General features: G+C 33.4%; 6 protein-coding genes and 2 pseudogenes across 6 annotated transcripts; 5 read left to right on the forward strand and 3 right to left on the reverse strand.

Moving 5' to 3' along the window:
• The first annotated feature begins 2,298 nt into the window (after positions 1-2,298).
• On the forward strand, positions 2,299-3,609 carry LOC120213871 (1-aminocyclopropane-1-carboxylate oxidase homolog 1-like). Its single transcript, XM_039211917.1, has 3 exons — positions 2,299-2,845; positions 2,924-3,245; positions 3,319-3,609. Exons 1-3 carry the CDS (start codon positions 2,328-2,330, stop codon positions 3,568-3,570), a joined length of 1,092 nt encoding a protein of 363 aa, XP_039067848.1. The 5' UTR covers positions 2,299-2,327; the 3' UTR covers positions 3,571-3,609.
• Positions 3,610-3,798: 189 nt separating this feature from the next.
• Positions 3,799-4,983, forward strand: LOC120213659 (annotated as a pseudogene).
• Positions 4,984-9,773: 4,790 nt separating this feature from the next.
• On the reverse strand, positions 9,774-11,127 carry LOC120213584 (RING-H2 finger protein ATL16-like). The gene has a single exon (XM_039211688.1). It carries the CDS (start codon positions 10,934-10,936, stop codon positions 9,857-9,859), a length of 1,080 nt encoding a protein of 359 aa, XP_039067619.1. The 5' UTR covers positions 10,937-11,127; the 3' UTR covers positions 9,774-9,856.
• Positions 11,128-30,531: 19,404 nt separating this feature from the next.
• LOC120213874 (ethylene-responsive transcription factor ERF096-like) lies at positions 30,532-30,968 on the forward strand. The gene has a single exon (XM_039211920.1). It carries the CDS (start codon positions 30,551-30,553, stop codon positions 30,935-30,937), a length of 387 nt encoding a protein of 128 aa, XP_039067851.1. The 5' UTR covers positions 30,532-30,550; the 3' UTR covers positions 30,938-30,968.
• Positions 30,969-35,815: 4,847 nt separating this feature from the next.
• On the reverse strand, positions 35,816-36,232 carry LOC120213873 (ethylene-responsive transcription factor ERF096-like). Its single transcript, XM_039211919.1, has one exon. It carries the CDS (start codon positions 36,230-36,232, stop codon positions 35,816-35,818), a length of 417 nt encoding a protein of 138 aa, XP_039067850.1.
• Positions 36,233-40,839: 4,607 nt separating this feature from the next.
• LOC120213872 (actin-depolymerizing factor-like) lies at positions 40,840-42,634 on the reverse strand. Its single transcript, XM_039211918.1, has 3 exons — positions 42,464-42,634; positions 41,655-41,920; positions 40,840-41,144 (listed from the first exon to the last, which is right to left on the reverse strand). Exons 1-3 carry the CDS (start codon positions 42,476-42,478, stop codon positions 40,994-40,996), a joined length of 432 nt encoding a protein of 143 aa, XP_039067849.1. The 5' UTR covers positions 42,479-42,634; the 3' UTR covers positions 40,840-40,993.
• Positions 42,635-43,837: 1,203 nt separating this feature from the next.
• Positions 43,838-47,857, forward strand: LOC120213660 (annotated as a pseudogene).
• A 5,377-nt stretch (positions 47,858-53,234) lies between these two features.
• LOC120213875 (putative E3 ubiquitin-protein ligase XBAT34) lies at positions 53,235-57,010 on the forward strand. The gene is made up of 9 exons (XM_039211921.1): positions 53,235-53,453; positions 53,528-53,642; positions 53,860-53,940; positions 54,044-54,132; positions 54,231-54,322; positions 54,505-54,586; positions 55,159-55,261; positions 55,744-55,829; positions 56,262-57,010. The coding sequence occupies exons 1-9, from the start codon at positions 53,352-53,354 to the stop codon at positions 56,943-56,945; spliced, it is 1,434 nt and encodes a 477-aa protein (XP_039067852.1). The 5' UTR covers positions 53,235-53,351; the 3' UTR covers positions 56,946-57,010.
• The last annotated feature ends 15,079 nt before the right edge of the window (positions 57,011-72,089 follow it).

The following is a 72,089-nucleotide window of genomic DNA, read 5'->3' on the forward strand; positions in this document are numbered from 1 at the left end:
TCTTTGAAAGACGATTCTCGAGTGGATTAACCACATATATTTTCGTTAAAACATTCAGATTAAAAGATGGAAAGGCTCGACTCGGATGTTGTCTCGTCGATGATCGATTTCGATCTCGTTTTCCCTTAGCGGACCGCCAGTAAGTGTGTTCACAGAAAGTCGAAGTGTCACAGGCTGATCCTTCCTCCCAACTATATTTTCAAACAATGCTCGGACCAACGTTGACTTTTTGATTCGAAAACGTTTACAAATTATGAGCAAGGCCGGTTGTCAAGTTCTTTTATCCAGAAAAATGAGAATGTATCCTGAAGGGATTTAAACGCTTTGTTTGATTCTCACTAATAAAATCGATTCATTACTAGCTCTCGAGGCTAGGAAATTAGCTAAGCATGATATTGATTATCATACTTAGCATAGGTTTGTAAAATAAAAATAGCTTGGAAAAGTAAAAGAAAGCAAAAAAGGAAAATGAAGACTTTAATTAAAATAGAAAATATCGAAAAACAAAAGTAAGAAGATGATGATCCTAAGCCTTACCCAAAGGAGGGTATTTATAGGCTTCCAAATCTTAAAGATAACAAAGAAATTAAAATAAATTAAAAGATAATTCCTTAAAGTTTCAAAATTAAATCCAAATTCCCTAAAAGCCTCCACTGATCGTGCTGAGCTGTTTCGAGAATATTCTCCGCATGTCTCGGACCTTCTAGAAACGATCACGTCAGATCTGTGTCGTGTCCATGTCTCTAGATGTGACCAGAAAAATAAAAAAAAAGGTGCAGAATACATCTTTTTGCTACTAATTCCAGTAAGCTAACCTTTGCATAGAAAATAAACAAACACAACCCAATTTAACAGTGATATGTTCGTAAAATGAAGAATTTAACAATTAAAAGGAGTCAATCTCAAGCACTAATCAATGAGTCATCAAAAAAATCTAGTACAATTGTATAGGGATTGTGTTTTTTCAAAACCAATATAAATGGAATAAAGTTTTTGTATTTCCAACATACAATATTGTGAAAAAAACCATAAGCACCACAATAAAATTAAGTCTTTTCTACTACGATTGTTCGAAATTTACTGAAGTGATCAAAATTCAATTGAGTGTCAATTTTTAAAGGTAAGCAATTAAGCAATATTATATTTATTATTTTTAATTAGAATTATTTGATCTTATATTTAATTTTAGTATTCGTTTGGGTAATCTAATAATTGTCAAGTTGCATGCTTATCAACATCGAAAGAGATATTACATGGAGCTTTAGTACAACATCACTCGTGGATGCATTTCGAGATTTGAAGGAGTGACACGTTTTATTATAATTATGTGATAGTTATGCCTTTTGTACCTTTTAAAATAATATTTTTTATTATTTATTTTAATTTTATTTTAATTTTTCTATTTGTTATTTCATATAAATAATAGAATTAATATGCATATTTGATATCATCATTTATATTTTTTGAAATAAACAAATAATAAAGGTAAAATTGTATATAAACTTAAAGCAGTTAAAAAGATATGACATATGTTAAGATTAAATTGGGCTTCATCCCTGAGTCTCAGGTTCGAGCACTAAGAATGTCAGAGGTGTAAGCTTTCAAATACTGCCTTGTACTTACCTCAGATTGATAATATATATATATATGGGTAAACTCTAATTACACAATGTAAAACTCTTTTAGTTTTACATTGATTTAGGATCATTAGATGATTGAAAATAGATGACCCAAATTAACAGTAGGATATGTGAAGATATTCACTTGGAAAAAAAAACAATGAGTCAATTTGAGTCATCTATTTTCACTCATCCAATGATCCTAAATCTATGTAAAAGTAAAAAAATTGTACATTGTGTAAGTGGATCCTAATCCTCCCACACACAATGTAAACCTTTTTAGTTTTACACAGATTTAATATCATTTGATGAGTGAAAACATATAGATAAAATTAAAAGTAGAAATGTGAATATATTTACTTAACAATGATAAAATTCATGATTTATGGTTCTTGAGTATTTTCTTCTTTGCTGACTATAAGATATTTGTTTGGAAAAGCATCACATGGGATAATACAAGGGATTGCATTTTTAAAATGTTATTGACTTTGCAAACAAGGGAACCTCGCCTTTTCTCCTTTGACACGCAACATTTACAATTTACGTTAAAAAAAATTTATAAATTATACACGAGTTAAATTATTTCTGTAATTAAATAATAATAATAATATTTTGTAATTTTGACACCGAAAAAACAAACGGCGATAGATTTTGACTATACAATTTAAGAAACAAACACTGATCAATATCGTAAGAAAGAACGAGCAAATGGCGTCCGAGACCTCAGTTGATTACGACCGAACCAAAGAGTTGAAAGAGTTCGACGATACGAAAGCCGGTGTCAAAGGACTTGTCGACGCCGGAATACTTAACATCCCCAAGATTTTCGTCCGACCAGCCGAGGAACTTGACGCCGACGAACTTAACACCGGCCAGAAAAGCATCGAAGTCCCGATCATAGACTTAAGCGACATCGGAGACGAAAACCGGCGTAAGGAGATCGTAAACGAGGTGAGAGTTGCGTCAGAGGAATGGGGTTTCTTCCAAGTGATAAACCATGGGATCCCTTTAAGTGTTTTGGATGAAATGATCGAAGGGATACGTTTGTTTAATGAGCAAGACTTGGAGCAGAAGAAAGAATTTTATAGCCGTGACAGAGCAAAGAAAGTGAAGTTCAGCTCAAATTTTGATCTTTTCACTTCCAAAACAGCTGATTGGAGGGACACCCTGACCCTTTCTTTCCTTGATTCTGATCCTGACCCTTCGGATATGCCCCAAATCTGCAGGTCACTAACCACTAAAATCTCGTTTTTGTTGCTGATTATGGCGCATTTACATTGATTTTGTCTGGTTTTTGTTTGCAGGCGGTCGACAGTTGAGTATATTAAGCATATGAAAAGATTGGGAGAAACTTTGTTCGAGTTGCTATCGGAGGCTCTCGGTCTTCGACCGGACCACCTCGGCTCGATCGGATGTTGTAATGGGAGTAGCTTACACTCCCACTACTATCCACCGTGCCCTCAGCCTGAACTGACATTAGGGGTAAGAAAACATGCTGATCCAGGCATATTGACATTGCTTTTGCAGAACAATATCAGTGGCCTCCAAGTTCTTCATGATGACCAATGGTTTGATGCCAGCCCCACTCGAGGCGGCTTGGTCGTGAACATCGGTGATCTTCTTCAGGTTAGCTTCGAATCAGATAGGCTTCTCGTTCGACTTTTCGAATAGAGACTAACTTCTTATGTTATCATGGTAGGTTTTATCGAATGATAAGTTCAAGAGTGTGAAGCACAGAGCAATTGCCAATCATGCCGGACCGAGAATCACGGTGCCGTGCTTTTTCTCGGGACATGCTACCCTGCTTGAGCAGCCATTCGGGCCGATCAAAGAGCTGATATCGGAGGTGAATCCTCCTCGTTACAAAGAATTCTTGCTGAAGGACTACGTTACCAAGTTCCTGTCTAGCTCGCTTGATAACAAGCCTCCTATAGATTACTACAGGCTGTGAAGCTAAAACCATCAATACCTTGTCTGAAAATTGACAGCTACTCTTTGTAACACCAAACTGAATAAAACAGTGTTTTGTGTTTCGATTTGCAATAAAAAAAGGTTTATGTCATTGCAGTTCATAATTCAACTGCAGTTTTTTATTCTTATGTTCAAGGAAAGTAGTACTTTAGTTCCCAGATTAAATCTGAGCATGATCCATTGATCATTTCTAAGAAAGAGAAAAAAAATGGCATCCAGAACATCCATTGATTCCAACAGAACCAAAGAGTTGAAAGAGTTCGACAACACAAAAGCCGGCGTTAAAGGACTCGTTGTCGCCGGAATACTTAACATCCCCATGATCTTCGTTTGACCAGCCAAGGACCTTGCCGCCAACGAATCGAATTCCGGCCAGAAAAACGATATCGAAGTTCCGATCATAGATTTAAGCGACATCGGGGGTGAAAACCGGCCCAAGGAGATCGTAAATGAGGTGAGGGTTGCATCGGAGGAATCGGGTTTCTTCCAAGTGATTAACCATGGGATCCCGACAAGTGTTTTGGATGACATGATTGAAGGGATACGTTTGTTTAATGAACAAGACTTGGAGTTGAAGAAAGAAATGTATGGCCTTGACAGAGCAAAGAAAGTTAAATTCAACACTAATTTCGATCTGTTTGCTTCAAAAACAGCTGATTGTAGGGACACTTTGACCCTTTCTTTCCTTGATTCTGATCCTGACCCTTCAGCTATGCCACAAGTCTACAGGTAACTAAGCACTAAATCCAATTTTTGCTGCTGATTTTGGTGCAATTTACATTGATTTTTTTTAAAAAAATTGCAGAGGATCAACAATTGAGTATTTTAAACATATGAAAAGATTGGCAGAAACTTTATTCGAGCTTCTCTAGGAGGCTCTCGGTATTCGACCTGACCACCTTAGCTGTGAAGAAACATGCAGATGGTAGCATATTGACACTGCTTCTGCAGAACCATATAAGAGGCCTCCAAGTCCTTCACGAGGGCCAATGGTTCGATGTCCATCCCACTCAAGGTGGCTTGGTCGTAAACATCGGAGATCTTCTTTAGGTTAGCATGGAATCACATCGGTTTTCCATTGAATTTTCTCTACTCGAATCACCACTGATCATGTTTATCCTCTTATGGTTAGATTCTGTCAAATGATAAGTTCAAGAGTGTGAAGCATAGAGCAATGGCCAATCGTGTTGGACCGAGAATTACGGTGCCATGCTTCTTCTCCAGACATGATAGCCTGCTTGACAAGTCATTCGGGCCGATCGAAGAGCTGATTTCGGAGGCGAATACTCCGAGAAACAAAAAATTCTTGCTGAAGGATTATATTACCAAATTTGTATCTAGCTCAATTGACAACAAGGCTCCTATAGATTACTACAAGCTGTGGTTTGATTGAAATTAAAATGAAAATTAGTGGCTCAATTGATAAAAGAGTTTATTACGTTCTTCAAATAAGATAATTTATCATAAATTAAATGAAAACGCGTAAAGAAGAAAAAATTATTTTGAGGAAAAAAAGGTAAAAATGACATTTACTTTTCATGCAGTTTGGCCTTAGTTTTGTCTATCATCACCAACCATAGATAAAATGAAAATTAAATGTTTCAAAGACACATGCAAGCTACCAACTAATTAAAAATGTCACTCAATAATTCGTTGTGTTTCAAATTCATCATTTTTCGTTATAAAATATGGTAATTTGAGTTAAATGTTAACATGTTGACTGATTGATATCAAAATCTCAAACGATATTATATCCCAGCCAGCAGGTTAACGTCCAGCTCAAAGCGTTATCATTTTGTAACGAAAAATGATGAGTTTAGAACAGAATGAATAGTCGGTGACTATTTTATAACTTTTAATGTAAGAGGACTCAAAAACAGATGTCCTATGATTAGAAGAATATTTTGTATCTTTTAATAGTTGGTTTCAATAAAGTAATACCTTATAGTCTGTGCTATGGTGGGAGATTGCAACTTATAAAAGCTATATTGTTTAGTATCTCTAATTTTTTGGGTAGACAACTGATTCTTCTAATTCAAAAAATTGAACAGCTATGTATGTAGTTCTTTTGAAAAGGGAATAATAGCGTTGCTAAAGGTGCGAGAGTTAGTTGGCACCAGTTTGTAATTTAAAATCAGAAGAAGAACTAGAGAACAAGGATCTTCTTTGTTGGAACATATCATGTTGTTTACTACTTATCAAGAGCATTCTTGCAGGGGAGAGTTCGTTGTGGGTGGTCTGGATCAGGGAGTATGCACTAAAAGGTAATGTAACATGCCCAAATTTATTTACTTTTAATTTGACTTTATCTAATTAATTTTTAGGATTAAATTGTGATTTTTCAAAGTTTTGGAATAGTTTTAGGATTTCCTAAAAGTTTAGGGACTTATTCCCTAATTTAACCATTGTAGGTCTATAGAGAAAAAAAAAAGGAATAGGTGAGATATTTTTCAAACATTAAATTAACCCCTACCCACAAGCATGGTGTACCATGCCTTAGCCACTAGGTTAGAGCATTGTCTCAATATTACTATAAACCAAATAATATTTTAAGGGATTCAGATGGGATTTTAAATCCCCAATTTCATCTCCACCAAATCATAATCAACCCGAACCTTAAATTTTAAATCTCCAAAATTATCAAACTTTTCTCGATGTAATTCACCACCTATTTCCACTACCTCCTGTCATCTGTGTTCGACACCGTCACTACCACCATGCTCGTCGTTGACTCGTAATCAAAACCCTTCTAACCTCGTGTTGAGACTCGTTGTGGTTCATCGTGAATCGACCTTCGAATGCTTCGATAATACTAGTTGTCGCCGTGAGCCTCTTTGTGTTTTCGCAACGATTCTGACATCTGGTGACATCAAGCCCCCATCAAAAGATTCCCGGTGCCTTGCGACCAAAACCCTACCGATGGGTTGCTCTGACGTTGTCGTTTTCTTCATCGTCGTCGTAGATGAGGTTCGATCACCTTTTCTTGTTATTTCTTCATATAATTTGTTGATCTTTGGCTTGTATTTGTGTTGAAATGTTGATTTAAGGCTTGGGGAGTAATCGACCGTCGTCCCTCTTCTGTTTGATCACCGCACGCGTCGTCCCTGCGCGTGGGGCTGCTCGGCCAAACTTAAATCTTTTAGAAACTGAGTCACTAAGTCAACTCAGATCGAGTCGACTCGAACCAGTCTAAATCAACTCAGACCAACCCAGATTGTTGACTTTGACTTTGATCAAAAAGTTAAATTTTTTAAAAATTCATATTTTATGTTTTTCGATGTCCCGAGTCTGAATCCGAAGTTTGTTTTCCCAAATTCTAACACGAAAGCCTTCGAATCGAATGTTAAACCCCGAGCATGCATATGTATTTAATTATTTTATTCAAGTGCATTTAAATTAAAGTCAAGGACTGATTTATGTTATTAATTATTGAAGGTACTCAAGACTCGCCCGACCGCTCGTCAGCTTAGCCCAACTCCTCCCGATTCGTTCAGCCTCATGAGCCCATGATTACTTGTATAGTTTCGTAAACCTTATAAATAATGAAATTTAAATATTTCTTCAATAGTAACCCGAATTCATTATGGTTTAGGGTTTAAGCACTGCTATAGAGCATAGCGAGGTCGGTGTTCATTAGACTTTTCAGTCTGATTCCGTTTTGTGAGGTGTGTTCCTTGTGTACTATATAATTGTTTTATCTGTTTTATAATATAACCGATTTACTGTTCTGAAAGACAATTGTTTATGTGATCTGATGTATGAATATTTTATCTGATCAATATCTCGATTCCTATTTAATGATTACATTGTGTTGTTTGATATATGTTCTCTGATTATCTATTTTACTAAGATAATTAATTATCATTTTTTGTGGAATTTTGGAGTTTCTGTATACTGCCTGAACTGTTCATTGGAGTACTTGATAAGTGTTTTATTTAGTTATTATTTTGCTTTTAAATTGCTCCGTAGTCATTGGTTTTTGTGGCTTATTTGTTCGTTTTGGTTCATTTTCTATGCAGGACGCTAGATTCTGGAAATTGTACTAAAATAACATAATTATGTAGTATTTTTTATTTTCGGAATCAAAGTTGGATTAGTGGGCATGAAAAATATGACGATGTGATGATGTCAGCACCTTCTAGAAGGTCCAGTCAGCGCTTCTAGAAGAATGAATGGATCAGACGCACGTTTCTGCAATTCAGATTTGAATTAAACTCATATTTTAAGATATTATTTTAAATATTATATTTTATCTTATCTTTGTTTTAGGTATTTTAGTTTAACTAATTTTAAGTATTTTAATTAGGATTTGTTTCATTATTTTAGGAATTATTTTTACCTTGTTTTTAGGGTTTTGAGGCTATAAATACTCTCTCAAGGTAAGCCTAAAAATATATCTCTCAACTGAGAATTTACTCTTCTTCTCTCTAGCTTTATAAAATTCTCTCTTTTATTTCCTTTCAAGTTTTCGATTTTTTTATTTTATTTTAAAGTTTTGTTTTCAAATATGCTAAGTACTTAAATTGAAAGTTTTTAAACTTTAGCACCAAAATAGGAGTGAGAAGATAGTTAATTGATGAATGATGTAATTTACCAATAAAAATTCAGCGATGTTAAGTTTTTATTGACGAGGTATTAAATTAAAACAAAAACTAAATGTAATGTTTAATTTTAGAAAATTAAAAATTTAGATACTAAAATTAATCAAAATTAATAGTTTAAATACTAAACACTAAATTTACCATTGTATTTTTCAAAATAGTCTGTCACTAGAAATGTTGAAACATTGAGCTGCTGAACTTTGGAATGTTACAAGTTATGGAAAATAAGCAGTTTGACTTGACCAGGTGAAAGACATTGAGTATTTAATTACTCTAGTTATAATATTAAATTTCAACTTTTAACTTCAATTATGTCACAGACTCGTTAAAATTCAAATGGTACGATGACATAGACAAACAATATTGTTTTCGTGTGATTATTGATATTCAAAATGAAATCAATTTAAACAATTTTAGAGGTATACCGATTTTAACACTAAAACTCAATTAAACATTGTTCATATTCGACGGTAAAATCGATATTCTTAAAGTTAGGTGTCTGAAACGATTTTATTTCAGACATCAATAACTGCATCAAAACGATGTCGTTCTATCCATATCATCACAATGATAGAAAAAATCATCTATCATTGCGTCGTTAAAATTTAACCACGTGTGTGTTTTACAGTTAATTGATAAAATCAAACAAGGTTTGCAAAATCAGTGATTTTTACCTTGACCAGCTTAAGGGCAAACCATAAGTCCTACTTCAACCACCATAACATTATTAGCAATAGAAGTTGGTAGCTGTCGGATTCTCTGAATTAAATTGAAGACGACCCTGTTTTGCCATTTTTTATGATATTCATGCTCGACACTCATATTTATATCTCACTCTAACATTTAAATATAAATAACATAAAATTTTCTTTTCATCATTGTTAACCGGGGCGACACTAATTTTAATGTTGGTACATTTGACATGTTTTTATATGTCTTTATGGTACGTTTGTTTATATATTTTGACACGTTGTTCAATCGTTCGATTATTATTTTTACTCATTTTTCTAAGGATTGTTTTGACATGACAATGACTGATTAAGATGACACTTATCTGTTATATCATTAATCTTCCTTGCCTTGGACACTCACATGGATTTGGATACTCATTATGTGTTCATTGATAGATTTTCACGTCGTTCAAGTCTGATTTGTATTTTGTTAATGGTGTTTCAATAGCTTGATTCTCTTTCGTGATTTGTTTGTCGATACAATCAGATCTGTTTATATTTATCTTTATTCGAGTTTCTTGGTTAGGTTTTGACCTTTCTTTTATGATACTAATGTGATCTTTAGTTGCTAGTTTTATTTCACTAATTATTAGAATTTGTCCTAATTATAAGCTTAGTTTACGGTTATGATTATAAATTTTCATTATAATTTAAAACATTTCTTATTTTAAATAAAATTAGTGTATTTACAATAAAACAAAAATTCAGAAGTTTATAAAAAAAAAAGAGGAAGTTGTATGAGCTTTCAATAATGATGGGTATAATCCTAGTTGTATGTCCAAGTCATTATAGTAAATAAACCCCATATAGAAATTCAAATAAAATAATGGTTTTTACAAGGGTTTTAAATTGAACATTTCTATGTCACAAATTTAATGACTCTCTTAATCTCTATGGTCAAAAAAGAAAGAAAGAAACCCCAAAAACTCTGGTTTCAAGGCTCCAAATAAACAGGTGAAAGTGCATTTTTGGACCCTCTACTATGTCCAAAGGAGAAAAAATATCTCTTCACCCTGCTGCTACTGCAACCTTCAACGGGGCTAACGGCGGTCGCTAGCTGCTGGTCCCGGCTCGATCTTATCGCTTCTTGAACGGCTAAAAACAGCTGACGGTCCGCCGAAGAATCCATCGAGATAGACCTTCGTATCGGCTGAATTGCAAATTGTTCGTCTTTGTCTCTAATGTCAATGCATTCATCTCCCATGCTAGTCCCCTTATGGAACTTCCTCGCTTTCTTCGTCAACAATCTTTGGTCCGACTTCCACGGTGGAGGACTAATCGAACGGATCGATAACTCCGCGGTGGAGTTCTCCGAATTCAGTCTTTCTTGTGCCCCAAGCAATGTTTGATGAGTGGAACGGCTAGGGTTGTTATTACCTATTTCAATCACCACAAAGTCTTCGTCACCGTTAATGATGGTCTCGGTGTATGGAATCGGATCTTGCGGCGTCGAGCTCGGAGCGACGACGGGGTCGGCTCGGAACCGACCGTCGTCACTCGAGATACTAGTCCGGCAAAGCGGACAATTCGCATTGTTTTGAAGCCAGACATCTATACAATCGATGTGGAAAACATGGCTGCAATTAGGTATCATCCTCAGCTTCTCGTCCACTTCGAATTTGTTCAAGCAAACAGCGCATTCGCAAAGGCTTCCCTCTCTCGATTCCTTATCAAATCGAAATATCGGGATTCGCCTTATAACCGATTCGTCGAGGCCCCGGTGTTGTCGTTCGATCTCCTCCGGAGAGTACGCCATCAAAGGGTCATCGTGTCGCCGTCGAGACAACGAGAATTGCCGTAAGAGATCGATCCTTCGCCAGTTGAGACAACACTTGATGACGAAGATGTAATAGCTGAGCAACAAGAAAGCTGTAGCTAGAATCCCCAACACGGCGACGGCGATGATGGGGAAACTCGAGTCGTAAGAATGGGGATGAGACGCCGAGATCGAGTTCACCGGACTTGTGGGCGGTGAAAGAGCTTGTGAGAATCTGGTTTTACTTACAAGATCCATTGGAAAAGACAGGGTTGTTTTTTTCCAGACAATGCAAAGAAAAGGGTTTACTTGGATCTTGTCATAGGTTTGAAATCCATTGAAACATCAACAAAAAGAAGCATTGGACGGGTTGAAGATTGGTTTAAAGAGACAGGTGAAGGAGAAGAACATGGAGAAGAGAGGTAGGAACCAGGCAGACTATAAATGAGGAAGGTGCTAAAAGGGGACAAGAGAAAGGTTGCATTATATATTGTATTAACTGAAAATTGTGTAAAGTGAAAACAATCGAATTCTAATCTTAATCCTTATATTGTGTGTAAATTATGGATTTAGTCTTTACATTCTATTTTGACCATTTTTATTCCATTCTTTTTAAAATTTAGGGCAAACCACGTGTTTAATACCTAAATTATCAGTTATGATCCGTTTTAATACCTAGACTTTTATTTTTTTTAAATCATACCTAAATTTTAGTTTTTGTTTCATTTTAGTACACTCGTTCAAAAATTAATGTTATATTTTGAAAAAATAGAAATATTTTAGGTACTAACATGAACCAAAACTGATAGTTTAGGTACTAAATGTATTAAGTTTTTAACTTGTGGTACTAAAATGAAATAAAAATTAAACATTAGATATGATTTTTAAAATTAAAAGTGTATGTACTAAAATAGACTAAAGTTGATGGTTTAGATACTAAATGTGCAGTTTACTCTAAATTTTAAATTTTCAATCTTGACCAAAAGATAAAGGGGCAATATGACTAAACTAGAGGAGCTTAAAATGATCAAACCAAAGAATAGTGGGATTTAATTTAATAGATCGTATAAAAAATTTAAAATTTGAGAAGTATATAGCTCAATTTGTCTATTTTTCTCTTTTTGGAATTTCAAATTTTAAATTATAATTCAAATAATAAATAGATAATAAGATTAAATTAAAAAAGTCTTAAAATAATCAAATTGGATAATAAAAATTAAATCTATAATTCACACATAATACATAAGTAATAGTATAATTCAATTCAATAAATTTCAGAGCTACTGTTTCGGTCAAAATAAAAATTGAAAACGTATATGAGCTAAAAATGGTCAAATTACAGTGTGTGAATTAAATACATAACTTACACATGATACAAGGACTTATTGAAGAATTTGACCAGAAAAGAAAATGAGTCTGAAAGGAGAGTACGTAGTTGGTGGATTTCTCCCTAGTTTCCACGAGAAGTTTGGCTTGGAAAAAAGACTCGGTTCAGACTTTCGGTGTCTCGATTCTTGTACCCATGTATATATATATATATATATATATATATTATATTTTGGTTAAACTAATTAATTAATTAATTACTGAACAGCAGGTATGGGGGAATATAAAATTTGAGGTGGTAGGGGGGACTAAAATGGAATGGATTGGCCCACTACCATCGATGATAGAGTTTGACATCAAACGTATGTGTCACGGTTGGGGACCAGGACCATGACTTGTACGTGGTTTAACTAGAAATCACTAGACGGTAAAGTACACAAATAATCCCTTAGCATAAGATATTTTATTAAATATGTTATCGTTAAATGTTATAAAATGGTCCATCGGTTGTAAGAAGTTACTTTGTTGAGTCCCTTGACTATTAAAAGTTATAAAATTATCACTCGACTATTCATTATGTTCCAAACTCGTCTTTTTCCATTAAAAAATTAACAATCATATGAGTTGGACATTAACATGTTGACTAAGATATGATACTGATAGTCATTTGAGATTATGAGATCAGATTTTATCATATCTCAGTCTGCATGCAAACATACAACTCATATGTCGTCAAATTTTTAAAGGAAAATAATGAGTTTCGAACACAGTGAATAATCAGGTGATCATGTTGTAACTTTTAATAGTTAAGTGACTCAACAAAGTAACTTTGTATAGTCAAATGATCATTTTATAACTTTTAATAGTCAGGGACTTAATAAAACAGTATCCTATAATCAGTGATCGTTTATGTACTTTACCCTTAAGTTTATTAAGCGTTTTAACAGTAAATAAAATAGATCTAAGTAGTTATATTTATATAGCATGGTTACTTTACCAATTGGTTAAGAAATTTTAAACAAATAATAAAATATTTCAACACAAGTACACAACTAGTCAAATAATATATACTAAAATCAAATTGCTTTAAAAGATCCATTGACTTTTTGGTATAGAATGTATACAATTTAAATCATTTTGTATTTTTTTTCAATATTCAAAATATTTAAAACTAATCATTCTTTTAAGCGTTTTTCTTTCTATATCGTTAAAATAAAAAATAAATATTTGTTTACAAAAAGATTTAAGTGAAGGTTGCTCTTCAGCTTAAGGTCAGGGCATACCTACGACCCATTTAAGATTTACGTAAGAATTTAAGCATATTTGTTCACCCATCATACTAGGATTGTTGAACTATTAACAAAGTTGGAATCTAGCTTATGAAATTATATAAACTCAAACCCTAATGTAAAGTGCAAACAATTAATTGGAATCAAGGTTGGCATTTATGGATTGGACGTATAAAATGGTTAAAGAAAAAAAACTTTGTTGACTTTTCATTCACTAATCCTTACATGTCAATCATCATCAACCATAAATAAAAGCAAAAATCAAAGTCTCAAAGTCACATGCTACCCATCAAATAATATTCTCAGGAACAACCGATATCGCTTGATTAATCCATATCGATCGAGTCATACACTTAATTTTTGTGATTGAGTTTTTCAAAAGAGATTTTCTACGTACACAAGAACTCAAATTTGAGACTTGTTTAAATGATATCAAGCTGTTTACCACTTAAATCAACCTCGTTAATAGATAATATTCTTTTTTACTATTAAAATTTTTAATAAATTCGATATAATATATTTCGTAGTCAAACCTGGTGAACTATGATCCAAAACTTCTACTTAAGAGGGAACAGAACCGACAATCTATCTCTGTATTTGCGTGTTGACAAACCAAACAACGTGTGTAAGCTGCCAAAGGTAAGAAAAATAGTCCTTTTTCATGTTTTTCCTTTTAGTCAAAGGTTGTGTACCCCATCTCTATAATGACCCAAATGTATCGATGAATCATTTTTTTATGAGAAACGAAATTTTGTTCACGTCATTATCGTACGAATTATATTAAGGTTTAAAGTTTATGATATAAAATTTAAGATAATCTCGGATAACTGTTATTGATGTTATGATTCATAAAACTACATGCAAAAACGTTGTTTAAGTAATGACTTAATTATCAAATAAAGGTTAGATTTTATTGTTTTTCTCAAATATATGTCTAATTTCTTTTTAATAATATATGTGTCTAACGTTATAAACATTACCACTTTAAGTGTCTGGGCCGTAACAACCGTTAATATCACCATTAAGTGACATCGTCACGTTGTGGTGATTTTGAAATTTTTTATTTAAAATAAAAAACTTAAAAATATAATTTTATTTTTAAAAAACCCAAAAATTTGAAAATATTCAACAAAACCCCGAACTTTAAAAAACTTTATTCCAATCCCTACATCCACACCGGTCACCCTCGTTCATCGCCACTGCCGTCGATTAATCTCCACCCGATCGCATTGCCTCTGATGACACAACCACCACCCGAGGAGTCCCTAATCGATGATTTAAACCCGACGAAAATAATACCAAAATCACAAAATTGAAGCTATTCGATGACTCCGACAACATGGGCAAGATCACTGACAATGGAGATGACAAAGATGGCGATGATGTCAATGGTCGTGGTCAGAAAAGAAGAAATTAGGGTTAGAGTTAGGGATTTATGGATGATTGTTGGGATTTATGATTTTTTTTGTAATTTTAGAAAAAAATAATTTTTTTTATAAATATAATAATATTTTTAAGTTTTTTTTAATTTAAATAAAATTTTCAAAAGTTTATGAAGGTTACATGTGTCCTTCAACGGTCGTTATAGGCCAGACACCTAAAATGATAATATTTATAACGTTCGATACCTGGATGATTAGAAAAGAGTTTGAGTACTTATTTTTAAAAAAGCGGTATAATTTAAATATTTATTTTATAATTAAGCCTTAAATAATTTACTGTGAATAAAAAAAACCCTAATCAATATAACTTGAAATTTATTTCGGTCAGTTTTCTTCATTCTCTATTATTGCTGGCAATTTGCAATATTCCTTTGTCAATGTGTCCAAGTAAAGTTTTTATGATTCGACATTTCCACCACAAATATATATTTATTTACATATAAAATAATTATTTCACAATTTAATTCAGCTCGTCCTTTTTACTTCCATCACTGCTACGCCACAGTTACCTCAGCTTTTCCTTCAAGTGATAATCTCAATTTTCTTTTTGGCTAAACTACACTATTGGTCACTAAAATTTGAATAAATTGTTGAATGTAGTCAAAATATAATTCAGGTCACAATCTCTTTGTAATTTCTACATTTATAATAAATTGTTGGTTTTTTATGTGGAGACAGACAAAGGCGATCTCTTGTGTGTATTTTATTTCATGTTGATTTCGGGTTCATTACTTTTTGTTTACAAATTCTTAATATATGGTATTAGAACTATGGTTCAAGTTATTCAATGTCGAATGAATCTGTCATTGCGAATTTTATTAATGATATTAGAGAAATACAAAAGGAACTTTGTTGCAGTGAGTTTTTAGTTACATGATAAATAATTCTCAATCGGTCCAATTTATGCTTCAATGGATATTACACAAGAATCAAAGTCGAAGACTTAAAAATGACGTTTCAATAGACATTTGGTTTATGTAAAAATTGAAGTTATTGAAGACTTATGTCTAGACGGAATTTGTGTCAATTGAGAGATTGTTATGTATTAACTCAAATTTCATTTGGTCATTAAGTTAGATTTTTGTTATAATGCTAATGGTTGAACATTACTTGATTAAATTTATTTAGGTAAGTAAAGTAAGTATTCTCGATGAATAAATTTATTTTCTCTATAAATATAGATTAAACCCTAACCTTTAAAATTATGAAAGATAATTATAATTAGGATATATTTTATTTTTTCTTAAAAATATAGATATTACCAAATTACGTTAAATTTGTCTTTCTATTTTATGTTGGTTTTATATTGTTTACTTTTATGTGTATAAATTTCTAGGATAAATTACGTATTTAGTACATAAATTATCATATTTGATCTATTTTACTATCTAAACTTTTAATTTTTAAAATCATACCTAATATTTAGTTTTTGTTTCATTTTAGTACCCCCACCATTAAAAACTTAAGAAACGAGCTTGCCAGCCGTCGCGTTTACAGTCTTCGGTTGTCGCATCTATCAGCCGATAAAGCTCAAACTTTCCAGCTCATATCTTTTTGACCCTGTGAAAATGATTTCGGCATCCGTTTCACCAAAAAACGCTTCAACCTCCCTAAATCGAAGATGAACTTTTCAATTTCTTCATCCTCCGATCTCTATCGTCAACCATTTGATGAGCCTGAAAGTGGACTATGTTGGTCATTTCGTCATTCTCTCGTGGTCGTTTAGATTGGTCGTCCGTCCACCGAAGCTATGCACCGTCAGCCCGCTCTTTAAATTTTTTACGGCGGCATACTAAAGTGAAACAAAAACTAAGCATTATATATAATTTTTTTAAAAAAATTAAAAGTTTAGGTACCAAAACGAACCAAAACTGACAGTTTAAGTATTAAATACGTGATTTACCCAAATTTCTAACAAAACTCATTTCATAGGTTCTATTTACAAAATTTAATTGCTTATAGTGTGTATGTGTATCGATTTTCTACAAACTTAAATCTCTTCATATTATAATTGTATTTGTAATTTCAAATGCTTGTCATTTTTTAAGAGCATTCTAGACATTATAAAATTGGTCACTAATCTCTACTTTTGGAAAAGAAGTAAGCCAATCCAAGGGTTGTAATCATCTGGTCAAACCCACAAATTGAACAACATCCGAAAACATGTTTTTGCAATAAATGCGATAAGATGAAATTTACAAAGAGATAAACTACGCATTTAGTACATAAATTATTAATTTTGATCTGTTTTAACATATAAACTTTTATTTTTTTCAAAAACATATCTTTGTCTCATCTTAGTATCCCGCCATTAAAACTTAACATGTTTAGTAACTAAATTTTCAATTTTCTTCAAAACTTAATGTTAAATTCTGAACAGTATACTAAAATGAAACAAAAACTAAACTTTAAGTATGATTATGAATAAAAATAAAGGTTTATGTACTGTGTATCAAAAAAAAGTTTATGTACTAAAATATATTAAAACTGATAGTTTAACTACTAAACTCGTAATTTACCCAAAAAAGAGCACATCAGGAGCAGGAGCAGGAACAGCAACAGCTGTTGAAGAGAGGCAATTTACTTGGGAAAAAGAGAAAAAACAAATATAATTGCTTATTGTTTTTATATTCATATTGTCAGTCTTTATTTATTTATTTTTTATTTCAATTTCCAATTTGGGTTATTTATTAATAATTATAAGTTATGTTTGGTTATTTTTTATCCTTCGGTTGACTTTGACTCTCATCAAAGTGGAGGTATTTTTGCATAATTTACTTTTGACCATACATGGTGATGCCTCATGTGCGATAATTTTAATATACGATTAAGAAAAGATACTATTATAAATGTTAATATTTTTTAATATTTTTTTAATATTTTTGGTAAAACGTTACCTAAAATATTATTTTTTTACTGAAAATATTAATATTGGCCGCTACCGAAAATGTTTAACATTTCTGGTAAAGCGTTACTTAAAACATTATTTTTTATACCAGAAATGTTAATATTAGATTCTAGTGGAAATTAGTTAGTGAAATCAACATTTCCGGTAAAAAAATAATATTTTAAGTAACGTTTTACCGAAAATGCTAAAAAAATTAATATTTTTAGTAGAGTTTTTCCTTAGTCGTATATTAAGACTGACATACAACCGAACTACCCTATCCATGACATGTTGCAGAATAAACTCAAATGGGAATGCTTACGCGAATAAACGAGAAAAATTATAATATTAAAATTATAAAACAAATTATGGTTATAAGATTTCACATAGTTTTTAAATTAGCTTATAATAATTATCTATTTAAAAATCATGGCAAAAATGCAACAAAGATCCTTGTATTTTTGAAAAAAAATCGATTTAGCCCTCGTATTATTTTCTAAATAGATGTAGCTCTTGTATTATCTTTTCTCTCAATGTGACTCTCCAACTCAGAAAATAAATCCAATGTGGCCATATGATCAATATTTTTTGTTGATGTGACAGTTCACGGTGCTGATGTGACAGTTCACGGTGCTGACGTGATGATTCAAGATACTGACATGTCAGTCCATCTGTTATGCTTGAGTTACCAATTTAGTCAATCTGTTATGTTATCCGTCACGTTATCAATCACCGTGGACTACTACGTCAATACCATAACGGTCAGCGACGAAAAATGTTAGTTAAAGAATCACATTAAATTTATTTTTTGAATTGGATAACCACATTAATTTTTTTAAGAGTAAATGGAGTTTTGAAGCTTTTTTGTAAAAAAATAATTATTTGATAAAAAAATTAATATTATAAGACTAACATTAGAAAGAGCCTTTAGATCAAGCTTTGAGAGTAATAAATTAGCAGCTGCCATTTGTAAGAGGAGGGATCTAATTTTGATGCATCAGGATCACGTGGGTGCTTACGTTGGACGACGGAATCACGTGAGTGTTAGATTACTGAGTTAATTAGATTGTTATGGATCTGTTATTAATCAGTTATAATAATTGACAGTTAGTTGAACTATCAGTTTGTAATGATTATAAATACTTTTATTGTATTTGTGTTAAATAATTTCGGCAAAACGGCATGAGAGGTCCTGAACTTTTGAAAAAAATTAATATGATCATCATATTATTTTTTAATGTACACTCTAATTCAGAAAATAAACTCAATGTGTCTCTTTGATCAACGTTTTTTATCGTTGACTTTTACAATATTGACGTACCAGTTCACGGTGCAGAAGTGATGATCTACGGTGCTGACGTGGTAGTCCATCTACCTTGTTTGACTTACCAATTTAGTTAATATGCTACCTTAGACTGCCACGTCAGCATCATGAACTGCCACATCAGCACCGTCGGTCAACGACAAAAAAACGTTGGTCAAAGGATAACATTGAGTTTATATTATGAGTTGTATGACCAGATTGAAAGAAAAAATAATACGAGTTTCACACTAATTTTTTTCAAAAACATACCGACCTTTGATTCCTTTTCCCCAATATTTTTTATAGAGAGTTATTGATCTAGGATTGATATTCTAATTTTCTTAAGCAAATTTGAATATTTCCACCGTTGAACCAGCAGATTGTGTTGGGTTATTTTTTTATAAGATTTTCTTAAATACTATTTTTATTTTTGGTTAAATATTTTAATTATACTATGTAAAATCATGCATAAGTTGTGGTCAAACAAAAAAAAATAAAAATAAAATAAAATAGGGTTAAGCACATGCAGTCACGTGCATTGAAGGCTGACATTACTGTGAGACTGTGACCATTGCTACCTTTCCCTTTCTATGATCTTTTCTGGAGTAATATTTTAATTATTTCATGGCATTCACATAAACAATGCATATACGATTTTTATTAAATTAAGAAGGTTTAATTATTAAATATTTGGATGGACGGTACGATTTTTAGTTTAAATAAGATATTAAATTTGAGATATTAAAAATATAATAGCATTAAATATTATATTTGATGGAAAACTTTTATTTTCTGTGTGATTTATTTAGTAATTCGATAAAAATAATAATATTTTTTAAACCGTTAAATGAATTAATTAAAAATATTTATAGTTATAATTATAATTAAAAACTGATAAAAGGGTAAGGAAACTCTACATCAAGGCAGCCCAAGCTCCAAATAATGGAATTCAAGACAGCCCAAATAATGGAAAGGTTTACTGGGCCTACATCAAGTCCCATGAAGTTGATAGCTACGTTTACCTCACGTTTGATCAACCGGAACTCAATGCTCAAGCTCTGTTAGCAAGATGAGCGATGGAACGGACTAGAGCGTAAGGGCTGACAACAGAAGGTGGCGAGAGAAGCTTATAAACTTCAGCGTTATCCGTTTGAACCGTGGCTCTTTCAAATTCATTTGACCAAGCAAACTTCAGACCTTCAAAGACACCCCAAAACTCGACTTGAAGTAATGAAGTTGATCCTAACTTCTTCGAGAAAGTCGAGAGGAGATTGCCACCATGATCACGCAATAAACCGCCAATCGATCCGAGGATCGTCGAAAGAGGCTCAACCCCATTAATGTCGAGGCAGATCTCACCAAAGCTAGGAGGTGACTATTAGATCAAGTCCTCACTTGATGCCGAGTAGTACAACATGTGAAAGGAATATTTTTGTTTTGATTACTTCTATTAATTGATGTGACATATCCATATATTTAACGATAGTTAAATTAATATGTGATATGCTATTTTTTAAATAAAATAATATCCTTCATTAAGACAATCTCATGGGTCGTAACCTTATTGAGGAATAAAAATAAGAAAAATATTTTGATTTTGAGAAAAGGGTTCAAACCTTGAAACCTTATAAAAGGATTCAATGTTTTTTTAGATAAATTGATTTTTTAATTATCCAAAAAACATATAAATTCTGTTAAAAAAACAGGTACAACAACATAACCCCCTACAGTTTAATGAGAATTACAACCCCATACATCACACAAAGTCTAGTTTACTGCATCCCACCTAATTTCTTCTTATACACTTTAATTCGAACAATACCTTTTATAATATGTATAATCTCACTCACACTTCTCCTAACATTCCTAAATTATCTATAATTTCTTTCATCCTATATATAATATACAAAAGCACACTAGGCAATCTTTAGCACATACACCAAGAGGGATTTACCCTTGAGCCTAGAAACAGCCCAAAGTAGCTCATTATTCCAGCTTCCCACCGCTCTATAGATGCCACACAACCTCAGGACAAACTCCCAAATCTCCCTGGAGAAAATACACTCAAAGAAATATATGATTCCTAGACTTTTGTCCACTCCACTCACAGTTCCTACAGCCATCATCAACAATTATCCCCATTTTAAGAAACCTGTAAGTAGTAGGAAGCCTATCAAGAGCTTCCATCCAAGCAATGACAAAGTGCTTAGGAATGTTCATGGAGAACCAAACAAGTCTCTTCCATTCTACCTTATCTATGCTTCCCATAATCTCTCCCTAAAACCACATTGCAATAATCCCTACTTAACCCTCATAATGGAGTTAATGTTGTCTTTATAAAACACTAGCAAGTCATCTGTAAAACACATATGAATCAACCCTACCTTTCCACACTTAGGGTGAAAATGAAATACCATTCTTGCAGCAGCTTCATTTAACAACTTAGTTAAGACATTTATTGCCAAGACAAATAAATAGGGTGATAAAGGATCCCCTACCTTACACCCCTTTTACCTTGAAAATAACCAAATAAACTCCCATTAAAGGAGATAGAAAACCTAGAACCAGTTATGCAAGCAACAATCCACCTCCTAAATTGTTCAGGCACTTCCAATACCTCAAAAACCCCTAGCATAAAGTCCCAACTTAGGGAGTCAAAGGTCTTTTGTAAATAAGCTTTAATAGAACATCTAGGAGAAATAAATTTTCTACCATAACCCCTCACCAACTCCTGAGCCATGAGAGTGTTATCCATAGTACTTTTGCCCCTAAAAAAACAGTCTGGTTCCAAGAAACAATTCTAGGAAGTAAGGGAGTAAGCCTAGCAACTAAAATTTTAGTGATTGCTTTATAGATTACAGAACAACGAGAGATATACCTATAATCTCTAACCATACTAGGATTAGGTAATTTAGGAACAATGGTTATTGTAGTCGAATTAAACGTAGGGTGTAAAGTATAAGAATTAAAAAAAATTAATTGCTATAATAACACCAATTTCCATAAAGTCTCATACTTCCTTAAAAACTAATAGTATATCTATCAGGCCTCAATGCCTTGTCCTTTCCTTAACTAAAAAACATTTCCTTGAGCTCCTCTCTAGTGACCTTTCTAATCAGAACATCACCAGCCCCAGTAAGCAGGGAATAACCAAGCAAATACCTCAAAATCCCCACATCACAACCTCTGACACCCTCATAAACCGTCCCAATTTTCTTTGTGAATAACCTCACCATCTTATCAACCATATAATCAAAAGTCTCCAATTTATGCCCCTTCTCATCTTGCAACACTATGATAGTTCCTTTTCTTCCTTACAACAACCTGGGAATGAAAAAATTTTGTGCATTGATCCCCTTTCTAGAGTCAGACAACTTTTGCCTTTTACTGATAAAAAGAACTTTCATCATTCTCTAACTCAACTAACTCCATCATCAACACTTTCTCAACTTCCATATTATGCCCTCCAAAACCAGAAAAAAATTAGAATTTGATGCCTTTCGAACTGATCCCTCTTCTCCATAACTCTCTTTGAAATATCAGAATACTTGTCCTTATTAAATCCTCTCAAAATAGGTTTTAATCTCTTCAGCTTACCATATAAAACCTGCATAGGGTCACCTTGTAGAGGCTCATCCGAAGAACATCTAACCATCTCCCTAAACTCAAGATGTAAAATCCAAAAAATTAAAAAACTTAATAAGCTTTGGCCTTGAAGTGAGATTCTCTGGATATACCAAACAACAATCAAGCAGTGATCAGACGCTCCAAGAGCTTGAAATTCAACATGAGATTAAGCAAAAACACCACACCAATTATCATTAATCAAAACCCTATCCATATTTATGGAAAGGAATCCCACTTCATATTTATTAGATCAATTAAAAACAAGGTCATAATAGTGGTGATCCACTAACCCAAGCCTATACATACAACTCTACAACTCCTCCATATCAGAAGTAATCTGGCTAACAACCCTCCCATTACTGGAGCTCTCATTGGCAATAACAAATGCATTAAAATCACCCCTTATAAGCTAAGCAGAGCCCCCTATCAATCCTTCCACAACTTGCAAATTATGCCAAAGATTTTTCCTAACAGTGTTATCATTGTTGCCATAGACACCAATTATGGCCACATACTTACCCTTCAAAACACCTTTCAAAGACATAATCTGATCAGAAAAATGCAAACAAAAAATAATATCCCTTTCCTCCATAGCACCCAAATATTTCCATTGCCTACATGACTATAATTTCAAACATAGTTTCGATCCTCAAAATATCTAACAACAATCTTAGAAGTTATATGTTCTCTAATCCTAGTTTCAATTAGACATAAAATTTCAACATTCATCATTTCTAACCTACTCATTACCCTAGATTGTTTTGTGGTGGGTGGTTAAAGCCCCTGATATTCTAGAAGATAATCATAAACAAAGAGAATAAATCATACCTATTGAATAACTAGCATCATTTTCCTTTTTAGCTTTATCCACCAAATCTTTCTTTTTTAACTTTCATCTCATGCAAAATATTTGCCACACCCTGAGAAGCAAGCCTCGACTTCGTCAGACCTTCACCTTCCTCCAAAAAAAATCAAATATCTCAAATTTGTTAGAAGAGCTCCCACTTTGGACGAACTAAAACCTTGTATTGTAGCTCTCGAAATTACAGCAGTCCACTTCGAGCTCAAACCGGTCATGTTCGACATATTGGACGTGATTGAGCAGTTTGGTGGTGCTCCTCATGAGTATGCAAAGTAACATGTTTGAGCTTTTTTAGAGGTATGTAATTCATTTCGACAACAAGGTGTGCATGAAGATGTGCTGAAATTGAAGTTGTTTCCATACTCATTGAAATATCGTGCTAGGACATGACTTAATGGAGTACCTTCCGGCTCGATAAAATCATGGGCAGACTTACACAAAAAAAATTTGCTACAACATAATCCACCAAATATGAACAACCATTTTAGGAAAGCCATAGCATATTTTTGTCAAGCTGATGATAAGTCTACGTTTGAGTGTTGGGATAGATACAATGGACTCCTACACAAGTGCACCAACCTTAGATTCCACGATTGGACGCAAGCTGTTATGTTCTACCATGGTATAAATGCTCCAACAGGAATGATGCTAGATGTTGCGACAAATGATACTTTGCTGGAAAAGGCACCTGAAGAAGCATTTGATATCTTTTATATGATAGCAAAAATACACTATCAATTATCTTCTTCGAGACTAGGAATGGGAGGAAGACTTATGGATCACTTTAACTTGATGTCGATGACTCTATTTCAGCTCAATTCTCAACCATTACTAATATGTTGAAAAATCTCCAATGTCCTAGCAATGTGAAGGAAGTCAAGGTGGCAAGTTCTGCATGTATTTTATGCCATTGCAATCATAATGTGAGCGAATACCCTGAAAACCACGAGTCTACCAACTATGTGGGGAACTTTAATGGGAGCAACAACAACCCTTACTCGAACACTTACAATCCTATATGGCTTCAGCATCTGAATTTTTCTTGGGGGAATCAAGGAGCTAACAATGCCATCAACTCAAATCGATAGTATAGCATGAATGAACCCCTAACTTTTCAAAAAAAAAATCGTGGCAAAATACTAACCAGGGGTCAACATTTTCAGATAACACCAACTCTTTGGAAGTTACTCTCCAAGACTTCATGGAAACTACCAGAGATCTATTGCAATATCACTCCACATCTATTGAGAGCCAATGAGTATTATTAAAGAGCCAAGGGGCATGTTTGTAAATTCATAGTTCATCTTTGCAAGCCTTGGAAATCTAAGTGGAAAAAATTGTTGCAGCAGTACATGCATGCCCACAGGGCATCCTACCTAGTGATACTGAAGTCACTAATGATCAAGAAAGAGATCATTGTGGTGCATCCACCTTAAGGATTGACACCAAAATCTACAAAGATGTTAAGTTTGGGGGGAGACACTTTGAGAGCCCATCCATGAGATTGTGCACGAAGATTCGGAGATGTAAGAAAACTCACATTTGATGGAAAATAATGACGAGGGTTCAAAAATGCAACCAATGAAGAAAATAAAAATGTTTCATTGGCAAAAAAACTAATCCCCACCAATCGCTTCAAGATGTAAAATATAATATGGAAGAGGAAGTTGCAGAATTTTGCCGTATCAAATTTGTATGCACTGATGATCACTTAAAGCTCGATGAAGAAGACGAAGATGAGCTCGAGGATATTCCAAAGGAGATGAGTCAGTCTAGCTTACTTATAGCTAGACTAGGTAGGGAAAGAACAAGGTCACACACGATGGTGGCTACTGCCATTGGGATGACCCCTACCTCTTCAAAGAATTTACTACCTAGACAATTAAAAGTTGCCACAACAAAGAGAAGCGAAAAAAGATCTTATTCCACTACTATCCAACTTCATGCGGAAAACACTTGTAGGGAGAGAGGACTACTGAAAAGACACGAAATGCCAGGGCAAAATATTTTGAAGTTGGGACTGTTATATGTATGAGGAATTTTGGTTTATACTTATGCTCCGATCGAACGTGACAAAATTGCCATATCATTTTAGGATGTTTTGGAGTTTACATCCCTTCAACTTTCTTTAATTTTTTGCTATAACAATTTTTTATTATTGTGTGTTTATTTTTATTTCCTTTATTTCTTTATTTACTTTTAATATTTGTTTTTTTAGATGAATAGACTTTCAAACATGTGGACAAGTGTAAAGCCCTCATGGATTCTGCACCCACTAAGAAAGAAGACTCAATTTTGTTGTTGGCACAAACGATGACATTTTTATGATGTTCAACCATCTGCACAAATGCCACAACAAAAATCGTAACACCTCTGACCAAGCCTCACCTGAAGAGGATAACCAATCACTTTTGCATGCTTTTGCATAAAATTTTGGTACCGAACTAAACTGCTATATCAATGTTTAAAGTGCTAAGTTAAACTCCACAATATTTTGAATTATGTTAAATTGCAAATAAATGTCTTGGCATAACTGTAGAGGGACACTTCTCTGTTTGACAACATTGCCTGGAAACCCTTTGAATCAATGTCAGCCTTAGCACATAAGTGAATGCAAGTAGTCACGAGATGACTCTGCCTGACTAGCTCAGGGATGGAAGGTATGCTCTCATTTATCTAGAGTGTGGGATGATAGTTGTGATAAACTGACTCCCCTTGTGCAGTGCTAAAAAAATTCAAAAATTCAAAAATTTTAGTGTTGAATAAATAAGAGTAATTTTGTGCTTAATGAATAATTTTATGCATTGACAAAACAAAAGAACATAGGGACTTTCTAATTTCTTTAAGCATAGACTAGATACAATCACGCACACACACTTGTAAATGATCTTGGCCTAGGGAAAGATACTTAACTTCTCAATAAGTCTAGAATGTTGAAGCCAAACTATTTTCTGAGGGCTGGAATTTTAGACCACTTGAATGTCCTGATTGAAAACTTTGCCATAACATTTTATTTTTTTATTGATCATTATTCATTGTTTGAGGACAAGTAATAGCTTAAGTTTGGGGTGTGATAACTCCGTAAAAAGACTATGTTTTCAGTATTTTTACTTAAGTTATTGATTATCTAAAAGTCATTGTCATAGCATTTTAGTTGCATATAGTTGCATTTAGGACATTTATAGGTGGAAACGTTTTGCCTTGGCTAGTTTTTATTTATAAAACTGACGTTGCTGATGAGAGGGGTTGTGTATTGGTTGTGATGATGCAGGTGATAGGAAATGACCGAGGAGGAAATTATTTGCTATGACAAATTTTGTGCGAGGGCCACAGGAACTGAAGACGTTGACTGTGAGGAATAATTTTTTGCCATGGCAAGTTTTATCTTGTAAGTCTGACGCAATACGAGACAAAATTACTGACATCGCTTGGCCATCTGTCCATTGCACCTCACATGAATCTCTGCCCCTGCCAAGGATTTAGGACCACTGCCAGCTGCCATATTATTCACGAAATGGGTATAAATTCAAGGGTAGTTGGAGAAATTTCAAGGGCACTAAACCCAAGAAATTCCCCACTATAAATAGCACATTATGAACACCATTTTAGAGATCTAAACTCTCACCTACCCTAAAAGATTTGGAAACGACCGTTGCATCAACTTCTCCATTGTTCCCCTCTCATCTTCCTTGGTGTCCTCCATAGCCGGGGCTTTGCCGGAGTAGCGGCTAGGCCCTCGAGAGAGGCTATCGCACTTGAGCAGTCTTGGTGATGGTCTGATGTCACGATAAAGCTATGTTTTTGGGAGTTTCCTTCTCTTTGTTCTTCATTTCTTATCTTTTTAAGGGCTTGCACTTAATGAATATTTTGGGATGATTTTAGCCACACCATGAACTGTTTTATTTGGTGTTGTAAATGTTTGGCTGATAATTTATTTTATGTTTAATGGACGATAAGTATATTTATGTTTATTGTTGTTTTGATTAATGTTTTAATCTTATGCCTTAGCATTGTAAGAGCTTTTGAGAGATTACCTGGTTCCTTGGCATAATATTCCTAGTCTTTGTAAGATCTGTTGAAAGATAGTCGTTTTCAAGGAGTTGATACCTAATATCGAGATGGTTAGGTTAGATCAACGTGAACAAGGGAACTAATCCGGGATGGTGAGGTTCTAATCTGCCTTAGAGATAAGGAGAGGGTTTCAAGCGACTAAAAGGGATAGTACTTAATCGATAGGCTAGGGTCATTGTTTACGCTGAGAGGTATTGTTGTGGCAATAGTTATATTAGGTTCCTTACTAGAGATAGCTTAGGAACACTTTAGTAAATCCTGTTAAGCAGTATAGACACAACATGCTTAGTTCATCATATGCATAGAATAATTTCTTGCCATAGCAAATCTAACCCAAGTGCTCCATTAGAAGTCTGATTGTGTGAGGTTGCTAGTCTTTATTCAGAACTCAAACATTTTTTTCCTTAGCAACTTTAATTTACTTGTTCATTCAATTAATTTTTGCCTTATCAATTTTTATTTGTTTACTCTTGCATATTTTTCTTGCCACGACAAAAATTATCTTCTCATTTCACTTCACACATTTTTGCCTCAACAAACTTTTTCCATATGTTCATACCATCTACCATAGCACATTTCTCATTTGTTTATATCATTAGATTTAGACGCTTAGGATTAGTTAGTGATGTTTATTCCTAGTTGTAGCAATCTTTAAAGAATTCCTCCAATCCCTATGGAGACGATACTCACTCACTATTGTATTACTTGCATTGATTGTGTATACTTGCACAGATTTTCGTGCCACAACACACACATTTACACGCAATCAGCTATCGAGAAAAACAGTTACTTTAGAGAGAGAATGGTTAATTTCCACTCAGAGAGAACATGATTCAATGTTTTGCACCAAACCAATTGTTGTGTGATTGACGAAAATTATATTTAGGTTAAATTATGATTATAATTAATTATGTTTTTTTCATGAAAATATATTAAATATGAAATATGTTTCTCAGTTTTTATTTACCAATAAGACAATGAAATATATTCTAAGCTTATCGAGAAATTTTAATTTAATAAAAAAATTTGCATATATCATATTAATTTAACTGTCATTAAGTATGTAAGCATGTCATATCGATTGTCATTAATGCCAGTAATCGAATAAGAATATTTTCCAACAATAAAAAATTCAAATAAAAAAAAGTTAAATTTCGATGATCAAAATATAAAACACTTTAAAAATTCAACGACTAATAATATAAATTGCTTTTAAAACTATTATACTCCCATATCATCACAAAAATAACTAAATAATTAACTAAACTCACGTACAATAAGAATCGAACCTAATATTTCAAAAGAATTTATATTCTTTACCACTAATTATATTCTTTACAATTAAGTCCATATTCATCCATTTTCCAGAAGTTTGACCTAATCATTTATAATAATTATAATTAAAAGTGATTAATCAAACAATTGGCGCCCGCAGCTTCCCCAACTTAGCTTTTATTACCAAAATTCAGATTCCTACACTAAATTATATTATCAGGTCCCTCATTTTCGAACCTACAAAAAGTAAATTTATCATGATAGTCTTTGATTTTATATATTGATTCCACACTAATCGAATGATGGATATTTAGGTCATGGTGCTTTAAGGTTCTATGAGTTTTGGATTTGAGGTTACGTTTTATGAGTTTTAAAGTGATTTTGAGAAAATCTAAACAAATAGAGTGATAGGAGACGACGAGCAGAGTTCGTTTGTATCTTGAGTGGTCGGAGAAGATGTTGGAGAATGATAATTGCAGTGAGAACGTGATACAAGGATGAAATTATAAAACTTTCATCTTCATAGGAAGAAGATAAAAAGAAAAAAAAAGGGAAAAAGTTATGGATGACACATGAATTCTATATAAAAAGTAATCCATATTAATATATGTGCTGCCATGTCATCCTTCCATTTATGATTTAACGCCCAAATAACTAAAATTTGAGAAAATTAAAAGTTTAATGAGTAAATTAAAAAATTTAAAACTTTAGTATCTAAACTAAAAGTAAGAAATTTATAATTTATCCTAATTAACATATTATACAACCGGATAGAGTAATAACCAAAATACAAATGATAAACCTAGACTTAAAAATTAAAGGGTAAAGTATACAAATGGCCTCCGACTATAGGATATTAATTTGTTGAGTACATGATTATTAAAAGTTATAAAATGGTCCTCCGACTATAGATGTTGCTTTGTTGAGTCCCTCTATCATTAAAAGTTACAAAATGATCATTAGACTATTCATTATATTCCAAATTTGTCATTTTCTGTTAAAAAACAATGACAGTTTGAGCTAGATGTTGATCGGTTGACTTAGATATGATAAAATATGATATCATAATCTCAAACAACTATCATATCTTAGTCAGCATGTTAACGTCCATCTCAGACGATAGTTACATTTTTAACGGAAAAGGACGGATTTGGAACATAATGAATAGTTGGGTGACCATTCTGTAACTTTTAATAGTCAATGGACTCAACAAAGCAATGTTCTATAGTTGAGGGACCATTTTGTAACTTTTAATAGTCGAATGACTCAACAGAATAATACCCTATAGTCGAGGGACCATTTATATACTTTACCCCCAATAATACGTAGGATAAAATTCGAACTCGAACTCGAATCAGAAGAGTTTGAATTAATCTCTCTATCAAAGGAAGCACAAAATAGAGAAAAGCAATCGTAAGCCGAATGACCTCATGGAGACCCTATCTCACGTGTAATGAAGTTGACAAATTCTTTTGACATTAAGCCATCAACTTTTATTCACATAAACACTGTACGAATGGAATCAAAGTGTAGCTAAAACCTCCATAGCCATCCATCTTGACCATCCCGATACATTGAATAGAAAAGACCACTTTAAAGCTTAATCGAAGTTTCTGATAAGCACGTGTGAACAGCTTTTGGCCATGAATTCCTTCATGTGTTTAATTCCGTAGGGACCCCCAAAATGCCTGCCTAACCTTAAAGATTCCACTTCCTTTCCGATCCATATAAAATGCAATTTCCACCCACGGCCATGCAGACGATACGAAAACCGACCTTCGAATTCCGCGATGGAGGTTAATTCTACCGGCGAGACGACTCGGTACCGGGGGGTACGTAGGCGGCCTTGGGGGAAGTTCGCGGCCGAGATACGCGACTCCAACCGACAGGGGGCTCGTGTCTGGCTCGGGACGTTTAACACCGCCGAGGATGCTGCCCGAGCTTACGATAGAGCTGCTTATGCCATGAGAGGTCACTTGGCGATTCTTAATTTCCCGCACGAGTATCCCATGGGTAATTTCGCCGCCGCTAATGCCTATCGACGTTCATCTTCCGCCGGTTCGTCGTCGACTTCTTCGACGGAGAGAGGAAAACAAGTTTTCGAGATCGAGTGTTTGGATGATAATTTTCTTGAAGAACTTCTTGAAATTGGAGAGAAAAAGAGCAAGAAGACATGAAGTTAACAATGGTGACAATCTTCCCTGGGGCCGAAAATAAGCAGACTGTCCCATTGGGTCAAGTATCTTGAAAGTCTTCCTTTATTTTCTCTTTTGATAACTAATTAAAGCACTTTATTTTGTAATGTACCTGGGAATATATTGTCACCATCTAAATTATAAATAATGTGAACACTATTTATAGATGTGGTCCATTATTATCATTGTTTCACTATCTAAGTTATATTCTCGTCTTTTAAGTTAATTCCTGAATTTTTGAACATTTCAATTTCATCCTCAAATTATCAGCATATACTAATTATATCCCTATTAATAAAATTGTTAAAAATTTGTTGCTTGTCACAACACTTGTGTGTTCTATGTAATAATATGATATGACATAAACGATAATTAACATTATATCATGTCTCTTCAAATCATTATTTAAAATGAAACCGAAAGGTTCTTTGATTTTAATTTATTAAATTAAAATTAAGATTGATTTGATAGAATATGTAAGTATCGAGGATCAAATGTGTAGTTATATTAATGTTATTAATTTCACGTCTACTTTTTTGTCAAATGTTAACGTCATGTGGCTTGATTGATATCATTTAAATAGTTAAATATAAAGACTTATTAGATATTTAAACTCGAAATTGAAATCTTCTCATAGTTTACCTTTCTTCTTGCCAGTTAAATATAAACTTACTCGTATTTTAATAATCATTTATGTAGTTTACCTTTATATATATATTTAGGGATGGAGCCAAAATTAAATATTGACATGGGCGGAAATATTAGATTATTTAAGAAAAATATAAAGACTTATTAGATATTTAAACTCGAAATTCAGCATGAACAAGTGACCTTATTGATTAAGGGGATTGTTGTTATCCTTGAGGTCCCGAGTTCAAGCACTGCGTATGTAGGGGTATGAGCATTCATTGTCAAATAATTGAAAGTCTTTATACATATACTACCTTGTATTCACCTTAAATTTATAATAAAAAAAACTCAAAATTCACAAGACAACTTCTAATTTGTCTAATATTTAAACTTACAATGACCTAAATTGTAATTAGACTAAAATTTTGAGAACACATACTTATAATTCTTTAGTTCGACCACTACTTGATTAAATATTTAATAAATTTTTATATTCTTAAAATTTAAATATTTATTTTTACATGTTCCAAAATACTATTAAACCAAAATTATACCGAATATACAAATTTTAACAGGGGTCAGGACCCTTGAGCCATAAGGATTTTAAGAATACGTGGTATCACTTTTTATTTTTGTATTTTGTTTTTAACGGCTAAATCTTGTAGAAATTATGAATATATGCAGATTTGTGATCTAGAAAAGTTGATTCACATTTTTAATGTAAATCAAACGTGAAAATTGAATGTTGTAGGGCATTTTATTAATTACGCTTGTACTTAATTGCGAGTATAAGAATAAGAATTTTATATCTTTTTACTTCATCATCCTTCAACTAGGATATATATATATATATATATATCCGACCTTTGATTCTCTTGGCCTTTGGTGTACATATATGTCACCACCTTTGCAATTTTCTCTCACATGGTCATGCACATTGATAGAAGATAAATTTTAGGGTAAAGTACATAAATGGTCTCTCGACTATAGGGTATTACTTTGTTAAGTTCCTCGACTATTGAAAGTTACAAAATGGTCCTCTGACTACATATGTTGCTTTGTTAAGTCCTTCGACTATTAAAAGTTACAAAATGGTCACTCGACTATTCATTATGTTCCAAACTCATCCTTTTCCGTTAAAAAATTGACGATTGTCTAAGATGGGCGTTAACATGATGATTGAGATATGATAATCATTTGAGATTATGAGATCAGATTTTATCGTATCATAGTCAGCAGGTTAATGTTTAATTCATAATATCGTCAATTGTTTAACGGAAAACGACAAGTTTGGAACATGATGAATAGTTGGATAACTATTTTGTAACTTTTAATAGTCGAGGGTCTAAACAAAGCAATACTAGATAGTCTGAGGACCATTTTATAACTTTTAATAGTCAATGGACTTAATAAAATAGTATCATATAGACGGGGGATCATTTGTGTACTTTACCCTAAATTTTAAAGAAGATTCTGAATATATGTAGATCAAACACTTCTTTATATCATGACCATGGTCCATATATCAACTTCTTAATGTCATTGGGAAACAATTTTTGTCCATGGATTCTTTCATATAGTACCCCATGGCTAATGGCGTTGCCACTTATAATGCTTACTGTCGTTCGTCTTTCGTCGGTTTATTGTCCTCTTCATCGTCAACGAAGGTGAAAGAGGTGTTCGAAATCGAGTATTTGGATGATAATCTGCTTGAAATCAAAGAGAGGAAGAGCAAGAAGAGATGATGTTAACAATGGTGGGCTACAATAAGAACCCTGCTGTTTAATTAGCTTCTTAATCTAAGTATATTGAAAGTCTTTCTTGATTTTCTCGTTTCATATATAATCAAAACACATTTTTTCCTACCTACGGGTTGATTCAAGTTGTAATCAATTTAATATTATTTAAGCAGATCTCGAATTCGAGTCTCTGTGAGTACAAAAAAAATTCACGAGAGACTCATCCACCTTAAGAACTGGGAGGGCAAAAAAAAGCACATTCCCCGTCTTAATTATAATCACAATACTCATTTTTATACTTTTTTACATGAAAAATAATTAAACTTATTATAATCACAATATGTACGGTTAAAAATGTTATTCCCCGCTGGTTAAAGGAATATTTTAGTTGATAACGTGACATGTTAATAAAAACGATTAATTTTTAATGTGATTTCTAAAATTTAGATAAAATATTAATTTAATTCTTAAATTTTGGATAAAATGTTAATTTAATCCCTTTATTTTACCAAAATCTCCCATCACAGACAGTGACCGAAGACGATGGTGAACAATTACCAACAACTTAAATTTTAGTCGGATTCAATAATTAAATTGATATCTTGTAAAAAATTTAAAAATAATCATTTTTATTAATATATCATGATATCAAATTAACAACATTTAATGTCTTAGTGATAAAAATATTATAAATCAGTCTTGGTTCAAACTTTAGAAATAACTAAAGATGAAGGGGAAAAAGGAAATTGGAGGAAGTCAAAGTTAAATTAATATTATATTAAGAGTTAATTATGAATATTCCAATTTTATCCTTAAATTTTGACTCTTATTGTAAATTAGTCCTTAAACTTTTGAATATTCTAATTTCATCCTTAAAATATGACCCTCTTTCTAAATTGATCCCTAAACTTTTGAATATTCTAGTTTCATTCCCGAATTCATCCAAAATGTAATTAGTTTCAACCATAGTTTAACCTAAATTTTGTTTTTTAAACATATAATAACATAACTTGGTCTAACAATTTTATTAACAAGGGATGTGATTAATGTATATGTATAGTTTGGGATAAAATTGGAAAGTTCAAAAAAGTTTACGGAACAATTTAGAATGAAGGTCATAGTTTTGGGGATGAAATTGAAATGCTCAAAAGTTTGAGGACTAATTTAGAATGATAGACATAGTTTAGAGATGAAATTGAAGCTTTTAAAAGTTTAAGAACTAATTTAAAATAAGAGTCATATTTTGAGTATATATAATATAATTAACTCTTATATTAATTTGAAAACTTTGGACAAAACGTCTTGTAGATGTATGCAAGTGTGTTATAAAAAGGGAACTTTTAACCAACGGGTTGGTTCAAGTGGTAAGTAGCTTGATTTCGTTTAAGTAGGTCTTGAATTCGAGTCCTTGTGTATGCATAAAATCTCCGCTAAGAGACTCACCCACTAAAATCAGGTGTGTGACTTGAGTCAATCTAAATTAATCAGGACGAAGACTTCGAACATTTAGATTAATCTTTACTTGTATCTACTTGGAGGATACTCATAGTTGAAGAGAGAGGGAGAGCTACTTTCAAGAAGCCTTTAAATTGTAATCCCCAACGTTTTATTCTCTCTGGCCTTTGCTTTGCATATACCTAAGCACCTTTGCCATTTGGTCACATGCACAATGATATATAGAAGGTCAATATTAAAGAAGATTCTGAAATATTTTGTAGACCAGACAGTTATTTGTATCATCATCACATATCATCTTCTTAACGTCAGACGATTGAGTCTGTAACTCTTTTAATAAAAATACTAATTAATATTTGATCTGAAACTGAGTTGTAATTCGTAAACACTACCAGAATTAAGATTTTTAGTGATAATTTAATTATGACATTAAAGGATTTCGTAGCATAAAATGTTATTATGACAAAAATTATTTTTGTCACTTTTAAAATGAGTAATTGAGACTTTATTTTTATTTTTCACTCTTTAGATAATAATTGTGACACTTTGAAGTTCGCTACAAATAATTCGTCACTAATAGTGTTTTATTATGGCCAAAGTAAATCGTCTTTATCAATTAGTCACTAATAGAATAATCGAATTGGTGCAAACTTATTTTTCGTGAAAAATTGTAATAGTGACTATAAATCATTATTTATTATCGTGACGAAATATTGTCACTATTCTTAATTAGTAATTTATGATGATAATTGTTTTTGTCACTAGTATTAATTTGTGATTTATGGCTACAATTACTTTTATCATAATGAAAGTGAATATTTGGTCGCTAATAAAATACTGGAATTGACATCACCTTTTATTTTTTAAACAAGAAACGATGTAATGCTTATAACATATTAAGTAGTCACTATTATTATTCATAATCGTGATAATAACATTTTTTTTCACTAGTAAGTTTATCATTTTATAACGGTATACTTAGATTAAGAAGTTTATGAAACATCAGGTTTCTTATTGTTGCCCGCCATTGTTAATTTCATTTCTTCTTGCCCTTCTTCTCTTCGATTTCAAGCAGTTCTTCAAGCAGCTTATCATCCAAACACTCGATTTCGAACACCTCTTTGCCCATCGTTGACGAAGAAGAGGACGAGGAACCGACGGAAGACGAACGACAGTAAGCATTATAGGCGGCAACGCCATTAGCCATGGGGTACTCATGCGGGAAATTAAGAATAGCATAGTGACCTCTCATGGCATAAGCGGCTCTATCATAGGCTCGAGCAGCCTCCTCGGCGGTGTTAAATGTTCCAAGCCAAACAGAGCTCCCTGCTTTAGGATCTCGTATCTCCGCCCCGAATGTCCCCCAAGGCCGGGTACGTACGCCTCGGTATCGACTAGTCTCGACTGATCTTCCGACTTGCTTGTCATCCTTGCCCTTAAAGTTACCCTCCATTGCCAAACTTGACGCTCAAGCTAGTTCTGTTATTGCATGGCTGATGTGTTAGTGGGGATTTATATAGATTGAAAGAAAGTAGAATTACTGAACATGAAAGAATCCATAGACAAAAATTGTTTTCACGTGCTTATGAGAAACTTCGGATGGTGAAGGTGGATCATTGGGATACTTTTTGGCTAAAGGAAAGATGGGTTTCAATGAGGTCATTCTGCTTACGATTGCTTTATCATTGGGCACTTCCTCTTATCAAGCTTTGTGTCACATGCATGTTTACTTAATGATAAGCCTTAATGTAAAAATAAGGTAGAAACAATTAGGGTTAACAAAACTCGACTCGATTCGGAAAACCAATTTTTTCTACTCGATTCGAATCGAAAAAGCTCGACTCGAATTGACTTCGAGTTCAAACCGAGTTGTAATATGCAACTCGAATAACTCCAAATTTTTAGTAACTAGTCGATTTATTTTCAAGTTTGAGTCGAGTCATTCGACTTTGTATGATATATGTATATCACATATGAAAAAAAAATATGAAGAAACATATTTGTATTGTATATATGGTTATAGAAAATCACTTAAATAGGAACAAAGTAATATTATAAATATTCACAATTAAATTTAAACAGAAACTCGAAAAATCTACTCGATTTGACTCGAGAAAATTTCAAGTCAACTCCGAGTTGTAAAATAGGACTCGTAAACTCGAATAACTCGAAATTTTTTAACTCGACTTGACTCGATCGAACGATCACCCCCTAGAAACAATATCCAAAGTTAACTTTACGTGTCTAAAGAATTTTCCGTTAAAAATATGTGTCTAACGTTTCTAGCGTTACACTTTTAAGTACTTGGACCGTATACGCCGTTAAATTCAATTATTAAGTGACACGTATTAGCTATATGAAAATTTTAATTTTTTATATTTAAAAAGAATATTTAAAATTAGTGTTTTTAAAAAGAATCCATTTTTTTAAATTAAAAAAAATAAATTTCAATCCCCTCACCACCACCTCCAGTTGTTACAACCACCACCAATCGATCGAAAACTCGATGACGTGCGACCGCCCGAACACTCAATGACTGAACATGTGGCACTTAACAGTCAAAGTTAACGGCAAACACCTAAAAGTGTAACGTAAAAAAAGTTAGACACATATTTTTAACGAAATTTTTTTTAGGTATGTAAAATTAACTTTAGATGTACTTTAGATTTTTATTTTTACGATAATCCTAACAATAATAACGACGAGGTCAATCAATTTTTTATAGACGTGCGTAGAAAATGAAATTTTAAGGATGTTTTATTAATACATAACGTTAAAATTCACTTCTAAGGTTTATCACATTAAATAGTCAGTTTGGTTACTATTTTATTTTTTAAGTACTTTGATACGAACGTTTTATTTTAAGACAAAACGTATCCTAGTTGGATGAAAACAATTAACTTATTAATCGTCAACACATATCATTGAGAAGTAGGCTGAAAGCAATGATATGTTACATAAACAAGTGATAGTAGTACACATGCTTGCTGTAGAAAGTGATGACATGATATTGTTATATCAACTCATTAATCAATTAACATTTTTCATTTAATCAGAGATTATTTTGTCTCAAAATACTAAAATTACATTTGAATTAAACCTAACATCTTTTACAACGTTATGCAATTCTATTATTAAAGCGTATATACTTCACTATGTTCAAGATACTCAAAAACTAGTTGTCACCTTTGATTCCGGTTGCTTTGCATATATCTCAACATCTTTTTCTTTTCATCACGTGGACAATGATGAAATATAAATTAAAACAAAAGAATATTCTGAATAATACCAACACTAAACATTGTTTTATATCATCGTCTGAGTTCACTTAACGTCATTGGGATAATTAATACATAATTTCCAAATAATGTGTAGGGCTAATAGAATAGTTCCTTGCATCTCAACTTTTAACATACATATTACATGATCTGCATAAAACCCATGCTAATGGCGTCCATGCCATGAATAAAACATCATCATGACACGTGCCGACTTATTTTGTACACTAAACTAACTATATATATTTTGTTGATGATCTTCTAAATTTTGGCACTTAATTGCCATGCATGTACTTGATGGAGAATGATGATTATGGCTGATGTTCATAGCCTGGGTTGTGCTCATGTGGAGGCTTGCCTTCTCGTCTGATAACGTCTTGAAAATTTGGTTGCTTATGTGGTTTGAGTAGCGCTAGAAGGCTTCGGGGCGGAATCTTACGGTGCCGCATGATTAGCGGCACTCGATCTTGTTGCTTCTGGACGTAGAACAACTCCGACGGTCTGTGGCCGTCGACCTTTTGTAGTTCCGATGGTTTGAATACCCTACCTTTGGAGGGTTTTATCATATGGGCGAATGGACTCGTCGATGGTGGACTCGCCAATAGACTTCTTACCATCTCTCCCGGTTTTTTCCTTTATTTTCTCGTGGTTTCTCACCGACGTTGTCTCTTATAAGTTTTCCGGGTTTCTCTCCCTCGTCATCCGACAATTTTTCACCTCCCTCTCTTCTTCAGAGTCGTCTCTCGACAATTTTCCCGGTTTCTACCCCTCATTACCAGATGCCTTTTCACTAGCAAACAGACTATCTTCTTCAACTTCCCCTTGTAGAAGGTGCCTCATATTATGATCATGCAGCGGGATGGGGTTTTGTTTCAAAGCTTTCTCACTGTGAAACGGAGTCGGTGGTTTATCGGCCCGGGATGCTTGGGCTACGAAAACGATCGTCATCCGGAGGAGAAACAAGTGCAAGCAAGGTTTAGACATCTTTAAGATCATTGGTGTTTCTTGCGGTGCAAGGAAATTGGTTCAGTTGGTTCCCTCTTATAATGGATGAAAGGCGTTGAAGCCTTGTCTTGATCACACATGTATTCAACTCCACATTTTCCCTTGTATTTTGGAACTTGCTTCTTTGATAATCCATAGGACACGCCTGTGCCACAAATTGAGATTTTAAAGGTCGCCCAAGGTCAAAGTGCCCTTAAATATCTAGGCATGGTGAGATTGAAATTTGTACATTTAAAATAGTTAAAGTCTTATTGAATTTTCTTTTTTACTATTAATCAAAGTGCCCTTCTATTATTGAATGCATTGATCGAATAATTAAGATATAATATTCTTTCAATCCAATTTATTTCATTCACAACCTTAGTATTTCAACCATAATCTTACTTGGAATTTAACTTCACGTTCTGTTAGATTAATTGATAGTTTATATTAATACTATGTTTTTAGTTGAGATAAATGTGACATTTAAGTAAAGTTCAAATTTGAGTTATTTTAAAAAAGAGTAACTAAATTTTGGGTAAAAGAGTAATTAAATTTTGGGTAAATTATATAAATAGCTCCTCGACTATAGGGCATTGCTTTGTTGAGTCCATTGACTATTAAATGTTACAAAATGATCATTTATAAGGTATTGTTTTGTTAAGTCCTCTGGCTATTAAAATTAACAAAATGATCACTCGACTATTCATATATTCCAAACTCGTCCTTTTACATTAAAAATTTTGAGGATCTTCTAAGCTGGGCGTTGACATGTTATGTGGGATATGATAAAATCTCATCCCAGAACCGTGTGAGTTGTATTTTTTAGATCGACTCTCCGTTTATACTATATCATCAGGCCTAGGGCTGTAAACGAGCCGAGTCGAGCTCGAGTATTGTTGAGCTCAACTCGGCTCGAAAACTCTCGAGCTTAAAATCTTTAAGCTCGACTCGAACTCAAAATCATGAATTGAAACTCGAAAAAGCTTGTCAGAGCTCAAAATAAAAATAATTGAACTTAACTTAGTTGAAGATCAAACTCGAACATGCACCTTAAGTGCATTAAAATCTTCTACTACAATTTTTTTAAAAAATAAACACATAAATGTTAGTATTATTAATACTTTAATTTTTTTTTAAAATAAATTTTAATATATAATTTTATTTGAGTTGTTCGCGAGCTTTTCGAGTTAAGTATCAAGTAGCTCATTTCTGCTCGTTAAGAACTCTGGTAGAGCTCGAGCTCAAGTCCACTCAAGTCGAGTATTTATTGAGCGTTGACCGAGTTGATATCGAGTGTCGCAACCGGCAACTTTGAAGCGCATAACGCAAATTTCTTAAACTTAATACGGGAGCAAATAGCTAATTTTAATTGAAAAGGTACAAGGACTACAAATAACTAAATGCATAACTTACACATACCACAGGGACTTTTAGCAAAATTTGACCTAATCATTATCCCCTTTTCAAATGCCATTGATAAGTCAAGGATGATCAAACTCATCCCAAAGGCTAGCCAGAGGTTAACTTCACCACCTAAAACTCGGCGACTTTTATGCCATCTTTGTGGACTTTCAAGGCATCCCGTCATTTTCAGGACGGTTGCCGGCTCTGTTACTCGGACTTGATCTCCGAGTTTATTCGAGTACTTAAAAGATCATATCTTTATAAATGTATTCATGCAAGGGACACAAAATGAAAGATCGAAACTACATAGATACCGAATAATTCTTCAAATATCTCCTAATAACACGCCCATTTTCACCTGAGAAGCATCACGGCAATGAGGAGCCCAAAGTTCCGAACCCCGGAGCTTGAAATCAGCCTTCTCAGGTTTTATTTTAACAACGATAATATCTGTGTATTGTGATACTGATAGATAGCTACACTTAGTAACCAACTTAAGCATGGGAGTTTTCTAAGCAAGCGAAATCAGTGATGGGGTTTGACACTTAACGTACACGCTCCCTGATCACCTCGAGATCCATCTCGGTGGGGTCAGTTGCCTGGATTTCATAATGAATGCCCTGCAGTTCCCTTCTGAACCTATCCTTGGATGTCGCGTAGAGCATCTTGGAACGGATCCTCGAAACAGAAGGAGACCTACATGATAACATTGAGTCAGCCTTGTATATAGAGAACATCAACTGTCAATGGCACGAAAAGAAAACTTGTTTCACGATTTTTCTGCAACCTATTTGCAGATTCAGACAACATTGGCTTACTGAACCTTAAAGAGAAAACCAACGCAGATATAATTGACTCGATATTCGATCAGATAAGCAGGACCGATGATAAAGCATCGTGTAATCACACACGACATTCTTCGGTTATGCTACTCTACAAGCCACCACCACTTCAATGAATTTACAAACAAAATATCATTTGCAAACAATAAAGCGATTAAAATATGTGGAATAGGGATTATAATCGTTCGAGCCATAATCACTTCCCCTTTCAATCAAGTTGCACAACACAATGGGGATAATAGCAGCGTTCCAATCATGGAGAAAGATGTGTCACAATCAAATTAGACTCACCGAGTTACAATGCAAATGCAGCAAATGATTTTCCACAGAATCAAACTATTCCGCAACGGAAAGGGACACTGACCATGCAATAAAGAAGATCTTGCTCTTCTGGCAGTTCTCGGAAGTCACGAAATCGAAGTCAAAAACCGCGTAGCGGCAATCAGCCTCAGGCAATGAGTCGGTGAAATCATCATAGCCCTCGGATGGACCACCAGTCTTTTCAACTACAACCTCCTTTCTGTTCTCGTCGATCTTAAATATCACGTATCGGAACACCTTCTTCCTCTGCAGCTCCAGGTACGTGCTCTTGCTGTGTTCAGACACCCCCATTCCGGATGACGCGTTCGCCTAAAAACCAGAAACAAATGCTAAATCTTTAATGCTTACTCCAATTTCAATACAAAAAATAATTTTCCGAAAAGAAAGTAAACTCGATTCAACGAACTCTACAAGAACAGGTCCAAGATGCAAAAGGCGAGTGATTCGAGCACAAAAGCTTCACAAATTTTAAGAAGGTCAAATGTGCAAGGACACAAAACAACATTGTCCAACACAATCCTTAATTTCCAACTCGGATAATGCAATGTAAATACAATTTCAAGTTCATAAGTAAACAAACCAATAAATAACACTTCAAAACCCTAATCCAGCTACCATTACAATTGGGATGAAGATGCAAAAAGAAGACTTATTTTTAGTGCAAAATCAAATCTATCGTTGTAGAGATAACTTTACTAGAACAAAGCTAAGACATAACTAGTCATGGCAGATTCAATCGCACCAAAATACATACATAAATAAGAAATGAAGTAACTTTAAGCTAAAACAAAGACAATAAAAAGAACCCAAACAAGATCAGATCTAAAAGAGTCATAAGAAAGAGAAACTTACTCCTCTGAAAGACATGGCCGCCGGAAGTTGGAGAAAGGGGAAATGGGGACGAAGAGAAAAGAAAATGCAAGTGAAAATAAGCAGCCACCAGAAAGAAACTGTTTTGAGAGTTTTAAAGAAATGATTTTTTTTCAGATTACAATGGGAAAAAATCGTGCTTTGAGAGGATGAAAAGAGTGGCGTGGCCTCCCAATTCTTTTCTTTGACAATGACACCGTAGTCATCCTGCATTGCTAAAGTGGATATTTTAAACGGTAAACTACGCATTTAGAACTTAAACTATTAGTTTTACTCCGTTTTAGTATTCAAACTTTTAAATATTTCAAAATCATACATCATATTTAGTTTTTATTTTATTTTAGTACCCACCATTAAAACTTAATGAATTTAGTACCTAAACTATTAATTTTGGTCCATTTTTGTGCCTAAATTTAAAAAAATCAAATTTTAACGTTAATTTTTTAACAGGGGTACTAAAATGAAAAAAATACACTTTAGGTATGATTTTGAAAAATTTAAAAGTTTAGATACTAAAATAGATTAAAACTAATAGTTTAGATATTAAACTTATAATTTACTCTATTTTAGATATTAAATATTTGGGTAAAATAGACCCCGACTACTCAGTTATTAAGTTGATTATAATCGGGTCACTTTTTCTAAATAGTATAATTTAATCACTTAATTATAAATAAATCACTTCTTGTAACAAGTTTAAAGTGATTTGGTATAACAAAAAAATTTAATTTTTAAAATTTATATATTATATTAATTTTATCTTTATTTTAAATAATTAAAAAAATAATCTCACATTTTAATTATTCATCAATTTAATTATTTTTTGTGATATTATCGAATTAAACAAATCCGGAATCATCATAACAATTACTCTTTTAACCAACGAGATAATTTGGTCTAAATAACAATTCTAGAAGATTATGGATGAATATAGAGTTAACAGTAATAAGTAGAAACAAAGTTCCAGTGTGTTGCTTTCAGGTGACACATGAACCTTTCATGGAATTCATTAATTATCTTGATAGAATAAAACAATCAAGAACACAGAAATAAAATATGATTTTCCATTAATTTATCAGCAAACAACACAATCATACTCGGCCATGTGTCAATGAAATAGAAATTTTGAAAGGAAGTTAAATTGGTTGAAAGTTGAAGGTGGAAATTACAGTTCCTCCCATTTCGCCTCTTCTCTCTCACTCCCTCATTCCCTTTTGCAGAAACAAATCACAACCCTTTTTTCCTTTTTGAATTTGGAACTCTGGGTTTCCTTTTATTTGATCCCAAAAACACAGGTTCGGGGTTTTCTTTCATTGTTTTAGCCGATCATCAATCATATGAATCTATGGAGATTGTGGAGTCGAGCTTTCATCGCCTGATGCTTGAGTGGTTCCCTCTCAACTTTCTTAAATGGAATGGCAGATCTTGTTCATTATGGCAATTCCGAGCGTGACATTGAGCAAGTAATTACGAAAATAATTCACAACGTCAATATTCGAATCGTAGTTCGATTAGATATTATTATCATGAACTCCCTTTGTGTTTATATATTTGTAGGCACTTGTTGTTTTGAAAAAGGGCACTCAACTTATCAAGTATAGCCGTAAAGGAAAGCCCAAGTTTCGTGCATTTAGACTCTCTCCGGTGAGTTCCTCATGTTCTAAATCTTCAGAATATGTTCCATTTCAATGTATTCTTTCGCTCGGATCGAATCGAACATTGCCCGTGCGTACTGGTTAGCATTACCGATGATCATCGGGTTTAAATTCCGGTCTCAAAACTATAGAATAACGACTATAAATCTATAACATCATGTTGATTGTTGTTGCCATGGCAAAGTTTAAATGCTCGTATGATTTCAATTTTAGCTTCGTTAAAACAGGATGAAACAACATTGATATGGTTATCACGTGGAGAAGAGAAGACTCTGAAATTAAGCTTGGTGTCTCGTGTCAGTCTCGGACAACGAACTGTGAGTTCGAGTCGAGTTCAGCCTTTTGTTTTGTTGGGTAACCTCATAAGTTACGGTTTAGTTATTTTGCCAACTTCTGCAGGCTGTTTTTAGAAGATATTTGCGCCCGGAGAAGGACTACTTGTCATTTTCGCTTATATATAATAACGGCAACAGATCTCTCGACCTGGTTCGTATCGGTTATTATGCTATTCATTCTTGTCCGGTTGAATGGCAAATTTCGGTATTTACCAGTCCAGTGATACAATTGCTTACCTATATAGATCTGCAAGGATAAAGTTGAGGCAGAAGTGTGGATAACAGGGCTCAAGGCTTTGATCGGACCGAGTCGTAATAAGCTAACTGATTGTGATCTAAGCGATGTGAGTTCACTTTTCTGCATATACATGGCTCAAGGATATTTCACTTGCTAAATTCGGTGTCTTTATGACAGCTCCAAGAAGGATATTTCTTTAGAAACAGCCAACTAGCTCTAGAGTTCACCAATAGTGTTGCTTCTGGCAAGGGGCCTATAGATTTCAGAGGCTCAGATGTGGGGTCAGAACTGGCAAATATGCAGCTGAGATCTAATGGTGGAGATGGTTTCCGAATTAGTGTTTCGAGCTCACCTAGCTGTGCTAGCAGTGGATCTGCAGGTCCAGATGATATAGAATCATTAGGTGAGCTTTATGTATGGGGAGCGGTTTGGTCTGATGGACTTATGCCGGATGGATCCGCAAGCTCAGTCCCTGCAAAAGTCGATGTGCTAACTCCGAAGCCATTAGAATCGAATGTAGTACTTGATGTTCTTCAGATAGCTTGTGGGGCAAGGCACGTTGCTCTTTTGACAAAGCAAGGTGAAGTTTTCACTTGGGGTGAGGAAACTTGTGGGAGACTCGGTCATGGAACTGAAAAAGACTTTAGTCGTCCCCGGTTAGTCGAGTTCCTGGCGCTAACTAATGTAGAATTCGTTGCATCTGGAGAGTATCATACATGTGTTGTATCCGCTTGCGGTGATTTATTCTCTTGGGGTGATGGTACTCATAACGCTGGAATCCTCGGTCATGGCACGGACGTGAGCCACTGGATTCCGAGAAGAGTTTCGGGTGCATTAGAAGGTCTGCAAGTCTTATCGATTGCATGTGGCACATGGCATTCAGCTCTCGCAACTACTGACGGGAAGCTATTTACGTTTGGTGATGGAAGATTCGGTGTTTTGGGGCATGGAGATCGAGAAAATGTTACATATCCGAAGCAAGTTCAAATGTTGAATGGACTAAGGACTGTTAAAGTCGCCTGTGGTGTATGGCATACCGCTGCCATTGTAGAGGTTATGGGCCAGACTGGTGCTAAATTATCATCAAGAAAGTTGTTCACCTGGGGCGATGGTGACAAACACCGATTAGGCCATGGAAGTAAGGACACTTATCTACTTCCGGCCTGTGTCTCATCACTAATCGATTACAGTTTCCACCAGATAGCTTGCGGGCAAAACATAACTGTCGCGCTTACTACATCGGGGCATGTCTTTACCATGGGTGGCACTGCATATGGTCAACTAGGCAACCCGAGCTCCGATGGAAAGCTGCCATGTCTGGTGCAAGAAAAACTGGTAGGTGAATTTGTCGAAGAAATTTCATGTGGGGCATATCATGTCGGCGTCTTGACATCGAGAAGCGAAGTATTCACTTGGGGAAGAGGTGACAATGGTAGACTGGGACATGGTGACATGGAAAACAGAAAAACTCCAACATTGATTGAAGCATTGAGGGATAAGCATGTCAAGAATATATCATGTGGCTCGAATTTCACTTGCACTATATGCATCCATAAATGGACCGCCGGTATCGACCAGTCGGCTTGCTCTGGCTGCCGGCAAGCATTCAGCTTTACTAGAAAGAGACATAATTGTTATAACTGTGGGATGGTGCATTGCCATGCTTGCAGTTCCAAGAAAGCAATGAAAGCAGCATTGGCTCCGACACCAGGAAAACCGCACCGTGTTTGCGATTCTTGCTATGCGAAACTTAAAGCTGCAGAATCTGGTAATACTTCAAATGCTAGTCGAAAACTGATCGGCCCCCACTCCTCGATAGATGGTAGGGAAAGATCAAGTAGGATCGAAATAAGGCCTTCTAGACTCTTGCTATATCCCAAAACAGAACCGGTCAAATACTGCGAGATCAGGTCGGGAAAACCCGGGACAAAATTCAGTTCGACGTCACTAGTCCGAGCTTCACAAGTTCCATCGCTTTCACAGCTTAAAGATATTGCATTTCCAAGTTCCCTCACTGCTATTCAAAGTGTTTTCAAACCCAGTGCTCTTTCTCCTCCAATGTCACCATCACATCTTTCCCCTATCAACTCGAGATCCAGTTCACCATACTCAAGGAGACCAAGCCCTCCGTGCCCTTCCGCTACTCCCTTCTCGAAGAACGTTATCGAAAGCCTCAGGAAATCAAATGATCTTTTGAACCAAGAAATTGCCAAATTGCAAAATCAAGTACTTGTGACATACCCTTTTGCTATTCCATTGTGTTCATGTGCATCATACCATGAAAAATAATTCTGTTTTCTCTACTTTCGATCGATTTCAGATCAAAAGTATGAAGCAGAAATCCGATTCGCAAGATGCCGAGATTCCGAAATTACAAAAATTCGCTCAACAATCCACTTCATTTGCTGCAAAAGAATCATCCAAGTCTCAAGAAGCCGAGGCACTTGTGAAATTCATCACAGATCAGGTACATTTTAGTTCACTCAACATTTCATTTTGCCATTGGATATAAACCTCTGATTACACAAGTCAAAATGGTTCAACAGTTGATGGAAACAAAAGAGAAGTTACCTCCTGAAGTTTCTGAAAGTGAAACCTTTAAGGCTGTGCAAACTCGAGCCGAGGCCTTCTTAAACCGACCCGAGATATCCGAAGCTTCTTCTTCGACTGCAAATTCAGGGTCTTCACCTATGGAAGGTAACATGAACGCATCGATATCATCGGAGGCTTCGGCAATCGGAGGTGGAAAAGAAATTACCGAGCAATTCGAACCCGGAGTCTATATCACATATGATTATCACAACAATGGTGTAAAGATCTTCAAACGAGTTAGATTCAGGTACTTGACTTATAGTCCTTGCATTAATCAACACAACAACTGGACATAATATTTCCATTAGAATAAATAAGTTGTTTCATGTGAACATGGACTATGTTGCTCGAACTCAAGTCGGTGTTCGAGTAATCTCACTGCCTTGCATTGACTCACCAACATTTTTGCAGCAAAAGGAAGTTCCATGAACAACAGGCAGGAGAATGGTGGAGAAACAATAAAAATAGGGTGTTTATGAGGTACAGTCCGACTGCAATAAAACCGGCTCCGGCTGTTTCGTCCCCTACTCCACCGCCGCCTCCTTCTGAAGCTTAGTCATCCGGCAACATAGAACTATGTTGCAACAACAAGATCATCTTTTTTTTTTCCTCTCATTCTCTTGATTTCTTAAACTACCTTAGTGAAATTTTGTAGCTGTACAATAGATAACTTGTTTTCTTTTTCATTATGATAATTGGTGAATCTATTTTATAGGATAAACTACGTATTTAGTACCTAGACTATCAGTTTTGATCTGTTTTAGTATTTAAACTTTTAGTTTTTTCAAAATCATGTCTAACATTTAGTTTTTATTTCATTTTAGTATCTACCGTTAAAAACATAACGCATTTAGTACTTAAACTATCAATTTTGTCCGTTCTAGAACTTAAACTTTCAATTTTTCAAAACTTAAAGTTAAATTTTAAACGGGATGCTAAAATGAAACAATAACTGAAGTTTTTAATGGCGTGATACTAAAATGAAATAAAAACTAAACTTTAGGTATGATTTTGAAAAAATTGAAAGTTTAATTACTAAAACGGATCAAAATTGATAGTTTAGGTACTACGAATTAATTTACCCAATATATTTTATATTGTTTTGGGAAATTGAGTTGATAGAAAGCATAAACCAGTCAGACCACTTCCACCTATAAATTCGAAAATATTATATGCTTAAATATGTTGAAATTACATTCTTTAGTATATTATAATGATAACGATAATAATCGAAATAAGATTCAATATATTTTGATTTTGTGTAATTTTATAAATAAATATTAAAATGAAAAAAATAGAAATTAGAAGGTGAAGTATATAAATGGTCCCTAGACTTTAGGTTGTTACTCTGTTGAATCCTCTAACTACTAAAAGTTATAAAATGATCCTTTGACTATAGGACATTGCTTTGTTGAGTCTTCCGACTATTAAAGTTACAAAATGGTCATCTGAATATTCATATGTTTCAAGGTTGTCTTTTTTTATAAAAAAAATTGACAGTCGTCTAAACAGGACGTTAACCTATTGGATGGGGTATGATAAAATCTAATTCAAGAATCGTTTGAATTGTATATTAAGGATAGACATGTAAACGAACCGAACGCACACGAACGGAGGTATGTTCATGTTCGTTCATTTAATACATAAACGAATAAATTTTTTTTGTTCATGTTCGTTCATTAAGGAATATAGCTAGTTCATGTTCGTTCATTTAAATGATAAACGAACGTAAACGAATACAAACGAACGAACATAAACAAACATAATAAATAAACATAAATGAACACAATAAATGAACATAAACAAATAACACAAACAAAAAAACAAACTTATTTGAACACAACAAATGAATGTAAAAAAAGTAAACAACAAGAATAACAACTTAAAATTCATTAATATAACCTGCAACTTTATAGTTAATTTGTTCGAATACAAACATACATCAATCATAAATAAGCTATATGAACATAATAAAGTCTTAAAGTTAATTTGTTCGAATACAGACATACATCAATCATAAATAAGCTATATGAACATAATAAAGTCTTAAAGTTAATTTGTTCAACAAAACAATCTTCTTGAAATCCAAACAACTTCAATAATCTATGTAACATATTCAACTTGCATTCATGATCAATCGTTAATTCACCATCCATTCTGATCAGAATCAAACAAATAAAATTATATTAAATTAAAGGAGTTATAACAAAAGATGAAAAGTATACTAAATTAGTGAGGATATACCAATTCATTCATCCTCATTTTCAAGGAAGCTCGACATGTATGATATCTTCGTTTTGCTACAACAAATCAAAAAACCAAAAATATATTAGTCATTGTAAAACCAAATTAAATAAAACTTAAAACTTAAAACATAAACATACCTTGTTTTTATTTTTCTCCAACTCATAGTATTGACGATACCAATCAGCTCCACAAACAAGCATATCTACCATCTTAGTTCCTAAAGAGGATCGATGCGGATCAATAACCCTCCCACCAGCACTGAAAGTATATTCAGAAGCAACAGTAGTGACCGGAATTGCCAATATATCAGCATCCATTTTTGACAAAATGCTAAATTTAAGATTGTTCTCCTTCCATTATCCCAGGGCATCAAAATATACACCAGGCTCACCAATTAAAACTCCTTCCTCCAAATAAGTGTCAAATTATGACTTGACAAATGTAAAAGTATCGACACTTCTAATATGTTGGTTATATTTAGCTGTGCCAGTTTTAATATCTTGACCAAACCGACTGAATAAGGAGCTAACGCTACTCTTAGAAGTACCACCAATACTAACACCTTGACTCCAATCATTTCTAGTAGATGAAACAACATTTGCTGCTTTATGAGCCTCAACATATTCTTGGTACAACTCATATAAAATACATCGAACTATTTGCATTTCTCTCAGAGCCTCATCATGTGAATAAATAGCATGGAAAGAAAACTCAAGCAATTTCATTTTATACCTGATAGAGAGAATGACATCAATTAGAACTCAAATAATTTCATTAAAATAAAATTCAAACAACTTAAATTTGTACATGGGATCTAAAATGACACCAATTGAAATTAACAAGTTACAAGTATCCCAATACTTGTCAATTTTTTTCTTCATCTTCATAGCCATAGCTACCATGTAATCACTTCCTCTTAAAACTATTGCATCCAATGCTTCTTTTATCCCAAACAATTCGCTAAGAAATAAATTGGATGTAGGATATTCATAACCTATAATATTAAAAAAATAATTAGTAGTAAATTCTTTGTATTAAAAAATTAATAAAAATGAATCAAGTTATACCTGAAATGATTTTTGTAGCTTCATTGAAAAGTGCCAAGAATGATATTAAATGATTTGAGTTCGATCGATCTTTTAAAGATATTAAATGATTCACACGACTTTAATTTAACGCTATAACATTTATCTTAGTGGTCCATGATTACATATGAACAATCATTTTCCACTACGTTATTCTAATAAATTCGCCGGCTAAAAGTTTTGTGACATCAATGTCAGACTTTAGTGAGATTTGTTAATAATGATCCTTTCCGTTAGCAGAGTAGAAAATTTAACAGCATGAAGATGTCGAACAGTATAAATTGGACTACAAGGCAATAACATAGATCTGAAATTTCTCCGATGCTATATATCGTAACTAATATTATTGCTAAACCACCATTCAAAATTTTAATGTACCTAAAGTCTCCTCCGCAACTAAAGGTCACACAAGAACTATGAAAACAAAAGTTCATTGTCAAAGTCTATTTTCTACTTATTAATGGGTTTTTCCTGGAAAACCCATTATTTCCGCTATTACACTCTTTTTCAGAAATTGCATAGAAACCTTTGTTTTGTTTTCTGACAAATTCTATATATTTTTCTCTTTACTGATGCTCATATACTTCCGATTGTTACATTTATCTTCACATCTATTTCTAAAAAGAAGTATGACGTTTTCTTGAGTTTTAGAGGCGAAGATACCCGCAAGAACTTTACATATCAACTATGAAGTCAAATAAAACAAAGAAAGAGATGAAAACAAACCTGTAAAACTTCATATTGCACTATAAAATAACTTGTTTTGAAGCTTTCACTGATCATCTCCACTCTCCAGTGAACACTAGGGTTTGGGAAAATAAGGGGGAAAATGAATATAGGTGCGAGGTGCCTCACGGGTTAACATATTGGATTTAATCTCCAAATAAAATTGGGTTAATTATGAAGTTGGTCATCAGAATATCAGATTAATTAATATTTTTAAGATACTTACAAATTGGTCACCAGAATTTATTTAAGAAGATTGGGTTAAACATAAATAAACGAACATAACCGAACGAACATAAACGAACATAACCGAAAGTTCACGAACATAAATGAACGAACACGAAATCTTGTTCATGTTCGTTCATTTAATAAATAAACGAACATAAACGAACTTCTCGCCGCACGGTTCATGAACGGTTCGCTGAACGTTCAGTTCATTTCAGGCCTAATTATGGATCGACTCTCTGTTTATATTATATCATCGAGTTAGTACCTAAAACATTATGTCATCAAGTCGGTTCTTGAAAGCAACAATGGTTTCAGTTGACATCATTAAAATATGATTTTATTATATCTCAGTCAGCAAGTTAACGTCTAACTCAAACAATTATTAATTTTTAATGAAAAATGACGAGTTTAGAATATATTAATTTATTCGATTATTGATAAATAAAAATTTGAACCGACTAAATGCATATAGCTCATACAACTACATAGACTAAACATAAAATCTAGATCCATTATTGGTTCCATTTCACAAAGAGAATTTTATTGAAAACAAATTAATACCTAATCTTACTTTTTTTTTTCAAGTTGGTACATGATTTTTTCTTGAATTCAAGAAAAGACATCAAACTAATACATGAGTTAGACTTAACATTTTGATAATCAATCAGATTATTGACACAATATTGATCAGTCGAAAATTATAATATCATCAAATACTATATGCCATGGTATTGATTGATTATTTGTCGTACTATATCAACATTAGGTACCAATCTAAGAGTTTTTTTATCAGATTCAGATACCAAATTGATCAAAAAAAAAGTTTAGTTAACAGAAATTACAAAGTTCAAGTACTTAATTGTATTAAGCCAAAATCAACCCAACGAAATAGAAGAAGTGCCAAAAAAGTTCGTCGGTAAGGTAATTCGTCCCGCTTTTTATTATATGTCATTCAAATAATCTTTTTAATCAGTAAATTTCTAAAAATTATAAAATAATCATTAAATCAATTGAACTATTATAAAATAATTATCGTAATAAATATAAAATAATTACTAAATTTATCTAATTATATTAAAGTGGTCATTAAAATTTATTAAATTATCATTAAATTTGATTAAACTCTTACTATATGATTCTTAAATTTATGAACTTTTTTTATTATTATTATAACATCACTTGATCATTCAAAATATGTAATGATGATTTTATAAATTTTGAGAGTTCAGTGATCAAAAGATTATTAGAGCATAGTTTAGTGACCCCTTTTTTACTTTATCTAAAAATCAATGCTTTGAATTTCATTAAAAAAAAAGGGAAACGTACACCATCGGTCACTTAATTATACAAATGGTCATTTTAGTCATTAAACTTTAAAAAATCCAAAATGATCATTAGCCTTATTGAATTTTTACAAAATAGTCCTACATTATTATAAAAAGAGTAAAATCTCAATAAATTTAGTGATCATTTGTAACAGTTCAATGAAGTTTAATGTTTATTTTATAATATTTCTATAAATTTTAATGATTATTATATAATATTTAAAACAATTATTTTGAACATAGTTTAATGACCTATAATGTACTTTATCCTAAAAATCGGTTCTTTTGACTTACCAGCATTCTTCTCCGTTAAGAAATTAATTATATCTCCAGAATTTATTTCCATTTCAATTTTCCGGGAAAACAGTTTTCCTGGGAAAAGAAGGAGAAATAAAATCTGGGTCGAATTTTCCATCGGACCAAACAGCAGCGCTTCTGAATGGGGCAGCAACAATCGAAAGACGAATTGTTATACGATCAAGTGAATTACGGTAACGTTGAAGGGATTAAATCTCTTTTCAGTGAAGGCGCCGGCCTTGAGGTACCAAATAACCGATCTTGTTTTTTACCCTCATTTAATCACTGATTAAATTATATGTGGTTCTGGGTTGACAGTGGATTGATAAAGAAGGGAGAACGCCGTTGATATTGGCTTGCTTGAATCCAACGCTTTTTGATGTAGCCAAAATTTTGATCGAACTTGGTGCCAATATTAACGCTTATCGTCCAGGTTTCACTTTTATTGTTTCTAGCTAAAATGCAGAAATGTATGATTTTGAAGGAAATTTTTTGTTTAATTTTGCCTGGGATTTTCTCGTTACCATTGACGATGTTGGTTTAAGAAGGAAGAAATTTACATTTCTCAAAGTGAAGAAGCTTTGGGGGACTTTGTTGAAGTAATTAATTTATGAACTGATTTTGGTTTTGGCATTTTAATTTGTGTTTAGGTCGGCATGGCGGGACTCCCTTGCATCATGCAGCAAAGAGGGGCCTTCTAAATACACTCAAATTACTTCTTTCCAATGGAGGTTAGCGAAACCGAGTTATTGGTTCTTAGACCACAAATATGCTTTATTTGAACTGTGTAGAGTTGTCTAACTTGTCCCCTAAGTGATTTGTTTACATTTTCAGCGAATCCATTGGCGATGAATGATGATTGTCAAACGCCTCTAGATGTTGCTAGGGCGAAAGGTAACGTCAATGTCGTGCGAGCTATCGAGGTATGATTTGAAGTTTATCTCTGATAATTTTCTGTATTTTTAAAACCTTCTCACAGCTTTGAATTACATTTATGTTTTCTTCTTTCGATGCTCTGTAGGAGCACATATGTTTGTTCTCTGGTTGGATGCGAGAATTTTATGGGCCAGGGTTCATCGAAATTTTTGTTCCTCAATTGGTTTCAAGAAAAGTGTGGGTATTAGTGTACGGAATGGTTTTTATTTCGGTTGGTTTTTTCTTGTTTGTTGGGTTATGCCATAGAAGCAATATGCCTTGATGATTCCTATTAATGTAAACCTTAATTTTCTGCCAATCAGTAGCATTTTCGTTTTCTAAACAAATTGTGTATCTTCTCATTAATGTATTGCTTGCAGTTGGGTGGTTGTTCTACCAACTGGTTCGCGTAATCATACAGCACCTCTGAAGTTGGGGCTGGCAATATACTCCAGTTTGCAGGTATTGCAAGTTCAATTAAAATCTCTCTTTCTGTTTTTAATTTATAGCAAAGGTGAAGCGAGTCGAAGATTTAACACCAAAAACTCTTCAACCTCGGCTAAACATCATTATGTCTTCGTCAATCTGACTCCAAGCTCAAATAATAACTGAAAAGTCAACACAATGATCCACAAGCTTGTCTTAAACTGTCCTGAATCTGATCATCAAATTAGCTTCAGCTTTCTTAAATACTTATGATGGTATTATGTGAATAAATAATGAGTTAACTTCTATATAATGGTATTAGATGTAAAAGCTATATATAGGCTCCAAGCTGCTTTAGTTGTTCAATCTAAATTTCCGAGTGTGCAAGGTCCATATTAATGATATATCTTATAGTAATTGGTTCGTCAGCTCAAACAAGGATTCTTGGGGGGATCTGGAATTATTACCTCAACCATTGTTTGCTCTTGAATAATTCTTTAAAATAATTAATCGATTCTGCTGTTTGCTTTGTTTCTGTTTATTACAATAACTTCGTTTCTCCTTAAGTGATTTTCCACCACTTATTTGGATAATTGGTGAAATAACAGGATGTCCAACCACGTACAGTTATTCCATTGTGTAAAGCTAATTTGGAGGAACCAAAGCCGAACCAGCCTGATCCTTCCGCTACAATTGTTGATAACTCAAGCAGTAATTTCTCTTTCCGATATCTCTAGTTCTCAATTTTTTTCTGGCCATGTTATTGAATTTGAAATCAGATTAATTTCTTAGTTTCCATAATTTGATTGATATTATCTTCATGAATTGCCTCGAGACGGGGAAAGCAGAGGTGAAGTACTTGCACCTCCAGAGAGGCAAGGTGTAAGCATGGTATTTACCTGTTATTTAGAAAACCCCTGAACCTGACTGAAGTTTCATGTAGACATGATACCACTAGGATTCTTCGATATCGGAAATCACTGGGGCTCTAAATTGCAGCATCCCCGTTCCTCGGATAACTAGGTTTAGTTTCCCCTTGTGACTGATTCACCAATAATTAGGTGAAAACCAGTTATTAGCTTTGATGCTTGGATACTTTACTACCTTAATTTGTTTCAGTTTTTGGACGATTAACGATACATGCATGTTCTCTTCATCACAACTCACATCAACAAAATCTGGTTCTTTTCCAGAAATGCGAATTAAACTTGCACCTGGCAAAGAAAATGACATGCAGCAGCTTCGGTGGTTTTGTGATGCATGCAAAGGAATTCCACAGGTATTATTCACCCTTTAATATACAGTTTTTCCCTATCTTAACCTGATTTCTCATTTTTCATGATGCCCGACACTCATGTCCGACATTTGGATTGGGGATATGGCATCCAAAGATCCCTTAAAATATAAGGAAAAACTTAGAAAAATCTGACCATAACCACATGTCTGACAACACCCGAGTCTGATTAACATAGGTTTTTCCATTTATGATTCTTTGAAAAGCCACTATCAATCAGATCAGAAGCTGAATTCTCTTATCATCACAATCATATTTCCTCCAGTTTTTTCCTGTTAGAGATTGTTGGGTCCTCCTGTTAATGTAATTTAATTATAGATACACTTTTACAAATACGCAACATTTTGTTCATGATGCTTTCTGGTAAATTTTTATGTTGAATCTCCATTTTATGTGTTGTGGCATTCGAATATGTAGGCAAGGATTCCTGCATTTCTGCATAATTCTCAGCCTCCGGCTGCTCCAGCAACTGCTCCACCTGATGCGGAGGATTTAGAATTAGCAATGGCAATCAATGCCTCTATCCAGTCAGCTATTGCAGAGACATCCGATGTCGATTTGCACTCTGGCAATGAAGCTAGTGCATCTGCTGGTTGGGATAGCACCGCAAGTACTAGCAATCACGGCAGTTCAGTAGCACCAACGACATTTTCTCCTTCAAAAGCAAGTATCGGCAAATGGGATATGATCGAAGCTGGTTCTAGTAGCGGTTCAACCAAGGGCACCGAGATCCATAATAACGATATTTCTGCTGTCCATACGACAATGCAAACCTCTAATTCAGTCCCATCAGCTCCACCGGCACCCGCCATGGATGAGATTGTAGAAGATGGTCTTATTCAATATCCATCGATTGATTCCACTCCTATCGATCTGTCTTCCTCAAACAGTGAAACCTTACATCCTAGTGCCGGTCAAACAAAACAAGATGAAGCTCCTTCATGTATAATATGTCTGGATGCTCCATTGGAAGCAGCCTGCGTTCCCTGCGGCCATGTCGCAGGATGTATTCCTTGCCTGAATGAGATCAAAGCCAAGAAATGGGGTTGCCCCGTTTGTCGTGCCGAGATTCAGCAGGTTATAAAGCTTTATCGTGTTTGAATTCCACATCATGTGTACATGTTGCAATGATTTCTGCACATTGAACAAATTGGTTTCTTGTTTGGAGCTCAAGCTAATACAGTTTTAAACAATGTTTTTCCAGTTTTACTTAAAAATAGACATTTCATGTATAATTGCTGTAAAAAATGTTTGTACAAATAGGGATATAGTATTGCTTTAACAATATTCAGGTCAGCGACATATATATCGTTCGACGTTTGACCTGAATCCGATGGGTCAAAGTTCGACATTTGACCTAAATCTGATGGGTTTTGACCCGATCTGATAGTTGGCTAAGAGTGAATTTATTAGAGATACTCATCCCTTTAACAAAAGCCCTTTGACAAGGGAGTTAATATTTGATAATATTAGAAATTATAATAATATTTTATTTGAATGATTAAATTATAATTTAAAAAACTAATTCGTTTGTAATTTGATTATAACTGAATGGCTTTGAGTGTATTTTACCCAAAAGCTGTTTATTTGAATGGCAGCCAGCCAATATTATGGCTGCAAGCGTTGCTCACATCAATGAACTGTGCTTTGATGGACTGATGCTCTCAGGGTGATGCAATTGAAGGCGAGTTAGTAAAGGGTATTCTAGTCAATTTCATTCAAAAGTGTTGTCAATCAATAAAGGATAAATTAACAAATGGTATTTATTATAAGATATTAATTTATTAAATCTCTCTATTATTAAAATTTATAAAATGATCTTTTAGTTATAGAGTGTTGTTTTATTGAGTTCATTTATTAATAAAAGTTATAAAATTGTCACTTAACTATTCATTATATTTCAAACTCGTCTTTTTCTGCTAAAAATTTGAAGGTATTCTGTTGAATTATATTTTGATATAATATTTATGGCAAAATATTTTTGGACTTGAATTTAATTTATTCAAAGTTTTCAAAGTTTTCAAAAATAATTTAAAGTCCATTTAATTTGGAATTGAGCACAAAATGTTTTATGAATAGTATTGTATTGTATGAATAGTACTGATATTGTGTGAACAGTGATGAACAATATTGATGCTCAAAATCATCGAATGCAAAATGAGTATTGATACATCTATAATGTATCGATACACTGCTACAGTAAAATCAACACAACAGTCAAAAATTTCAAATACTATGAAGGGGTACCGATAAACATTGATAGTGTACTGATACATCCTGTTCTGGGCAGTTTTATTTTGTAAAAAATGAATCTCCAACGGCTCCAAAACATCCCCAATGACTATATACGACTACAAACTCATTTCAACCTATAAATACAAGTTCAAGACACTTGAAGAAGTAAGAGAACAACTATCCAAGCAATCAAACACAAGAGACGAGTTTTTCAATCTTGTTTCATCTATTCTCTTGTAAATATTTTGTTCTTGTAACCTTAATTCTTGTAAACACCTGCCTTAGAGAAGTTTTCTTGTTTACATTTCCTTTCATTGTAAAGGGGCTTTGGTTCTAGTTTATCTCGTGTAAAAGCTAGGGAAATGTTCTAATTTATCCCAGGAAAAACTAGGGGTTGTAAAGGTTATCTTTTTGTCCTTGAAAAAGAAAGAACAAATTAGTGAATTTGTTGTAAAATCCTTAGTGAGGAGCTAAGGTAGTGAATGTAGACTTGATTGAGAATTCGAACCACTATAAATCGCTGTGCAATTTTCTATCTTTCAATCTCCTTACTCCCTAAACATAAAAACCGTTCTGACCCCTCTTGGCTAACACTTTCGGTTATCGATTCAAGCTTTTGAAAATCTCAACATATTCTGAGTTTAACGTTGACTTGATTACTATGATATGATAAAGTATGATCAATAATCTCAAACAACAAACATATCTCAGTAATCATGTTAATATCCATGTTAGATAATCACCAATTTTTTTAATGAAAAAATGACGAGTTCATAACATAATGAATAGTTTAATGATCATTTTGTAACTTTTAATAGGTGAGGGACTCAACAAAGCAACATTCTATAATCAGATGACTATTTTATAACTTTTAATATTTGAGAGACTCAATAAAAATATATCATATAATAAGGGGATCATTTATTTACTTTACTCGTCACCGGAAAAGTTAAAAAAAAGTGAAGAAACAAAATAATATTCTATTTTAGGATAAAATATATTAAATGTATCTAATTATATTTAAATTATCATTTTAATCATTAAATTTTATTCATTTGTTATTAAATTTTACTAAATTATATTAATAATTATTAAATTATAAAATATTTTATTTATTATAATATTCTGATAATTATTTTATAATTTTATGATAAATTTAATAAATTTTTATAATTTTAAATTTTAATAACCAAAGTAATCATTTAACAATAATTTAATGATTTCTAACATAATTTTACCATTTCTTTAAGGGTAAATTATACAATTCCTCAATAAACTTTACTCTCTCCCCTATTTTACTCACTCTGTTTTCAATTTTTCTAATTTGCTTGTTGAACTTTCGAATTAATCATATTTTGATTACTCTGAATTATTTTATTATTATTTTTATATGACATGACATTTTTATTATTATTTAATATAAAAAATAATTTAAAATATAAAATAAAAATAGAAGGTGGTAGACTGCCATTACCAGTTGTTCTTAAAGCCATAGATAGGGGTCGTTCGGTGTCAAATTTCATGGATTGCTTCACCTCAACACTTTGAGTCTGAATCCGACCTCCATTTTGTCAAAACATGCTCTGAATTCCACGAATTGGAGATCGAAAGTAAGGAAGCCAAAAAATTTCAGTCGATATTTATGAATTTTGAGATATTTTTCGGTGAAAGAACCACTAAATTCAAAATCATGAGTTTTATAATGAGTAGATTAGAAAAAATGAAAGTAAAGTGACTAAAATAGGAGAAAGAATAAAGTTAAGTAGGAATGATACAGTTTACCATTTATTTAACCCAATAACTTTGTGCGGCATCCATCAATCATTTTTCAGTTCACTCCTTTTTTTATTTTTTACCTCACAGTTCCAAAAACAACCCTCTTTCCATTTCCCATGAAAACCCTAGAAAGTGTTATTTTTCCATAAATTTTACCCCCCATTTCACCTTTGCCTGTCTCACTCAGTGTTCATTAAACATCGTTGCAGTGGAACTCAGAGTTTCACTAAGAGTTTTTAATTACTTTTGTTTATTTTTTTCTTTTTACAGAAATTAATTACAAAGTTGAAAAATAGGATACCACATTAAGGCGGGAATGTCTCAGGAAAGGCGGGTTAATATACGGCTAATATACAGCATTACCGGATACATTAAAATGTATTTAATAAATTCGGTTTAGCGGTACCTATTATGTTGACAACTAATAATGTTTTAGGTAGAAAATATGAAAAACTATTAAAAAATTTGGTAACCGGTAAACTTTGGTTATCGGTAAGTATCTATCCTTTTTATAAAAGTGTCCATACTTTTAACATATCAAGTAAATTTTACCGGTTTTGTCATAATGAATCTGGTTTTGTCATATTTTTACCTGTTATATTGTAAATTATCTATCCTTTTTATAAAAGTGTCCATACTTATTTCACTGTGAAAATATATTTATTATTATCTTTAGTTAATATTGTTAAATTTAAAATCTAAATAATATTTTATAAAATATCAAAACAATCAAATAATTTTTTTGTGTAAATGAAATTATTAAATTAATATTGTAGGTGGAAAACATGAAACACTATTAAAAAAATTGAAACATAAATTACATAACTTTCAAAAAAGTATATATCATTTTTATAAAAGTGTCCATACTTATTTCACTGTTGAAAACATATTTATTATTATATTTGGTTAATATTGTTAAATTTAAATTCTAAATAATATTTTATAAAATATCAAAACAATCAAATAAAATTTTGTGTAAATTAAATTATTAAATTAATATTGTAGGTGGAAAACATAAAACACTATTAAATAAATTGAAACATAAATTACATAACTTTAAAAGCAGTTTTAAATCCTAAAAAGTGTCGATACTTTTAAGAAATATCGATCCAAAACGATATACCAGGTAAAAATATGATAAAACCGGTAACAAAATGATAAAACCGGTAAAATTAAAAGTGTCGATACGTTATATAAGGATCGACACTTTGTGAATTTAAAAGAGAAGCAGTTATAGCGCCTATAATGTGTCGATACTTTAAAAAAAAATATCGATCCACAACGATATAACAGGTAAAAATATGATAAAACCGGTATCAAAATGATAAAAACGGTAAAATGATACCGGATATATTGAAAGTGTCGATACTTTCGTAAGTACGTGTAATAAATTATCGACACTTTCAAAGAAATAGGTAATTATCCTTTCGAAAGTATCGACACCTGACATAAAAGTATCGACACTTTTGTATTTGTATCGATTAAATATAAATAACATATCCGATGAAAATATAAGCTAAATATCCTCTGAAAATAGATAGAACGGACGAGTTTTGGAAATCGAAGAGTAATTGTTGCTGCATTTCAGAAGGCGTTTCTAAAGCGAAGTTTGTTTGTTTGTTGCTGCAGTCGAATCGAAAAGTATGTTGTCGAAACCCTAATTTTTTATTATTACAGTAATCGCGATAGGGTTTTTTATGTGTTGTTTGGGGTTTTGGAGTAAGGAAGCATTTGGGACCGATTGCAGGTAGAAATAGATATTCAAGGAAAACGATAAATGTCGATACTTTTATTAAATATTATAGGTAGAAAATGATATTATAGGTTGTATAAATGTGCCGACACATTTTGGTGTGGCCATTCAAATTCTTTTGAAGAAAACCGTTTTACCACAAGAGTAGTTATCTATATTTGTATATTGAAAAGTGTATGTAACAAAATAATTTGATTTGCGTAAACTGATATATGAAGGAAAAATGGAGTCAATGGGTTGGAAAATTGTTGGTGGAGCAGATGACTTTGAAATTGAGGCCGAGACTCGAAAGCAACCAAAGGGTGGATATATGTACTTCTAGTAAGTATCAATGTCTTTTTGTTATTATTGTTGAAATGGTAATTGGATTAAAGTATCGATAAACTTTAAATTGATTACAAATTTTAAATGTTAACAGTATGGCCGAATGCAAAAGGATGAAGGGAGATGGCACACAGAGCGGTTCGGTATGTAAAATGAAATTGACATTGAGTAGTATTAGTATTTAGTGTTAATGTATTGATTAAGAAACGTTTATGTTTAATATTAGGTGAAAAAAGATGTGAGGTCCAAATGGAATTCAATGAGTGATGCTGAAAAGGAACCTTACATCACACAGTCAAGGAATGATAGTAAAGAATACAAAGAACGGAGGAAAGCACATGAAAATAAGGTATTCATTAAACTTGTAAATACGTTGATACAAAATATATAAGAACTATAACATTATATATTGTTAAAAATGTAGGAAGTTTCGACAAGATGCAGCATTAAAAGGGTGAATTTATTAATTAAACACCTTAAGGAGAAGGGTCAGTTGAATGTGCTGGGAGAAATAGGTTTTGGATCGTTGATCGGAGTAAGGGATCGACCTATTCGGAGGGAATTGTGTCGATCCTTGATGGCACAATTTGACGTCAGTCAATGTATGGCTAAGTATGGTGATTATTCATTCCCTCTGGGGGTATCGACTGCTGCAGCCGTATTGGGGGTACAAAACAAAGGCAAAAGTGTTATAGAAGTCTGTAGGAGTAAGAACTGGAAAGCACTTGCCTCCAAATATGGTTTGAATCATAAGGTGACATATACTGAAGTTGAAGAGGATATCAAAAGTGGATCTTACTTGGGGGATGAGCTGAAGGCCCGAGTTCTATTGTACCTTGTCGGTATATTTCTTTGTCCAACGGGTGATACGTCAACGAACAAGGAATATATGAAGCTCATTTGCGATGAAGGCTTGAAGGGTGAATTCAATTGGGCTGAATATATCCATTCGAGATTGATTGAATCAATTATCACCTTTAAAAAGGGCAGCCAGAGATACCTCAAAGGGTGCATAGCAATCTTAGAGGTAAATGAGTTGAATCACTTTTTGTGTTTTTATATAAAAATTCTAATTTTATTATAAATGCAGGTTGCACTGTTCGATTTTTGGTCGGGCTGTGAGGCAGTGCCGGCTTATGAAAGAACCGGAGTGGCACGCATCCGTGCATGGGGGAAGGAAGAGGTGGTTAGAGTGATGGTGAAGTTGAAGTTGGATAGAGGGAAGAAGCAAGAAATGGTAATAAATGTAATTAAATAATATTAAGAATATAATCAATGTCTTAATATTGTAATTTAATTTTTTGAAGGTTATTGGCAAGGATGTAGAGGAGGCAGTGGAGGCAGAGGAGAAGAAAGGAGGGATGGTTGTATTGGGGGATGAAGGTGAGTGGGACGACGGTGAAGCAAAACAGAGTAACTTCGACATTTTGATGTCTGAATTGGCTGATATCAAAAAAATCCAATTTGAAATCATGCAAAGACAATCAAGAGTCGAAGAGAAACTTGATCAAGTCGTAGAGAAACTCGAGAGGCATAAGGGGTAGTGGAAGGAAAAATAGATGGAGTGGTGAAAGAAGTAGAGGTGTTGAGGGGTGAAGTGGTGAAAGAAGTTTCGGTGTTAAGGGGTGATATTAAGATGGTGACGGGAGAAAAATTTGAGGGAGTGGTGAAGGAGGTTGTTGATTTGAGGAGTGAACTTACGGGGGTGAAGGGGGTGGTTGATAAATACTCGGATGAAGGAGCTCAATTGAAGGGTGAAATAAAAGATATGAAGAGCTATGTAGAAAAAAAGTACGATGAACTGAAAAAATATGAAGAAGAAAAGAGGGAGGAGGAAGAAGAAGAGATGGAAGAAATGAGGAGGAAGGAGAGGCCCAATGTGCTTTATACACCGGAGAGTGTCATAGCAGCAGTTTTGGATTCGGAATGTCCTGCACCCCAGAAGAAGAAGCAGAAGGTAAGTTTAATAAAAGAATACTTAATTTGATTTTTATTATGTTGTTGTGACAAAAATTTGTATGCAAAATTGTAGGTTGAAAAAGCGGACATTCCAACTGGAATTGATGACATCGAAGCTGCAATTTGTGATTATTTATGGAATAGCGAGTTAGAATCGGGGTAAGTGAAATATATTGTTTTGTGAGTGATATTTAAATATTTCATGACAAGATATTAATCCTAATGATTCATACAGATATTCTGTAATATCAATGGGAAATCAATTCGCTACTGTATACGACGTTGCAACGTTGAAGCCTACAGAATGGGTTGGCGGTGTGGTAAGTAGAAAGTAGAAAATAATAAAACTTATTGAATATGTTCTGATTGTGTAATTAATTTTGTTAGGTTATCGATTTGCTCGCCTGGACCATATGCTACGATTCTCAAAAGTCACACCGGAGGATTGGCTACCTTCCATACCTCTTAGTGGTGAGTTAAATTAATAAATATTGAAAAGTAGTGTTATAGACGGTAAATTAATAATGTTTGTTGCGTAATTACAGCAACAGGCGTTGGAAGCCAACAATAAAGAAAGTGTTGAGAATATTTCTACCTTCTGGGGTGTCATATTGGATAACTATGTGAAATTCACGGACTGTGAGAAGGTAAGACACCATACCAATTGCAAATGATGTTTTCGGATATAGAATGTTGAATTTTGTCAAATTGGGTGTGAAATTTGTTGCAGATAATGATCACAATAAACTACCATAATTCACACTGGTATCTGTTGGTGTTGGATATGGTAGATCATGTTGTAACAATATATGATAGTATGTTTACAACTGAAGCAGCTAAACAGAGAGTGAAGGATGCTAAGAGATTGGTATGTATGTATGTATGAAAGGACATTATGTAAATTATAATGCATAATTTTTTTGGTGCATAACTTCTTCTATTTTAATGCAGATTAAATATTAGATTCTTATAATAAGAAACGCATTTGGGTTGAGTCATGTGGATCTCTAGGAAAGTATCCCTTGAAAAACTTCAAATTTGTGGAGCATAAGAAGAATAAGCAATTGAATGGGTATGAGATGTTATCACAAATAGAAAGCTTAATTTATGCAGTATTCATCATAATTGACATGTGTGGTTTTCAAATTTTGTAACAGATATGATTGCGGCATGTATGTGATGATGTGGATGGAATCGATCGTTCTACAGGGGCAACTGGTGATTTTGTAAGTGGATAGAAAAAATTGTTTGTGGTAAAATTGTTAAAAGCCGTAGATTGAATGCTGTAGTTGACAATACTTAACGTTCTGACAATTTGAATATAGGTTGTTGGAGACTGGGATCGATCGCGAGTATTAAATGATCTCGTAAGCCACAATCAAAATGAACGAAGACAGGAGATAACAAAAGCCGCAATATTACATAAGAATAACAAAAGGATGCAATGATGTAAATGTCGAGTTAATTTTGTATAAGATTTATAATTTTGTATACGATTTATAATTTTGTATACGATTTATATTTTTTTATGTGAATATAATTATGAATGAGATGAGAAAAGTTAGCAGTATGTTGTTGTACATGTTTCTTATACACATTAAGGGTCATGTCGATACTAATATAGTTTGTGTCGATATTTTTTTTCTAGAATGAATTTTTACAAGGTGCATCAATAAAGTGTCGATCCATATATAAAAAGTGTCGATCCCAAAATCATCGAACCCAAAAGTATAATGTAATATGTAATTTTTTAATCTAACCGGTACAATTATACCGGTTTTATGAGAGAATAAGTCTAAATAATGTGTCGACACTAATATAGTTTGTGTCGATATTTTTTTTCCAGAATGAATTAAAAACAAGGTGCATCAATAAAGTGTCGATCCATATATAAAACGTGTCGATCCCAAAATCATCGAACCCAAAAGTATAATGTAATATGTAATTTTTCAATCTAACCGGTACAATTATACCGGTTTTATGAGAGAATAAGTCTAAATAATGTGTCGACACTAATAGTTTGTGTCGATATTTTTTTCCCAGAATGAATTAAAAACAAGGTGCACCCATAAAGTGTCGATCCATATATAAAAAGTGTCGATCCCAAAATCATCGAACCCAAAAGTATAATGTAATATGTAATTTTTAATCTAACCGGTACAATTATACCGGTTTTATGAGAGAATAAGTCTAAATAATGTGTCGACACTAATATAGTTTGTGTCGATATTTTTTTCCCAGAATGAATTAAAACAAGGTGCACCCATAAAGTGTCGATCCATATATAAAAAAGTGTCGATCCCAAAATCATCGAACCCAAAAGTATAATGTAATATGTAATTTTTTAATCTAACCGGTACAATTATACCGGTTTTATGAGAGAATAAGTCTAAATAATGTGTCGACACTAATATAGTTTGTGTCGATATTTTTTTTCCAGAATGAATTTTTACAAGGTGCATCAATAAAGTGTCGATCCATATATAAAAAGTGTCGATCCCAAAATCATCGAACCCAAAAGTATAATGTAATATGTAATTTTTCAATCTAACCGGTACAATTATACCGGTTTTATGAGAGAATAAGTCTAAATAATGTGTCGACACTAATATAGTTTGTGTCGATATTTTTTTCCCAGAATGAATTAAAAACAAGGTGCACCCATAAAGTGTCGATCCATATATAAAAAAGTGTCGATCCCAAAATCATCGAACCCAAAAGTATAATGTAATATGTAATTTTTTAATCTAACCGGTACAATTATACCGGTTTTATGAGAGAATAAGTCTAAATAATGTGTCGACACTAATATAGTTTGTGTCGATATTTTTTTCCAGAATGAATTTTTACAAGGTGCATCAATAAAGTGTCGATCCATATATAAAAAGTGTCGATCCCAAAATCATCGAACCCAAAAGTATAATGTAATATGTAATTTTTCAATCTAACCGGTACAATTATACCGGTTTTATGAGAGAATAAGTCTAAATAATGTGTCGACACTAATATAGTTTGTGTCGATATTTTTTTCCCAGAATGAATTAAAAACAAGGTGCACCCATAAAGTGTCGATCCATATAAAAAGTGTCGATCCCAAAATCATCGAACCCAAAAGTATAATGTAATATGTAATTTTTCAATCTAACCGGTACAATAATACCGGTTTTATGAGAGAATATGTCTAAATAATGTGTCGACACTAATATATTTTGTGTCGATACTAATTTAAATATCAAGTGTTTTCCACCGTTTATATAGTACTCTTAATCGAGAAACCCTAAACATAAATGCAAGCAGGCAGATCTTCCTCTCCTCTTTCTTCCTTCTACCGTTATCATAAGTGACGATCAGATATTCAGGTAAATTTATCGATATTTTATGGGTTTGATTGATTTCTATATTGGAGTTTTTATCCTGAATGTGTTTGTGTTCCATTGTAATAGGGGTAGCATCCAACCAAAATGGCTCCAAAACGTCAGCGTCAGAAGCGAGGTCTTTCTCAAAGCTCTTCTCAACCCAGTTCTTCTCAACCACCTCCTTCTGTAACAAACGATTCTTCTGAGGAAATCAGGTCCTTCGAAACTCTGAACTTTAGATCCGACATGGAGAAACAAAGATGGCAGACGAGTTTTAAAGTAAGGAAGATTCGTCCCGAACGTGTCATTGACCTGGGTTTCTTGTTTGATGATAAATATGCATTTAGTTTTAAATCCACATTTACATCTTGGGGTTGGCTTGAATTCCTTGGTGTAGAACCAAGATATTATCCCAACCTAGTTAGAGTCTTCTACAACAATGCTTCCTTACAGCACGAGCCTAATAAGACTATAATAGGAATTAATACACATGTCATGGGGAAGGATATATATATATCTCCAGAAACTATTGCGGAGGGTTTAGGTGTAGCGAATACAGGGGATTCAGATGAAAATGGTGTAGATTGGTCTACAATTAAACGGGTTACTAGAAATAGCCCAATTCACCTCGATGTAGAGTCGAGAGTGTTTCACAAAATGCTCACATGGTATATCCGGCCTAGTGGGGGAAAACATTCAACGCTTCGAGACAGCGATTATTGGTGGATAGCAAAGTATAAATCCAAAACGGCTCCAAACATTGCAAAACTCATATTTAATACAATTGTATATATGGTCACAAAGGGAGCAACAATTTCAACTACACTACCATATGGATGTGTCATCACCCATCTGTTGAAGAAGAAGGAAGTTGATTTTTCGCATGACGCCCCTGTTCGATTAACCCGCAAGATTGACATGGTATTTATTAAAAAAGCGGGATATGATTTTGTTGAAAAACTCGGTTGGAAGCGTGTCAAGGAGGTCGGATTAGATCAAGAGAGGGAGGAAATGGACCCCGTTGGCCATGAAGAAGAGCAACCAAGTGGAGACGCAATGATGGAAGAAGCAACAGTTGCAGAGGATGTCACAATTAAGACCGTGATGGAATACATGGTCAATTTTCGGGAGCATATTGATTCCCTTGTGAGTGGAATGCGATCCGATATTTCATCATTGCAACGTGAAGTCTCCATGTTGCGTAACGAATTACGTCAACGACATCAAACGAGTTAGGTAATTCATTATCTATGTTTCTTAACATTTACACGTTCTGAACTTTATTTTATTTTCTTTTAACAGATGTGGACAACCAATCGGTCGCAGAAGATGAAGCTGACGATGAAGATGACGATGATGATGATGATGACGATGATGATGAAGATGATGATCCAAACAAGTATATCGTGTCTGCAACGCCGCCTTCAAGAAAACTTTTAATTTTTGATCTCAATGGTGTCCTTGCCTACATCCCAAGACTGCCGGCAGGTTTTAATTCTATTCTTTTGTATCCATTATTTTAACATATAAGCGTAGAACTTTAATCTCATTTTCTTCATGTTGTAGATGTTGTCCTCAGAAGAGGATTATTTGAATTTATGCAATTTTGTGTCGACAATTTTGTTGTTGCCCTTTGGTCTTCAAAGATGAGGTTAGAACATGTTTGAGGCAATTGAATTACTGTAGTCAAAATCGTTAATATACATTTGAATGTTAACATTCAATCTTGATTACAATCTCAGGCATAACGTCGACCGTGTACTTGAGAAACTACCTGTATTTTCCGAGCATTTTCTATTCGTGTGGGTAAGATGAATGTCATTACAGTTTGCTGACTTTTCCTTGTCTATGATTCCTACATATTTATGTTCGACTGTTTGTGAACAGGATCAAAAAAAATGCAAAACATACGATTCTGTTACCTATTGTAAAGATCTCAATGATGTTTGGAACGCGTGTCCAGATTTTAACGAGCTAAATACACTTTTGGTCGATGATTCAGCGGAAAAAATGATTTATAATCCGGTAGGTTGCATTTATGCAATATGTTTCTGATCAGTTGAACAGGTGTTCAGACATTGATTATTTTAACAACTTATGTGTTTATATAGAAATACAATTACATATGTCCACATACCTTTGACGCTGCTTCCCATTCGAACGACAAAGCTCTAGGTATGACACAAATTTATTCATGCTTATGCGAATTTAATTTATTGTTAGTAAAATTGCACCTCATTAGTTTGATAATTGAAATTATTTATGTATGTCCTCAGAAAAAGGCGGAAACATACGAGAGTATTTGGAAAATTTGTTGAAGGCCTCTAATGTTCCGGACTTCGTTAGAAACAACCCTTTTTCATCGGATTAATTTGTTTGTCGGTACATTATTTGAACATTCTTGTGTATTTAAATTTTGGTGTGATTATATTGTATGTATATTTTCATTAATTCCATATTTGCTTCTATGTGTACATATACATTTGAGTGAGTTTTAAGATATTAATTTAGTAATTATAGGCGTCTAATGATTAATTTTTTACGTTACGGTATATATTATTGTTAAATTAAAAATTCTTAATATTATTTTATAAAATATCAACACAATCAACTAATTTTTTGTGCAAATGAAATTATTAAATTAATATTGTAGGTGGAAAACATGAAACATACTTAAAAAATATTGAAACATAAATTACATATCTTTAAAAAAAGTTTCGATCCTTTTTATAAAAAGTATGGACACTTTCAACATATTATAATAAAATAGATAATTTTGTAATATAACCGGTATAAATATACCGGTCTTATGCGCGAATAGGTCTACAACCTACAACCTATCGACACTTTTTAATTTGTGTCGGTACTTTATGTCCATATTGGAAGAAAAATGTGTCGATACAATTTAAAAAAGTGTCGACATTTTACACATCGGAACCCATAATTATAATGTAATAGATAATTTTGTAATATAACCGGTATAAATATACCGGTCTTATGCGCGAATAGGTCTACAACCTATATCGACACTTTTTAATATTGTGTCGGTACTTTATGTCCATATTGGAAGAAAATTGTGTCGATATAATTTAAAAAAGTGTCGACATTTTACACATCGGAACCCATAATTATAATGTAATAGATAATTTTGTAATATAACCGGTATAAATATACCGGTCTTATGCGCGAATAGGTCTACAACCTATATCGACACTTTTTAATATTGTGTCGGTACTTTATGTCCATATTGGAAGAAAATTGTGTCGATATAATTTAAAAAAGTGTCAACATTTTACACATCGGAACCCATAATTATAATGTAATAGATAATTTTGTAATATAACCGGTATAAATATACCGGTCTTATGCGCGAATAGGTCTACAACCTATATCGACACTTTTTAATATTGTGTCGGTACTTTATGTCCATATTGGAAGAAAATTGTGTCGATATAATTTAAAAAAGTGTCGACATTTTACACATCGGAACCCATAATTATAATGTAATAGATAATTTTGTAATATAACCGGTATAAATATACCGGTCTTATGCGCGAATAGGTCTACACCTATATCGACACTTTTTAATATTGTGTCGGTACTTTATGTCCATATTGGAAGAAAAATGTGTCGATACAATTTAAAAAAGTGTCGACATTTTACACATCGGAACCCATAATTATAATGTAATATAATTTTGTAATATACCGGTATAAATATACCGATTTTATGAGCGAATAGGTCTACAACCTATATCGACACTTTTTAATATTGTGTCGGTACTTTATGTCCATACCATTTAAAAAAGTGTCGGTAATTTGAAGTAACGCGGTTTTTCTTCCTTCATTCAAAATATTTATATGTACTACAATAGGAGTGATGTTGATACTTACGATATATATGGAGATCGTTGTCATTCCATTCCGTCTTCGAAAAAATCAGTTGATGTAGGCTGTGTGCTTGTACTCAAACTAAGCTTGACTTGAGGACATGTTAGTTTGTTATGCCCCTCACCGTTGCAGTACCCACATCGCCTAATTTGCTTCTCGACCTTGTTCTTCGGCACTTCTTTTCGCTTGCGTTGTTTTCGTTGAGGGTCACGAACATTGTTTACTACAATGCTCTGGTTGACTGAATGATTCAAACCAAACGAGTTTTCTAATTCTTCTATTAGTTTTTTCATCTCATCTCTTGCGGTTTTGAAAGACTCGTCTGTCTTTGATGCAATGTAGCATAACCTACTTGACGTTGAACGTAGAGCAGCGAACCTTGCCATTTGCATCACTTCTGGAGACACATTCAAATCAACATAGCTGGGTGCAGAAGCCTTCGCATCATTAGTCCACCTACTTTGAATCAAAGTCCCGGGCAAATATGTGTAGTCCAATTGCTTCAAAATGTGAAGTTGATGGCGACACGGAAGTCCAACGGTCTCGAATTTTTTGCAGGAGCAAATTAGAGTTTTCGTACGAGAATCAAAACTAATTTCAAATTTCCTATTTTTTTCTGCGTACTTTGACAAAATATAATGTTGACATTCATCTGATAAGGACTTAATCTCTGCCTCAATCCGGTACAATGTCTCCCGTGTAAGTTCATCTTGGAACACACGAAAAGATTCGCGGGTAAAAATCGCAGCGGCATGGCTTTCAAGGTCGACCAGTTTTGTGATCTGGAAGGGCTTCGTATGGGAACTTAAGTAATCCGCTTTCAACTCGTTCATACGCATTCTACTAATTCCATCTTCAATTGCACGAACAACATCTAAATATGTCTTCTTGTGTTTCAGTGCAATAGCTAGTGAAGCATTCATAGACTCGCACCTTTGTGTTGAGCGAATAT

Source organism: Hibiscus syriacus, unplaced genomic scaffold (assembly GCF_006381635.1).
Source record: "Hibiscus syriacus cultivar Baekdansim isolate YM2019G1 unplaced genomic scaffold, ASM638163v2 tig00110044_pilon, whole genome shotgun sequence".
Lineage (NCBI taxonomy): Eukaryota > Viridiplantae > Streptophyta > Magnoliopsida > Malvales > Malvaceae > Hibiscus > Hibiscus syriacus.

What these genes read in the sequence shown, in the direction of transcription:
- LOC120213875 (XM_039211921.1), top strand. Translation starts at nt 53,352, where the DNA reads ATGGGGCAGCAACAATCGAAAGACGAATTGTTATACGATCAAGTGAAT. An exon ending in GTGAAGGCGCCGGCCTTGAG is followed by an intron (nt 53,454 to 53,527) that starts GTACCAAATAAC and finishes CTGGGTTGACAG; the next exon opens with TGGATTGATAAAGAAGGGAG. An exon ending in CAATATACTCCAGTTTGCAG is followed by an intron (nt 54,587 to 55,158) that starts GTATTGCAAGTT and finishes GTGAAATAACAG; the next exon opens with GATGTCCAACCACGTACAGT.
- LOC120213872 (XM_039211918.1), bottom strand. An exon ending in AAGATCTTCTTTATTGCATG is followed by an intron (nt 41,145 to 41,654) that starts GTCAGTGTCCCT and finishes GTTATCATGTAG; the next exon opens with GTCTCCTTCTGTTTCGAGGA.
- LOC120213873 (XM_039211919.1), bottom strand. Translation starts at nt 36,232, where the DNA reads ATGGAGGGTAACTTTAAGGGCAAGGATGACAAGCAAGTCGGAAGATCA.
- LOC120213584 (XM_039211688.1), bottom strand. Translation starts at nt 10,936, where the DNA reads ATGGATCTTGTAAGTAAAACCAGATTCTCACAAGCTCTTTCACCGCCC.
- LOC120213874 (XM_039211920.1), top strand. Translation starts at nt 30,551, where the DNA reads ATGGAGGTTAATTCTACCGGCGAGACGACTCGGTACCGGGGGGTACGT.
- LOC120213871 (XM_039211917.1), top strand. Translation starts at nt 2,328, where the DNA reads ATGGCGTCCGAGACCTCAGTTGATTACGACCGAACCAAAGAGTTGAAA. An exon ending in GATATGCCCCAAATCTGCAG is followed by an intron (nt 2,846 to 2,923) that starts GTCACTAACCAC and finishes TTTTGTTTGCAG; the next exon opens with GCGGTCGACAGTTGAGTATA. An exon ending in ACATCGGTGATCTTCTTCAG is followed by an intron (nt 3,246 to 3,318) that starts GTTAGCTTCGAA and finishes TTATCATGGTAG; the next exon opens with GTTTTATCGAATGATAAGTT.